The sequence below is a fragment of the Malania oleifera genome, chromosome 3 (assembly GCF_029873635.1).
Source record: "Malania oleifera isolate guangnan ecotype guangnan chromosome 3, ASM2987363v1, whole genome shotgun sequence".
NCBI classification, from domain to species: domain Eukaryota; kingdom Viridiplantae; phylum Streptophyta; class Magnoliopsida; order Santalales; family Ximeniaceae; genus Malania; species Malania oleifera.
In genome coordinates this window covers 81423317-81495405 of record NC_080419.1, presented here as the reverse complement: position 1 = coordinate 81495405, position 72089 = coordinate 81423317, and the positions used below count along the sequence as shown (strand labels likewise).

The 72089-nt window shown below is 35.4% G+C and overlaps 1 long non-coding RNA gene across 3 annotated transcripts; it reads right to left on the bottom strand.

Moving 5' to 3' along the window:
* Window positions 1-34904: 34904 nt before the first annotated feature.
* LOC131151617 (uncharacterized) lies at window positions 34905-67975 on the bottom strand. Of its 3 annotated transcripts, XR_009135733.1 has the most exons (7): window positions 67814-67975; window positions 66828-66891; window positions 66633-66700; window positions 66453-66528; window positions 35766-35818; window positions 35580-35681; window positions 34905-35240 (listed from the first exon to the last, which is right to left on the bottom strand). It is a non-coding gene; the product is annotated as an uncharacterized LOC131151617 (long non-coding RNA). The 3 variants fall into 3 exon arrangements; XR_009135734.1 differs by lacking the exons at window positions 35580-35681; window positions 35766-35818 and having other exon boundaries at window positions 66629-66700; XR_009135735.1 differs by lacking the exons at window positions 35580-35681; window positions 35766-35818 and having other exon boundaries at window positions 66436-66700.
* Between the last annotated feature and the right edge of the window lie 4114 nt (window positions 67976-72089).

The following is a 72089-nucleotide window of genomic DNA, read 5'->3' as shown; positions in this document are numbered from 1 at the left end:
CATTAAGCAAAGAGTTGAGCAAATGCATTGCATATTAGTTTATAAAGTATTTAGGATATCACCATAACATAAGTTCTATAGTACTTTCGAGCTTTCAAAAGACAAAACAAAGAGTTTTATATAAATATCTTATACTTCTTATGTTTTCATTAGGGACAAGTTTTAAATGATCTTAAGTGTTATAATCCTTTATAGACTTGGTTCCGATTGGGTTAAAACCTCATTCATGCACCTTGAAATCAAGTTAATGAAGAAATGGGGCAAACCTTCGATGGTTTGGCCCAGGTGCATCGACGGTTTCAAGCAGAGAGTCAAAAAGAATTTGGCCTCAAAGAAACCATCCACGGTTTGGGGGGAAACCATCCACGGTTTGGGGGAAACCGTCAGTAGTTTGAAGGGAAACCGTCAACGGTTTAGGGAATTCGTCGACGGTTTGCATCGGGATTCTAAATCCAACGGCTATAAATGGCTAGTAGTTCAATTTTCCTATAAATACAAGGCTAGAGACTTGTTCTAGCAATCAATTGATCAATTCACATTTAGTAAATATCATTTGCAAGCACACTACATTTTAGTTCATCATCTTTGTGCTCAACATCTTTCTTGCTCTTCAATCTTGTTGTGATTCATTACTTTAAGATAGTTGTGTGAGGTTTTCATTGTATCAAATATCAGCTCATTCAATGAGCATTGTATTTGTAAATCAATATTCATCCTCTTTTTTAAAAGGGTTCTTGGTGAACCTAGTTTAACGAGTTCTTGGTGAACTAAAGTGTAAGGGTTCTTGGTGGACCAAATTGCAATGGTTCTTGGTGAACCTTGATGAAAGACTCTTGGTGAGCGAAATAGATTTGTTCCTGTGTGTAAAAGCTTCTCCTCCAGTGAAGGAGATCGTAATAGTGGATTGACAATCTTTGAGTGTATCTCAAGGCATGGACGTAGGCAAGGGGCTAAACCACATTAAAATTATTTGTCAAGCTTTTCTTCCTTACTCTCTAATTTATGTCTTGTGCATGATTTATATTCTATATATTGTGATATAAACGCTTGCATCTTGCAAAGATTTTATATTTTGTAAAGAAAAGCGAAAATACGTAAAAGAGTCTATTCACCCCCCCTTCCCCTTCTAGACTCAACTCTTGGGCTAACCATTAGTATCAGAGCAAGGCGCTTACATTATCAGAGTAACTTCTAAAGTGGAAATTGTTGACTCTATAAGTCTAATCATATTTTGATAATGACAAATCACTTGGTATTTTACCTGTGCATTGAGGTTTTGAACAAGATCATGAGTTAGCATACATGGATAGTAAGTACGCTATGGAAGCCACGAGGAACACGAAGTACATACCACTTGACTCCATCCATGGAAGCAGAAGAGTAGAAGGATAAAGACAATCCAGATTTTCAATTGTATTTTGCAAATTAGGTTTGATTGTATTTGCATAACTCATAAGATATGATGTGAAGCTCAAAATGACATTTAGACTTACCTAAGGATGCATGTTTTTCATGAAATATTCATATGTATTTGTCATAGGGTGGATCTACATTTTAGAAGGATCATAGGGCTGAAAAACAAGGAATTCATTGACTATCCATTTGGAGTTGTCAATGAGTTTGTGAAGAGCACTCGTCGACTGGTGCATCATATCATCGACAAGAAAATACCAAGACCATGATTTTCTCAAACAGTCCACTCATCGCCGAATCCCCTATTCTTTTCAACGAGTTACCAAAGGACATTCATCAACTAGTAAGGACATTCATCGACAAGTCTATCAAGAAAAACGGTACTACAAGGCAGAAACGGACGAAATTTTTTTAATTAAATGATCCAATGGTTGAAAATTGATCAAAAGGCCAGAATACTTATATATACCAACTCTAAACCCTAGGTTAACACTTTTGTGCAACTTTTGCACAACCTTTGCACACCTTTTTCTAAGCTTTGCCTACTTTCAACGTATTCACATCAAGTTTGGGGATTCGTCACTATCATCTTCAACATCCAAGTTCTTACACTCATATCATTTTATGAAAAAGTGGTTTGATCTTGAGGTTTGGTTAAGTTTATTATTGAGCATTCAATCTTATTTTTATAAGCTCATCTATTCCCGTATTCTTTCATTTAAAATATTAATTGGGAGCAAGAACTCAAATTTCATATATATATATATACTTGCTTGAAAAATCTTTTGTAATATTCAAAGATATATTTTTTATTCAAAAGATTTCATATTATTTTTTCAAAAGGTATTTGAAAGCAAGAGCTTAAATTGTTGTAATATTCCAAGCTATATTCTAATTCAAAAATTTTATATTTTATTATTCTTGCAAAAGTTATTTGAAAGCAAATCCTAAAATCTCCAAAGCATATTTTTAAGAAATCATTTTTTGGGAGATATTGAATAAAGTGTAGATCTTTGAAGCATCTCATATACATATATTTTTCATATAAAGATCATATTTTTACATACATCATTGAGAAAATTATATTCTCTCTTGAGTTTCATATTATATCTTGTGAGAATGCTTAGAGGTTCTAATCTAAGAAAACTCATTGACAATACCCGTGAAACAAATTTAGATGAAAGGAGAAGACACTTAGGAGAAAATTTGTTCTATAGAAGAAAGGGTCATCGAAGCTTAGTCGAGTGCTATAATGGTCAAGAAAAGAGAACACAAGATAATCCTCCAATGCTAGAGAAATATGAAATAGAAAGAGGATAAATGCATACAAGTTGAAGAGGAAATAATGGTCTTAAGAAGAAAACTTCAAACAAAGGCCCAGCTTAACAAAACATTTCTTTAAAAGTCATGGAAGTCAAAGGTGAAAGAAAATCCAAAACCCTACAAGCAGTTGCAAGAAGATGCGGCCTGACACCAAACTTCAGAACTTACTTGTCTAGTATAGCCAAAGGAGAATTTGTTGTAATAAGTTGGGTGTAATAAAAATAGCTAGTGAAAATAATATTATGTACCTGTGTTTGTTTCTTTCAGAGTAACAAAGCATTAATGCATTTTGCACATATTCATGCATACATACTCATAGAAAAGGGGTTGTTTACAGAAACAAAGAAGGATCCCAACTAACACATTCAACATTGAGTCCGCCGCACATCCCTACAAGATGATGGAATTGTTGGTGGCCGAAAATAAAGGAAAGGCCGCACTGGTTCCAAAACTCGAGACAGATGCAGATCCTTTCGACCTTCCAGGGTATACTCTAGTTCACGATCAACCCTCAGCCAAACCTGCTAGTGCGGTGAATGGCTCAAGTCCAAGTACGCAAATGTTTATACCCACCATGTCGGCTTAGGGATTCCCAGCTGCAGGGATGCCCCTGGTTATGTTCCCAGATCAAGGAACGGCTAAGGATCATACCCTTAAGTCAGAAACCGAACAGAGATATGAAATACTGGAGGGATGCCTACAAGCAATGGAGGGGACTAATCTGTTCAGATCAGTCAGCGCTTTCAACCTATGCTTGGTCACAAGGGTGACACTTCCACCTAAATTTAAAGTCCTAGAATTTTAAATTTTTGATGGGTCCAAATGCCCATTGACTCACCTCCAAATTGAGCTACTAGCCGTTTTATGGCCATTGGACTTATAAAATAATTAATTACTTTGAAAACTAGCTACTTGCCCATGGTTTCAACCTATGCTTGGTCGATGGTTTGCTCATTCAGGCCAAATTCCATTTATCTTTTTGCCAAAAATCGTCGAAGCACCTAGGCCAAACCATCAATAGTTTGCCTTGTTTCTTCATTAACTTGATTTTTAGGTGCTTACATGAGGTTTTTGTTGGGATCAGGGGAGCCCATGGGTGGGCTTGATACACATGGGTGAACACCAACTTGACCCAAAAGTTTAAGCCTATTGGATCTTGGGTCCAACCATGTATATAAGAGCCTATCATCCACTCAAATTTTTCAATGTGGGACAAGCTCATAAGTGGAACTCTCAACAATGTCCCCCTCACTTGTGAGTTCCAACTACTCCCCCTTAAACAGAAGCCGTCTCCCTTATAGGAGTAAGCCCGATTCCCCAACAGTTGCTCAAGTGGGCCTTACCACTGGCACCTTACATGCCTCAGATTGCATTCCACAAGCCTCGAACCAATCCCACCTCCCACATCTTAACCCTATTCAGATCCATCCCCAAGCTAGACAATCCTTATTGGCCTCGGTCACACACTTGGTCCTCCAACTGTTAGCACGTTAAGAGAATTAGTTTTATGTCTCGACTTTTATGATGTCACTCTATAGAGAACCAAAGAAGTATATCAATTAAATAATAAAGAAAGAGATAAAATGGATTTTTTTTTTCCAAAAAGGGACTCAGCAGGGTCTCTTCAATGAATAACCTTCTTGGACACATCGACATGGACACGTGTCTCATGGACAAAAAGATACCGAGAGGGCTGATTTCATGGTCTGAAGTTCATTGATGAAGGTTATGATACCGTCGATGAACCTCCTTTTGAGTTCGTCGATGAGGTCACGTGTCTCGTCGACAAGGCAGCACTCTATAAATAAGATCAAACTCGGGATTTCAGCAAGAATTTGCATGCAAAATCCTCTCTCTCACTAGAATTTGTCTCTCTTACCCTCTCTCTATAATTTCAGCTTCAATTCTCGCCGATTTGACGATCAGAAGCTGCCACGTTACTCTTAGGAAGATTTTCTACAATACTGCCAGATCAGAATTTTGATTTGGAGTATTTAGGCACCATCCCAAAATTTGGGTAAGTTGGTTATTTTAAGTTTTATAAGTTATTGGGTATTTCTAGACTGAGGGGAATATGTTGGAAGGTGTTATATGTGTATATGTTGATTTGTTGGAAAATGTGAATTTCAGGGTGTTGAGTTGGGAACACATAGGAGTAGGTTTGTTTAGATTTGTGGGCCTCTCAGTAAGCCAGACAAGGGGATAAATTAAGTCAGTATTTTTCCTGAAATTATTTATGAATATACAACATTTATTTTCAAAAATTATATATATATATATATATATAGTACAGGGTTTGAAAATACTGTTGTTGAACAAGAAAATAGATTTAATACATTTTATCAGAAAATATGATTTCAAATCAGATTTTATGTTTAGAATATTATACATATTTGTGTGGCATGAGTATAGATTTCCATGAAAATTATGATATACCAGAATAATATGATTTTTCCAGAATAAGCATGTTACGATACTTTTCAGAAAAACCATGAAAGTAATACAAAACCTATGGTTTAAAATATTATGTTAAACAGTGCAGAAAACTCATGTTCAGTAAGTTATGATATGGTCGGCATAGATGCCCTGATTTATATGCTATGACAGGGACGGCGTAGATGCCATGATTTATATGTTACGATATGGCCGACGTAGATTCTGTAATTATGTATGATATGTTAGAATCCATGAAAGTATGATCATGTCAAATATTACTCAGAAATACGAAACAACTATGTATCAATAATATGAAATGTATTATATGTTATTAGAACCAGAATAGCTTAGTTTAATCTTTCAGAGCACGGTACCATAGCTATATGTATAAGTTCAAGTTTATGTTAGTGCTACCACACATCTCACATAGAGTATGGGAGATGGAAGTCGATGTGGCTTCAGTGTAGTACAGATGTTCCCCTGGTAGTCTGGAACAGGTGGGACAAGCTCATCGTACTTACAGACTTATGTTGACTTAGCGTGGTCGACCATCCATTGTTAGGTCTCGTCTTCGAGCCGCACAACCTTGTCATGTGGGGGGTAAGACATGACATCAGCTAGCTATCCATCCTAAGTATTATTTCAGTATTGTACAATTATAGAAGATGTTTTACATGATTACAAAAATTAGTACGATATTTATTATGAAATTTATGATGATATGTTGAATCATGTTTTGCTCAGAGTTTATACAGCCAGTTTTTATCAGATATGCAAATTATGTATAGTTTATGTTTAAGCATGATAATACTCATATTGCTACACACTAATATTAGTTTATTTCCCTTACTAAAAGGTTTCTCACCCCAACATTACAAATATTTCGGGAAATCCATATAGAAGGGCGGATAGAACTCCACAGCTGTAGAGGTTGACCGAACTATCCTATCAGAAGGGTAAGTTGTTGAGCTAGGGTCAGTATGGTTTTTGGGTTATGACCCTAGGGTACTTTTTGGTCCTTCTGTGGATGATTTTACATATATGATAGGTTCAATAGAATTTTGGTATTGTGCTCGTTGTTATATGACATGTATGTAATTTATGTTTTCCACTGCTTAGGTATCAGAGATGTATAATAGGTATATCTTCGACACCATGGGTCCGAATTGATCATGACTATATCAGTTTAGCAGGATATCAGAGTTATTATGTATGTGGTTATGTTGAAAACAAAATTATATAGCAAAATAGGTAGGTCATTATAGTTTGGTATCAGAGCCTAGGTTGTTAGGTTCTGCATACTCTAGAGTGCAGGGGAACAATACCAAAGTATAGGAAAAAGTATTCGCGGTTCTGTTCTGTAGTGTGGAGGCAAAACTTCAGTGGTGGTTTCCGTGTCTTTCCTAGGGTGACGATTTCAAGAAAGCCATAGTAAACTATTGCCGGGTTGTGTTTCTTTAGTGTAGAAATGAATCTTGATTTAAGATAAGGATGTCAAGATAATGGTTAGATATGTAAATTTTAAGGATAAGGTCCCTAAAGCCATGTTTATTGTCTTTTTAGGATGGACCCTAGGAGTGGTAGTACTCATGCGAGCGGTAGTGAGGGTGCAGGGCCCTCAGGTGCAGGCATAGGTGATTCAGATGCGGTGTTACGTAGTGTAACTCAATAAGTCATGGCTGAGATTGCACGGAGCTCTAGGGAGCAGGGAGGTCTGTATGCAGGCCACAAATGTACGATAGAGAAATTCACCAAGGTGAATCCTCTGGCATTTTCAGGAGGAACTAATCCTATAGTCAGCGAAAACTGGATGTAGGAAATTGAGAAAGTACTGGTGGTGCTATAGTGCACGGAGGAGCAGAGGGTCTTATTTGCCACCTATAAGCTAATAGGAGAGGTCGAGAGATGGTGGACTACGGTAAAACTATTGGAGGAATAAAGGGCAATATCTATAGCTATGATTTGGTACTGGTTTAGAGAAGTGTTCTTCGACAGATATTTCCCAGCCACTACCAGAGAGGCCAAAGTAGAGGAATTCTTGAATTTGAAGTAAGGATAGCAAATAGTTCAGTAATACGTGGCAAGGTTCATAGAGTTGTCCCACTTCGCCCTGTATATCATTCCTGATGAGGCAAAGAAGGTAAGACAGTTTGAAAGAAGTTTGAGGTGAGAAATATATAAACAGGTAGCGGTGCTAAAAGTGCAAGACTTTTCTAAGTTGGTAAACAGAGCTGCTGTGGTAAAGGCTAGTGAGCGGATGGGTGCTGAGAAGTAGGAACAGAAGAAGAGGTCCATGCCTTCAGGTTTTCAATAGGGATCTAGTCGAGGCCCATGGAGGAGAGGTAATTATGGCAAAGGATGGAGACAAGAGACGAGGGGCCGTGAGGTTCAGGGTATGTAGATCTACCCTGTATGTCAAACGTGTAGAAAGAAACATTTGAGAGAGTGTCGAGCGGAGATAGGCGTATGCTATCGTTGTGGTGGACCGAGACATTTAGCACGAGATTGCCCTATACCACCTGCTATCACTCTTACTCCCAGACCTTACTGGGGAGGTTATCAAGCACCCCGTGGAGGCTAGCAGAGGAATGTAGCCCCGACGAGGGTTTACGCATTGACGTCGAGAGACACTGAGACTGCAGGCGACGTCGTGATAGGTACCCTTACTACTTTATCATGTCAAGCTAATATTTTATTTGATTCGGGTGCCACCCACTCTTTTGTATCTTTGGGATATGTTAAACTATCTGGTGTTAAGACACAGATGTTAGATGTTGAATTGTCAATAGCTACACCGACAAGGTTAGTGGTGAGGTGTCATAGGGTGCTCAGAGGCTATCCAGTAAATATTCAGGGGAGAGTATTACCATCTAATCTAATTGTGCTAGATATGCATGGATTCGATGTAATACTGGGTATGGACTGGCTAACAACTAACTATGCTAGTATCGATTTTCATCTAAAATAGATGATTCAGGCCACTAAGAAAGCAAGAATTCAGATTTGTGGGGTCGCGGGTGCATCCCCCGCCTCAGTTAGTATCAGCCATACGGGCAAAAAGACTACTCCTGGATAGGTGTCAGGGGTTTATAGTCTATGTAAAGGAGGTGACAGAAAATGAATTTAAGCTTGTCAATATACTAGTGGTAAAGGAATTTCTAGACATTTTTCCAGAAGAGTTACCTGGGTTGCCTCCCAACCACGAAGTAGATTTTGCCATTGATTTACTTCTAGGAATGGCACTGATCTCTAAAGCTTCTTATCGAATGGCTCCAGCAGAATTAGGAGAATTAAAGGATCAGTTGCAGGATTTATTGAATAAAGGGCTTATCATACCTAGTGTATCATCGTGGAGAGCTCCAGTCTTATTTATGAAAAAGAAAGATGGGATTGTGAGAATTTGAATAGATTACAAGGGTATAAATAAAGTAATAGTTAAGAACAGGTATCCTCTACCCCGTATAGATGATTTTTTTTATCAGCTTCAGGGTACACAGGTTTATTCAAAGATTGATCTACGCTCTGGGTACCATCAAGTAAAAGTCAGGGCAGAGGATATCTCTAAAACAACGTTCTGAACTTGGCATGGCCATTTTGAATTTTTGGTGAGGCCATTCGAACTAACGAAAGCTCCTACTATATTTATGAATTTGATGAAGAGAGTATTTCATCAGTATTTAGATCAGGTCGTTGTGGTTTTTATTGATGATATACTGGTTTACTCAAGGAGTTTTAAGGAGCATGAGACACATTTAAGGCTAGTACTTCATATGCTCAGGGAAAAGAATTTGTATGTCAAGTTTAGCAAATGAGAACTCTGGTTAGAGAAAGTTGCATTTTTGGGATATATTATATCAGGAGATGGAATCTCAGTAGATCCCAGCAAGATAGAGGCAGTGGTGAATTAGGCCAGGCCGAGGAATGTTCAGGAAATCAGGAGTTTCTTAGGTCTAGCGGGTTATTACCTTTGGTTTGTAGAGAGATTCTCAGGATTGTCAAGGCCTTTGACGCAACTAACCAGGAAGAATGTCAGGTTTGAATGGAATAATGATTGTGAGCAGATCTTCCAGGAATTGAAACAGAGGCTCATCACTACATCGGTATTGACTAATCCATTAGGAGGTGATTGTTATGTGATTTACAGGGACGCATCTTTGAAGAGGCTTGGATGTATGTTCATGCAATAAGGTAGAGTTATAGCATATGCTTCCATACAATTGAAAGAATATGAAAAGAATTATCCTACCCATGATCTAGAATTGGCAGTAGTGGTTCATGCATTGAAAATTTGGAGGCATTATCTTTACGAAGAGAGATGTGAAATATTTTCAGACCATAAAAGTCTAAAGTACTTCCTCATGCAGGAGGAGTTGTATATGAGAAATAGGATATGGTAGGAACTTATTAAGGATTACGACTGCACCATCAATTACCACCCAGGAAGGAGAATGTGGTGGCTAATGCTTTGAACTGGAAATCAGGGGGAGCAGCACAGTTAGTAGCAGTAATTCAGCACCCGATCTAGATGGACTTGGAGAGGCTCGGTGTGGAGCTAGTAGACAGTGATCACCAGTCATTTATTGTCAACTTGGTGGTGCAGCCTACCCTATAAGAAAGGATTAAAGCTGCTTAGAGGAATGACGTAAAATTAGTAGAGCTGATAGCTAAAGTGCAGGATGGATAGGAAGAGGAATTTAGTATTTCATATGACAGAGTTATGAGGTTCCGTACCAGGCTATGCATGCCTAAAGATAAGGATATCATAATGACAATCCTAGAAGAAGCTCACAGGTCCCTGTACATGGTACATTCAAGTAGCACTAAAATGTATAGGGATCTTTGGGAATCATTCTGGTGGAGCAGTATGAAAAGGGAGATAGTCGAATTCATGGAGCATTGTTTGATGTGCCAGCAGGTGAAGGCTGAGCATCAGAGATCGGCGGGATAGTTTCAGCCACTTCATATCCCTGAGTGGAAGTGGGACCATGTTTCTATGGATTTTTTTACAAGTTTACCACCGGCGATGCATAAGCAGAACACAATTTGGGTGATTGTAGATAGATTGATGAAGACTGCTCATTTTATCCCTATCAAAGTCAACTACTCCATGGACAAACTGGAAAAATTATATATTCAGGAGATAGTGCGGTCACCTGGTGTGCCAGTGTCTATAGTATCAGACCGAGACCCACGTTTCATGTCATGATTTTGGAGGAGCATGCAGGAAGCTATGGGGTCTCAATTATCATTCAGCATGGTGTTCCATTCTTAGACTGATGGGTAGATAGAGAGGACAATCTAGATCCTTGAAGATATGCTACGAGTGTGTGTGCCAGACTTCGAAGGTAGTTAGACCCAGTATATGTTGCTGGTTGAGTTTGCATATAATAACAGTTATAAGGCCAACATCAACATGACACCTTACGAGGTGTTATATGGTAGGAGGTGTCGTTCTCCACTATACTAGGATGAGATGGGTGAGAGGTAAGTTTTGGGACCAGAGTTAGTGCAGCAAGCATATGATAAAGACCGACTTATCAGAGACAGAATTAGTGCAACTCACAGTCGGTAGAAAAGTTACGCTGATACTCGCCACCAAAAATTGGAATTTGATACAGGAGATCATGTATTTTTGAAAATAGTACCGCAGAAACGAGCTATGAGGTTTGGGAGGAAAGATAAGTTGAGTTATAGGCTTATTGACCCATTTGAGATACTTAAGAGAGTGGAGTCAATTGTCTATCGGCTAGCTTTATTGCCAGTTTTATCCAGAATACACGATGTATTTCATGTTTCTATGTTAAGGAAATACGTCCCAGATCCCTCCCATATGATTAGCTATGTAGGGATAGAACTCAATAATACTCTAGCATATGAAGAAACACCAATGCAAATTCTAGATAGGAAAGAACAGGAATTGCGCAGTAAAAAAATCCCATTAGTAAAAGTCTTATGGAGGAATCACGTGGTGGAAGAAGCTTCATGGGAACTCAATAAGCAAATACGATAGTAATACCCGCACATATTCAGTGGAGACCAGCAGTAATAAGAAGGATCAAGTAAGTAAGTAATGGTTTTTTTGTAGGTTAATCAGTACATATATTAAGTTTTTATTTTGATTGGTTATGGGAGAATTTTGTTCAGTTATTGTAATCTCCCAGAACCGTATATGTAATCACAGTATTCCTTCGCCATAAGTGAGGGTAATTAATAAAATAAGTAACCCATTTTTCCTCAAGGGATGGTGTATAATTTAGATAGAAAATTTCAAAGACGAAATTTTTATAAGGAGGGGAGAATGTAGAGACTTGGAGAATTATAGCACTTAAATAATAAAGGAAGAGAGAAAGAGGATTTTCTTTCTAGAAGGGGACTCAGCAGGGTCTCGTCGACGAACGCAGAACATTCGTCGACGAATAGCCTTTTTAGGCACGTTGACGTGGACATGTGTCTCATCGATGAAAAGATACAGAGAGGGCTGATTTTAGGGCCTAAAGTTCATTGACGAAGGTTATGATATCGTCGACGAACCTCCTTTTGAGTTCATCAACAAGGCCACGTGTCTCGTCGACGAGGCAACACTCTATAAATAAGATCAAACTCCGGATTTCAGCAAGAATTTGCATGCAAAACTCTCTCTCTCTCTCTCTCTCTCTCACTAGAATTCGTCTTTCTTACCTTCTCTCTAGAATTTCAACTTCGATTCAATGATCGAAAACCGCCATGTTACTCTTGGGAAGATTTTCTACAATACTGCCGGATCAGAATTTTGGTTTGGAGTATTTAAGCACCATCCCAAAATTTGGGTAAGTCGGTTATTTTAAGTTTTATAAGTTATTGGGTATTTCTGGACTGAGGGAAATGTGTTGGAAGGTATTATACGAGTATATGTTGATTTTCTGGAAAATGTAAATTTCAGGGTATTGAGTTGGGAACACACAGGAGTAGGTTTGTTTAGATTTGTGGGCTTCTCAGTAAGACAGGTAAGGGGATAAACTAAGTCAACATTTTTCGTGAAATTATTTATGAATATACAACATTTATTTTCAAAAATTTTATATATATATATATATATATATATATATATATATAGTACAGGGTTTGAAAATACTACTGTTGAACAGGAAAATAGATTTAATACATTTTATCAAAAAATGTGACATAAGATCAGATTTTATGTTTAGAATATTATTCATATTTTTGTGGCATGAGTATAGATTTCCATGAAAATTATGTGATACTAGAATAATATGATTTTTCCAGAATAAGCACGTTACGATACTTTTCAGAAAAACCATGAAAGCAGTACAGAAACTATGGTTTAAAATATTATGTTAAACAGGGCAGAAAATTCATGTTCAGTAAGTTAGGATATGGCCGGCGTAGATTTCGTGATTTATATGCTATGACATGGTCGGCGTAGATGTCGTGATTTATATGTTATGATATGGCTAGTGTAGATGTCGTGATATATGATCAGCGCAGATGCCGTAATTATATATGATATGTTAGAATCCATGAAAGTATGATCATGTCAGACATTACTCAGAAATACGAAACGGCTATGTATCAGTAATATGAAATGTACTATATGTTATCAGAACCAAGATGGCTTAGTTTAGTCTTTCAGAGCACGGTACCGTAACTATACGTATAAGTTCAAGTTTATGTTAGTACTACCACACATATCACATAGAGTGTGGGAGATGGCAGTCAATGTAGCTTCAATGTAGTGCAGATGTTCCCCTGGTAGTCCGAAACAGGTGATACAAGTTCATCATACTTACAAACTTATATTGACTTAGCGTGGTCGACCAGCCATTGCTACATCTCACCTTCGGGCCACACAACCCTGTCATGTGGGGGGTAAGACATGACATCAGCTAGCTATCCATCCTGAACATTATTTCAGTATTATACAGTTATAGAAGATGTTTTACATGATTACAGAAATTAATACGATATTTATTATGAAATTTATGATGATATGTTGAATCATGTTTTGCTCAGAGTTTATACAACCAGTTTTTATTAGACATGCACATTATGTATAGTTCATGTTTAAGCACAATAGTACTTATGTTGCCACACACTGATATTAGTTTATCTCCCTTACTGAGAGGTGTCTCACTCTAGCATTACAAACATTTCAGGAAATCCAAATAGAAGTACGGATAGAGCTGCACAATTATAGAGGTTGACCAAAGTACCTTGTCAGAAAGGTAAGTTGTTGAGTTAGGGTCAATATGGTTTTTGGGTTATGACCCTAGGGTACTTTTTGATCCTTTTGTGGATGGTTTTTGGGTTATGACCCCGGGAGCTATATTGTGCTAATTACATGTCTAAGAAAAATTCTATATAGGAAAGTGGGACTTAAGCAGTCCATTGTGACCCCCCCCCACTTCCCAGGGAATTTATGTAACGACCCCCCTTTCGGGCGTTGTCACTTTCCCTTAGGGGCCTTGCGCCCGTGGCAACAACGGGTACCTATCAGAGCACTCACTGAGATTGAGGCGTTACGTATCGCCGTCCCTCAATTCAGCAAGCCCCCGGGTGAAGAGTCTTACTTCGCCACAATCATTCATAAGTGAGAGTTCCCGAGGATTGGGAGTAACTACCCCTTTGCTCTGATACCATCTGTAGCGCCCCGAACCCTTTTCACCCGGGTCCGGCGCGTTATACCTCAAAAAATCCCTGATAATCCATAATTCATAATAAATTAATCATCCACCTGTATTCAAATATATACATGTCTCCAAAACATTATCTAATAATACCAATATATTTCACAACCACCGTCTCCTACTCCAGCCCTAGAGCTTAGGAGATCTTCTTGGCAGCATGTACCAAATAAGAGGTATATTAATTATTTACTTCTTACAGATGGAGGAGAACCCGAATGCTATGATGAAGCATGTCAAGCGGGAGATTCGAGCAAGTGAGAGCTTGCAATGAAGGATGAAATGAAGTTCCTCAACTCCAACAAAACGTAGGAACTAGCTAAGTTGCCTAAAGGTAAGAAGGTTCTTCACAACAAGTGGGTGTATAGGATCAAAGAGGAGCATAACAGATCCAGGAGATACAAAGGCCAATTGGTAGTCAATGGCTTTGAGTAGAAGGAAGGAATTGACTACACTGACATTTTTGCACCAGTTGTGAAGTTAATAACCATTAAATCATTCTTAAGCATTGTTGCCTCAAATGGTCTACATCTCGAGCTGTTGGATGTGATGACAACATTTCTTCATGGTGATCTTGATGAGGAGATTTACATGCACCAACTAGAAGGACTCTCAGTAAAAGGTAAAGAGGATCTTGTGTGCAGATTGAAAAAGAGCTTGTATGGTCTCAAACAAGTTCCCAGGCAATGGTACAAAAAATTTGACAGCTTTATGTGCATAAAATATTTTCAGAAGTGCAATGTCGACCACTATTACTACTTCAAGAGGTATCATTCTAGTTATATCATACTATTATTATATGTCGATGACATGTTAGTTACAAGATCGGATATATGAGAAATCAAGAAATTGAAGCACCAAATGTCAGAGGACTTTGACATGAAGGACTTGGGTTCAGCCAAGCAGATACTTGGGACATGAATCTCTAGAGATAAGCAACAAGGAATGTTGTGGTTATCTCAGTCGGAGTATATTAGCCGTGTTTTATAGAGATTCAACATGAGCAGCGCCAAGGTAGTAAATATGCCATTGGCTGGTCACTTTCATCTCTCTAAGGATCAGGCTCCCCAGACAGATGAATAGAAGAACTTCATGGCTAAGGTACCTTACGCCTCAGCCATTGGAAGTCTCATGTACGTCATGGTTAGTACCAAACCAGACATTAGTCAAGTAGTGGGAGCTGTTAGCAGGTTTATATCAAATCCAGGGAAGACTCACTGGGAAGCAATGAAGTGGATTTTGAGATATCTACGTGGCACTATTGATAAGTGCCTATGTTTCGGAAAATGAGATTTGAAAATTAGAGGATATGTTAATGTCGATTTCGCAGGTGAAATTGATCATCGCAGAAGCACCACCGGATATGTGTTCACTGTTGGTACAACAATTGTTAGTTGGATGTCACGGATACAAAAATTTGTTGTTTTATCCACTACAGAAGCTAAGTATGTAGTAGTGACAGAAGCCAGTAAAGAGATGATTTGGCTTCAAGGTTTGTTAACAGAGCTCAAAATAAAGTAGGAAAGAAAGGTTTTGCACAGCGACAGAAATGTTTTGCACAGCGACAGTCAGAGTGCGATACATCTGGCAAAGAACTCTGCATTTCATTCCAGAACCAAACACATTGGATTACATCATCATTTCGTCAGATCTCTATTAGAGGATGGAGTGTTGACACTGGAAAAAATCCAAGGTAGCAGGAATTCGGCAAATATGTTGACAATAGTGGTGACTACAGAGAAGATGAAGTTGTGCTCAATTCCAGTTGGTCTTCATGCTTGAAGATAGATTTGAGCACATCATTATCTATATACTGGTTGAGATAGTATCTTCGTCTCCAAGTGGGAGATTGTTCAGCTGAAATGGAAATGGATAAAATATAGAAACGAAGAAAATGGAAATGCCTTAAAGAGGATGAGTTGCAGCCGCGTACCAAATTCATTCCATCAAAAACACAATTGTCATGTTCTAAAATAATCAATTAAATAACACGTGCTCAATATCCTATTAGAATGCAATAACTTCTTTCCTTCTATATCTATCTTATGTATCTATAAATAAGAACATTTGTGTTGTGTGAAGTGCGCAAGTGAAGTAAGTGACGGAGGAGTGTAAGAGTGCTAAAGGTGAGAAAGAAAAGTGTGAGAAGAGTTTAGTTGAGTGTGTGTCTCCTCCTCTTGTTTTTATCCAAGTTATAGTATATTTTGTGTGCTCCGTGGACGTAATTCGGATTAGACCGAACCACGTAAATATGGTATTTTTATTTTGTGTGCTTGTTTTTCTTGTGTGTGTGATTATTGTTCCTAGATCCCTAACAATTTTAACCCAACCGGCACCAAGTCTTTGAAAGTTTGTAATACTAATATGATTTAAAACTTGTCCCATATTAAAATGCATTTAAGTGTAGGATATTTTTATAAAACTCTTCGTTTTATCTTTGAAAAATCATAAGTACTAAATTTATGACTTGGTGATATCCTATGTACTCTTACGAACTAGTATGCACATGCAATTTGCTCAACTCTTACTCAATAAACATGCATGAAATAATATTGCAAGAATTACAATAAATATTACCTCAAACACTCCCCGTTATACATATATTTCTACATGTTCTTCGTTGGATGTGCTTGAGTTCCTCCGAGTGATTGTCCACTTTGTTCTTTTCTATTTGAATGTCCACTCGATCCTTGCCTATGAGAGTGTTTGCTTGATCTTTGCACTAAACCCGTATCAGTGTAATTTTGTCACTTATACCTATCATAGCTTAGTATGCAAAGATTAGTTTAACTTAAAACCATTAATTGGTAGTTATCATCAAAACATGATAATTAGGATCATGTAGCCACTTAGGCTAACAATACCCCTACAAGTCCTAATATAAAGTTGTCTAGGGATGTCAACCCAAACTTTGAACACAAACTTCAATATAAACAACTGGTTGGCAAGTTGATCAACTTGATTGACACTAGACTTGCCATATCCTTTGCAATAGGGGTGGTGAGTTAATTTATAGAAAATCTTAAACAGCCACACATTGGGATGTTGTTTGTAGAATTTTGTGGTATCTCAAAACCTTTCTGAACAAAGGATTAATATAAATGTAATAAAAGAGTTGTGAGATTATGGGATACTTTGATATAGATCAACTATCTTTGTTAATGATCAACCTTCTTTCTTATAGGATTTCTCAAGTATTAAGATGAGTTTAAAATTACCGTATTTAAGTTAAATGAGCATGCCATCAATTTGATTTTTATTTTTTCTAGTCTTAGGAATATTAACCTAAATGGTTATTATTTTTCAATTTTAGCTTTTATTTGCACTTTTTAATTTTTATAATTTTTGACAATAATATTAAATGGCCCTTAAAATATTTCTAATCTATTCCATGATCTTTATTTTTACCATATTGACTACAATTTCAATTTTATGTATATACTAGTAAATAGGCTTGTGCTATGCGATGAAACAACTTAAAAGTGAAATTAATTTAAGACAATAAAATACAAACATACAACCTACTAATATTGAATAAGGATTTCAAATTTTAAATTTGATAAAAAAATTTTAATTCTATACATTTCATTCATATATTTTAAAATAAATATAATATCTGAATAATATATATCATGATAAAATGTATATGTAATTAAAATGACTTGCAAAAAAAAAAAGAAGAATTTACATTTTTAGATTATTTTTAACAATAAAATAAATTTCTACCATAGTAAAGATGACTTGTATTTGTTTGATGTTTTGGAATTTATAGTTATTAAATTATAGTAATAACAATTTATCTATTTGTATTCATATATTATTAATATATAAATAACAATATTAATATGAGCAATTTAATAAATTAAATAAACAATTTTATAATGATAAAGAATATATTCTCATAAATTAGATAAACAATTTTAATACTTAAATTTTAAATGATGTTTAATAATAATAATATACCGACGGGGTAGGCAAGGGAACAGTTGGAAATTAAAGGAGATAAAAAAAAATATTCCTTTCTAAAATGCCCTCACCCTCCTCCATAATTACAAAATCCACATGTCAAACACCAGCCACTCAAATGTTTCAACTTTTAAATATAATAAATGTTGCTTTCAAATTTTCAATAGATGTTTAATTAAGCCAATAAAGATACTCTTCAAGAAATTAAAACTACTACATGTTAACTTTGGTACAATCCCAAGAGAGAGGTGAATTGGTATTTTAAAAAAATTTATCCCTTAAGTTAATCCACTAACAGTAGTATTACACAAACTTAAGGTCAATCTAGTGCATATAAAATAAATCAATGTAAATATACAGTGAAATTTAAACTGCAATAGAAATTTAATTAAGCATACACAATAAAGTAGTAAAGGAGACGACACCAGAAATGTTATTGAAATTCGACAAACTGTACATCCCCGCCTTGGCTAACAAATACAAGAATTACCACTATAAGCTCACTTAACGGGTGGAGCGGCACCTAAACAATCAGGTCAATTAGCACAGGATAGACCTCAACCTTTACAACTAAGTCAAATTAACACAGGGCTGACCTCAACCTATAACAACCAATCCTTACCAGGCTGAATTATCGCCCTCTCAGGCCACGCTTGGAATACAATAGATTTCTCAATAAAATTTGCGTACAACAAGTATGTTTCTCAACTAAGTAGATTATGTACCAATGTAATCAATACACTACCGAATGATATGATAAGATAAGCTCAGTGTAGCCTTAGTGTCTACTCTCAAATATTAATGCAAATAATGCAATCAGTACGTGAGAGTGTAAGTGATAGGATATTTATGTCAAAATAATAGTCTCAATCACAATGCAACAACAAAGATCACAAGCACATTTCAAATATCTCAACAAATAATTTTCTCAAAATAAACCAAACGAGATATTTAAAAATGGTTTGTAAAAAATTATTTAATCTTTATGTCAAGATGATAATATCAATAAAGAGATATAGCAACAAAGATCTTCACAACACAAGCAAATATCCCAAAAATATTTTTTCTCAAAAATAAGCACAAGGGATATTTGAAAATGGTTCGTAAAAAATTTATTTCACAAATAAAAAACAATATGAATTATTGAGTATTGCAATGATGATACAAAACTCACAAGCTCTACGAAGTTTTCCTATTGAAGACTTATTAATGAAGTCTCTTAGAAAAAGCTCAAGCTTACTCTCGGATAAAAAATATCTCAATCAACTAGAACTAACGAGAGTGAAAGTTTAACTAGAAACTCACAATAGCACTCTTACTTATCAAGATTTGCAATGAGCATAAGTAAGAATTAAAGAATGAAGCTTGAATGTGAGAAATAGAGCTTTTGAAAATCAAAGAAAATTTGCTAATTGTTTTGCTCATCTCATCCTAATTTTTGCAAATGAAGGGGTATATATACACCCCCTGAATTTTTGACCGTTTGAGACCTGTTTGTCATTTTTGGAAATGTTTAAATGAGGCTAATTAAAAAATAACAACGTTTTAACCTCGGTAATTTTCGCCAACTCGAGAGCACTAGTCGACTGTACTTAAGGTTTGGTTGACCGAGTGACAAAGTTCGGTCGACCGTGCAAGAAATGAACTAAGAGTTCGGTTGATCGTTTTGAGGGTTTCAAAGGCAATTTTTCCAATTCTGCATGGTTTGGTCTACCAGGTAATTTTGATCTAGGTATTTCGGTCAACCGAGAGTTGGAATCTCCCATGTGGGGGTTCAGTCGACCAGGTTGTTGGTTCACATTTTTTGGTCAATCAACCGAGGAGTCAAAACGTTGACCCAGTGGGAGTTCGGTCGACCAAGTTGTATGAACTTGGCAAGGTCTAGTCAATCGTACTATGGTCAAACTGTTGACCTCTAACCAATTCGATCAAAGAGTTCAGTATTCTCAAAGCATAAATATAACTATCAATTATGTAAAAGATATGATAGTCATGCATTTTATAGCACAAACAAATTCATAAAGTATAAAGCAATGACAGGTTTAGCAATTAAGCACTCAAACTATATAACCAGTTATTAAAATATTTAAATGACATGAAAAAAGTAGTTAAACTAGAAATATCCTCAAACCATTGCGATTTAAGCATTTCATGAGACCCGCAGAAAATTTGAATTTAAAGATATGCGATATATAAAGAATAGGTTTGAGCATAAACATAGTCTAACTAGTTCGCATGCATTTTTATGTGTAGTTACAGAACCAGTTATGCGACTTTAAAACCATATAATAATAATAATAATAATAATAATAATAATAATAATAATAATAATAATAATAATAATAATAATAAGAAGAAGAAGAAGAAGAAGGCAAGAGAGAAAAAATTTAGTTTTGAAATTAGTTCTTGCCATAAAGTATTACAATAAGTATATATGTATATATATATATATATATATATTTATATATATATATATATATAAATATAAATATGTATCTCCCTTATGATGTTTGCTTAAAGTAATGGGGGTTGCTTGCCAAAAACAATTTAAATATCATGCAAGCAAACAACATTTTTTGGTTTATTAATTAAGCACACAAATTGAAATATAACCAGAAAACTACAACCATGATGATCCTAAAGATTTAACAATCACATGCAAGATCATATGGCAAACACAAACAACTTGTGGCAAAGTAATATATATCAACTTAAAATTTTCACAAAAATCATTTCATTTAAGCACATGCCACAGTTAATTACAACAATTATCTAAGCCTCAAAAGTTTGTGAGCATAATATGATAGGCATTTTAATTTTAGATGCTCCCCCTATCAATTTAAATTCTAGCTTAGATGCAATAAGCTGCTTATACTAAATAAAGAATTATTTCATTAAGCCTAGTAGTATAAGCCATCAATCCAAATCTTTAAAATTAACTATATTGAGTATTTTTCAATTATATTTATCACTTGATTAGTATAGTTGTCCCTAAAGACCATAGATGCATGCATCAGAGAGTATATATTAAGGCATGCAATAATGTTCATGGCCTAAGAACATTCCATATCAAATCATAAGCCTTTAAGCACTGGATATAATGTTCAAGGATTTCAAAAGAGTTTTGATATTCAATAAATGAAAGTGATGCATGTGAGTCATTTATGATCTTTCTATATGAATGGAGCTAAGCTCCTCTAACTACCTGATGATTATGTTAGGATGAAATTTAATTTTCAATTAGTTTTTACTCATCCTTTCAAAAATATTTTAACATTTGTTTTATCATAATCATCTTTGTACAAGATTTTATTTTGGGAAAAAATTACCAAAATTCCAGTAGCATGCCATCTGTAAATTGGATGTTTTCCCATAAAACTTTTACCTGATAGTGGGTTATTTTCAATAGATGAATCGTATAAAGCACGCCACAACCTAATATCCACAACTAACATGCAAATTATATCACTACATCCACTATGCAGGAGGTTTTCAACACAAGCATGTTTTCTAGTAGTTCAATCAATAACTCATAAAAGAAATGAACTATCCAACATATGACATGAATAGTAACTAACAATGGATAGTTATGAGATTAGTGTAGAGTTGTTCTCATAAGAGCATACAGACATATAAACATAAATAAAAGTTGAGAGCATTTTAATGAATATAGATATGAAAGATGAATGCTCTCCCTGAGTTATGCACTCAACTCATTTAATGCCCTTTTTCATTTTCTAATTACTTAGCCAAGTGTCTTATGTTTTTCGTGATTTAATCTTGGCTTATCATACTTAGACTTAGAGGACCAAAAATTCACAATAAATATTTCTTTAAGAGTTCTAAGCCTATATTGGCCTCCTTTTTTTTTTTTATTTACAATACGTGAGAGGCCTAAGTTCAAATGGCTTGTCTTTCTTATCGTTCATGCATAGGTTTCTCAGTTTTTGCATTTTCATATATGTTGAAACTAGTAGCAATCATATTAGCCATTTAACTTAATTTACAAAGTTGAAGCTCTAATGGATTTGATTTAATGTTTGAGAGCTTATGAAGCTAGCAGGGATAAATACTCTTAAAGATTAAATTATTAATATGTTTAAAAGAGTATTTTGGTAGTAGCAGGACATTATACAAGATAACCATTCTAAAGAAAATGTCCTAACTGCTTTAGCAAAAAGCGCTAAAGATTATATGAATTTTGACTGTAGCTCTTTGGTGATTGGAAAGTATCCTTTAAGTATGATTATACAGAGGAGCAAGGATACAAACCAAGGAATGGGTGAAACCTTACCGAATATGATTGTGGTTTGGTAAGGATTTCCTGTGGAGGATATAGTGAACCAAAATTAGAAGATTTTTATATTTTAGGCACAAAAGGGAATATTTTGGTTAATCAGTGAAACTAGAATCCCTTAGTGGTTACCTCTAATTTTGATTATGGAAGGATTTCTTTAAGTAAGCACTAGTTAGAATAGGGACTAATAATCATTAGTGCTTAAACCTAGAGTAATGACTAAGCTATGGTTAAGGCATTTATATTCAAAAATGAGTTTAGGTTTAAATAATATATATTAAGATGGATTCCCTAAAGCTCAAATATGTACAATGGACAAGATATGCTTATCTTAAGATTTGTATATTCAAGTATGAATTAAGCATTGAGAATAATATGCAAGGCACAATTGCCTTGTCCATTTGGAAGTGGATTTTTATTCAAGCAGCCAATAATTTCATATTTCAACCAATGAATATATGCATTAAGTCCAGATTGGTTATATAGTTGGATTTGCATATTGGCTTGAGTTTTCAAAATACTTAGTATGTAAAATTTTAAATAGTGGATATATACTAAGTTTTTACATTTTCAGCCCAAGTCACTTCCTAAGCCTTTAGACGACACTACCCCCTATAGCTAATCCTAAATGCTAAGGAAGAATTATGTGATCTTGTAAAACCTGTTTGAGTAAATTCTTCCTTGAATTTCAAGGGGTTTTTTTTCTTAACAACTCATACCATTTTTCTATCTTTTATTCTTGATGGGTTAGGAGTCGGTGATTCTTTGACTTTCCATACTCGTTTGGGTTCACACCTTTTCTTTTAAACGGGCAATCAAATTTTATGTGTCCCTTCTTTTTACACAAGACACATGTGGTGTGAGTGTATGGACTAAAAGAGGTACTAGCATAATGTTTCGATTCTTTTATAAAGTACCCCATGTATAGGTTCTTCCTTTTCCTATTTTCAACTCCATTAAAACCTATACCTTCCTTATCTAAGGTCATATTTTGTGAACCTAACAACTTATCAAAGTTTTCCTTGCCTCTAGTGAACGTGTAGATGATCTTTGAATGGTCTTCTATTTTCGTCTCTAGTTCTTGAATTTTTAAGTTCTCTAAACCTTTGCAAACATTCTGAAGTTTCATAAATTCTTAAGTCATATTGTTTGCTTTACATTCCAGTTCTAAAATGAGAAGATCTTTCTTATTATCACTTGAAGTTTGAGATCTTAATAGATTCAACTCTTCTTCTAACTTTTCTTTCTTGTTTACTAGCTTTTTGATTTTGAAATCATTTTTCCTTTCAACAAGAACTTTTGACTCACATTCTTTCACAAATGTCTCATACTTGTTTTTCAAAGCAGTATATCTTTTGTTAGATTTAACAAGTGACTTATGAATTCTATCATATTCAATTTACAGTTCTTCATGAGTAGGCATGCTTTCACTATCAAAACTATCACATGATTCAATATCAGATGCATCATTCAAATCATCATATGAATCATTACCATGGTTATCTAATAGCATAGGAGGAGAAGAGATTACCTCATCGTCAATAAAAGCTATGAAGCACGGTTTACCTCCTTCAAGATCTATAGAGCTTGAGTCACAAAAGGTGATCACCTTTTCTTGCTTAGTGACTCCGTATTTCTTTTTGAGTTTCTCCCATATCTCTTTAGCATTTTTACATGCCCTTACTTCACGAAAGATATTAGTATCGAAGGCATAAAATAGAATATTCATGGCATCAAAATTTATTTGCAATAAATTCATGTCATTCTCATTCATTTCAATTTCAGATTTAGGAATATCAACAATATTGACAGTTTTCATAGGCACGATATCCCCTTGAGAAATAACTCTCCAAGTCCTCCAATTCAATGATTTTATAAAGATAGTCTTTCTAAGTTTCCAATCAGAAAAATTTTCACCATAAAACATTGAGGGGCTTGCAAAAAATCTACCCTCACATAATTGGGTTGCACCAACTTGAGCCATCATGATCTTTTACAAAATAACGTTTAAATCTAACTAACAAGGCTCTGATACCAATTGTTAGCATTGATGCAATCCCAAGAGAGAGTGAATTGGTATTTTAAAATATTTTATCCCCTAGGTTAATCCACTAATAGCAGTATTATACAAGCCTAAGTTCAATCTAGTGCATATAAAATAAATCAATGCAAATATAGAGTGAATTTTAAACTACAATAGAAATTTAACCAAACATGCACAATAAAGCAGTAAACGAGACGACACCAGAAATGTTATCAAGATTTGGCAAAATGCCTACGTCGCACAAGGATTACCACTATAAGCTCACTTAACGAGTGGAGTGGCACCTAAACAATTTGGTCAATTAGCACAGACCTAACCTCAACCTTTACAACCAGGTCAAATTAACATAGGGCTGACCTCAATCTTTAACAACCAATCCTTACCAGACCGGATTACTGCCCCCTCAGGCCACGCCTAGAATACAATAGATTTCTCAATAAAATTTGCGTACAACAAATATGCTTCTCAACTAAGCAGATTATGTACCAATGTAATTAATACACTACCGAATGATATGATAAGATAAGCTCAGTGTAGCCTTAGTGTCTACTTTCAAAGATTAATGCAAATAATACAATCAGTACATGAGAGTATAAGTGATGGGATCTTTGTGTCAAAATAATAGTCTCAATCACAATGCAGCAACAAAGATCACAAGCACACTTCCAATATCTCAACAAATAATTTTCTCAAAATAAACCACACGAGATATTTAAAAATGGTTTATAAAAAATTATTTGATCTTTGTGTCAAGATGATAATATCAATAAAGAGATATAGCAACAAAGATCTTCACAACACAAGCAAATACACCAAAAATAATTTTCTCAAAAATAAGCACAAGGGATATTTGAAAACGGTTCGTAAAAAATTTATTTCACAAACAAAATACAATACGAACTCTTGAGTATTGCAATGATAATGCAAAACTCACAAACTCTACGAAGTTTTCCCACGGATAAAAAATATCTCAATCAATTAGAACTAACGAGAGTGAAAGCTTAACTAGAAACTCACAATAGCACTCTTACTTAGCAAGATTTGCAATGAGGATGAGTAAGAATTAAAAAATGAAACTTAAATGTGAGAAATAGAGCTTTTGAAAATCAGAGAAAATTTGCTAATTATTTTGTCAATCTCACCCTAACTTTTGCAAATGAGGAGGTATATATAGATACCCCTGAATTTTTGACCATTTGGGACCTGTTTGTTATTTTTGGAAATGTTTAAATGAGGTTAATTAAAAAAAATAACAGCGTTTTAACCTCGGTTGATTGCTTTTCACTAATTGCAAAAGTTTAGACCATTATCAAATATTTTTAAAAATTAGAATTTAACCTTTGTTGATTGCCAATGATTATTGCATATTTAATTTATTAAAATAATATTTCCAAACTCGAAAAGAATTTTGAATGGTTATGTAGTAACCCAGAAAATTAAAAATGATTAAAATAATTAGAAAACAAATAATAAATAAACAAATAAAAGGAATAGTATGAAAAAAATAATAATAATAAAATAAAATAAAATTAGATTAATTATTAATTTATTTATTTATTTATTATTATTTAATTGAATTAATAAATTAATTAAACATTATTTAATTGAATTAATTAAGTAAATTATATGATGGGTATATATATATATATATATATATATATATATATATATGGTTAAAGTAATAAGTATATATATATAATATAATCTAATGATTGAATTAAATGATTTGAAATCCAATTCAATTGAAATATCCTGCCCCCTCTCTGTTCACGCTCCCAAATCTCTCTGTCTTACTCACTTCTCCAATTCTCCCACTCTCCTGCTCACGCTCGCTTCCGTCTTCGTCTCTTTCTCTCTCAATTTCTCGACGAATCTGCGGCGGATTGGGAAATAGAAGGTGTCGTTGGATTCCTAACTCCACCACCGACATTTCTACTGAAGCAGAATTGTCGTGGGAGTGGCGTAGGTACCATTCCTAGGGTAAGGAAATTTTTTCCTAATTTCTCAATTTCTCTTTAAATCAACCGCTAAATCGACGATCGAACACTACCACGTGATCCTAGTTGCAATTGTCGTCATTTTGGCTTGAGTAAATTTTTAATTTAGGTTTTCTAAACCCTACTCCAAAGCAAGAATAGGATTTAGGGAATTAGGTAAATTGGTTATATTTGCGAGTATAACTATTTATTTGGAATTTATGGCCCTAGGAAATAATAAAATGGTATTTTATTTAGGGTTAATTTAATAGAACTAGGATTTTGATTCAAGGTTCGGGTGAACGCCACAGGCATTTTTCGGGATCCTACCAGCGTAGTTCAGGAAGTCAAGTAAGGGAAAATTATATATTAAATCAGGTTTTTATGAATTAAATAAAAATGGACTATGTTATATATGTATATGAGTTTTTATGTGGGTATAAAATGTCAATCATGTAAATTATGTTTTATGAGCTTAGGGCTGCTTATTTAGCTATGTATATGTGAAAATGAACCAATGAAAGTGAATAATATTTTCAGGATAATTATGTAAGAAATGAAAAGTATATTTTCAGTATATGAACATTAAAAGTTGATTGGCCTATTTTACAGAAATATGTATGAATTTTACTACTAAATTATGTGGTATGAGTACATGTAAGTTCTGTGCCAATATATGTTAAATGTATGAGATGCAGGCTAAGTAATGCATTAAGAATGAAATGTGATACGAACTATGCTGCTTGTGTATGTTAATGCAATCATGTAAATGAAAAACAGCTAAAAAGAGTCGTGTTAGTAGATTCTAGCACATTTCTATGTGGACTAACTGATGAAGGCTAAAGAGCAGCTGTAGTAAGAATGAATAAAATGAATATGGAATGAAGTGGTAATGAAATGAAATGATAATAGAATGAAATGTGACATGTGAACAATGAAAATGGCAAAGAGTCACTTAAAGTGAAATGTAATGCAATGTTAAAGTTATGAACATGAATAAATGTGAATGGTTGAATAATGACAGAAAGAATAATGTATTATGATATTAGAAGTATTTATACTAATAGAACATGTTACGTTTGGGTAAGACAAACTCTTTTCCTGAGGGCTTGCTGAGAAATGCGAGTGCCCTGGTCGTATCAGGTGTAGCAATAGGCTACATAACATGTTAGGGTAAAGGGAAACTACTTGTATGGGCGGTAGATTTCCCTATTCTTGGGAGCCTTCGCTGGTAAACCTTTGTTTGAATTGTATGAGTACGAGATCAATCTAATACTTGAGGGCTTACTAAGTAAGGTGAGCGCCCTGGTATGCTTCAGCAGCCACCCTAAGGTTGCCTAAGTATCAGAGTAGAGGAGTGCTACCTGTATGGGTGGGTAATCACCCCTATCCTTAGGTAATCTCATGGGATAAATCTTTTCCATGTGTTTTGGTTAGACTCAGAGAATGATTTTAGTGTTATGATAACATTTTGCAAATGTTATTAAAATAATATTTATAAACCTCATGTTAGTCACACACTGTTTAAATATATCATTTCTTCCCTTACTGAAATGTGTCTCACCCGAATATGAATGTCTCTTTTTCAGGACATCCTCGAGGTTGGGCTTAGAGAACTCGAGGGTTCATAACAGTTTGAGGATTATAAAGAGAAAGGGTATTTTTTAATAATTCTGTTGGGTTGTGTAAAGTTTAAGTTTATGTTTTTATGCTTTATGCTTTAAGTCTGTTGAGAAAGGAATGATTGTGAATACTGGTTGTGGATTGAGTTTTTGGAGGTTTATGGTGTTGCGAATACAAGTGGATGAATGGTTAATATGTATTATAGATAGAAATAGTAAACTCTGGTATTATATTTATGGAGATTATGTTTATGTTTTCCGCTGCGTATGTTTTGATTTATGGATTATTAGGATTTTATCAGGTATAACGCACTGGACCGAGTTTAAGGGTTCAAGACATTACAAGTTAAACCAAACATGAATTAAACTTAATTAGAAGGATAATTTGCAAGTCCACTTATATCTTTCATGAAATAATGGTTGTTGCAATGTGTCGAAGAAGGGTTCAGAATGGTGAGAGGTGATAACAATATTTATGGTTTGATAGAGTCACCACTAACTTATTATTTTCCTAAGTGCACCTAATTATTACTCGTTGACTGGTGTCTAGAATAATCATAAGGCCAATAAACTAGTAGTTTTGGTCTGCTTTTATCAAAATTGAAATCAGGAGTACAGTTATGCGAGGGGAAGGTATTAGCATTCCCTACACATCCATTCTACAAACAGTACTTAATTAACCATGAACTATCCCAAACTAACTTAGATGATCCTTAATTAACTCCTAAACAATTCAACAAACATTGAAATTTTAAAAGAAAATGTGAGATCCAGTGCAATTTAGGAATGTCTAATAAGACCTCCAAAGGAAGGCTTCTTATTGGATAAACCTCCCTCCCCCAGAATTGATATACGTGATGTCTGAAACATCTTTTTACCCTTTGTTTTAGCATCGAGTCGCACACATGTACTCAAACACACAATATGATGCATACAAGTATTAAACATATAAAATGATCATGCAACTACATTAAATTCAAGCAAAAAGGATCTTCAAAATATTTTCAGTATTTTTAAAAAATTAGAATTTTCTAGAGTTTTCCTAGACTTTTTTGTAATTTTTCGCGATAGGGAATTACGTCCAATTTTATTTATTATTGGTATTTTTTTCATTTATTTTTTAATCCTTGTGTTAAAAAAACGACTCAAAGAATTTTTATTTATTTTTTTTACTATTTTTTCTTTCTTTTTTTGAAATTAAAAAATAAAATAAATTAATATTAATTAAAAATCAAAGCGGTTCAAGAGGTCAAACCTGTTTAATCGGTTTGAACCAGTTCAAAAGAAACGCCACGATGGGAAAACAGTTGTGATCGCCACGTGTCAGCGAACGATGCTTTTCATTTGTTTTTTTTTAAATTCTAGAGCCGACCCGTGGCAATGCGACATCAGTGTGATGTCACCCGCCAAGTGGCAGAAGGCGATGGGTGCAAGGAGCTTGGAAACAGATTTTTAACGTTAGAGCGATCCGTTCATCCAAAGAAAACACAGTTTCGACGATCAAGATTATGCCACATCGTTTCCCGAATGAGTGGTCCTAGTGATATCACGTGTCACTGTTTGTTATGGTGACACATGTCCTGTTAAATATATTTTTAAAAAAATTTATTATACATTTTTTTTCTTTTTTTTCTTTTCCTTTTCTTCTCTTCTCTTTTCTTTTCGTTATTTTTTTGGGTTATGATTTAAACAATTAAGCGCATACTATGGCAAGCAAAAGATATCCTAGAATTACAAAATCATTTTCTGTCAAGCCCAATCTCAATTTGCAAAATGTCATTTTTTCAAAAGTACTACCATTTAATTTAATCCTGAATTTTGCCCAAAAAATCAACAAATCCTAATTTTTAAATACTCTACAACATGCATCCCAATTATAGTAAAATTGACTCATGCTTTAGTTATGAGAGAGAGAGAGAGAGAGAGAGAGAGAGAGAGAGAGAGAGAGAGGGAGAGAGAGAGAGCATTTGGATGCTTTCCTTTTAGACTCATGTTTGCTTATGCCTGAATTCCTTTCTGCAGACTTTACACTTTCCTTTGGTAATCTTCTTCTACTAAAATCCTTTCTAATTTTCTATTTTTCAATCTTTGTGAGCAGTCATTATGTTACTTCAATCTCTCCAGCCCCTTCTATCTTACTCCCTTTCTTTTTTTCTCTCCCCTTAGCAATTTTCAATCTTACTTTTTGTCTCTATTTTCTTATTATAGGAAATCCTTCCACCCCCTCCCCCCCTTTTCTTTCTTTAAAAAGTTTTTATTTATAGGCAAAAGGGGAATAATAAACAATCAATTTTGATTGATCAATCAATTCTAAAACAAATGATTGTGCTTGCTCAAATTGATTGATTGATTTTTTATATTTGATTTATTTATATTCATTAATATATTACAAACTAAAAACTCTCCTTTTTTATGTGTATGCAGGTGTAATCATTAGGAAGCTAGCCCACCAAATGGAGTTGTTTTTATTCTTCTTTTTTCATGTATTTATAATTTTTTTTATTTTTACATGCTTGATTCGAGTGGTGAAAATAAGCGAAATGAGAAACCACGCCTAGGAGAAAATTCTAGGAGCATCAAAATTAAAAATACATAATTTAAAAAAAAAAACTAAAATTTTGCTAAATAAAGTTCCGGACAAAATGGGGTATCTATAGTGTCATAAGAGTGTTATAAAAAAAAATTCTCAAGTGCAATATGGATAGCAAAATGAGTCAATGCCCCAAGAGTAATGGGATGAGGTTGGTAAACGGTAGATTTTGGGGCCGAAACTTGTTCAGTAAGCCTCTGAGAAGGTCAAGCTCATTAGGGATAGGATTAAAGCAGCACAGAGTCGGCAGAAGAGCTATGCGGATATACGCCAGCAAGAGCTGGGGTTTGAGATAGGTGATGTGATATTTTTTAGGATTACTCCGATGAAAGGGGTGATGAGATTTAAAAAGAGGGGTAAGTTAAGCCCTAAATATATCGGGTCATTTAAGATTCTAGAAAGAATTGGTCCAGTGGCGTACAGGATAGCATTACCCCCAGCACTGTCTAGGATCCACAACGTGTCTACGTATACATGCTGAGGAAGTACATCTCAGATCCTTCGTATGTGATTAGCTATGAATCTTTGGAGATTGGGGACACTTTGGCATATGATGAAATACCAGTTCAGATTTTAGACCATAAGGAACAAGAGCTACACACTAAGATAATTCCACTTGTGAGAGTACTTTAGCGTAATCAGTGGAGGAAGTTTCTTGGGAATTAGAGACGAAAATATATTAGAAGTATCCACAGCTATTCAAAGAGACTCAGTGCTAAACAGGTAGGTAGGATAGTAGGTAAGTGTTGGTTTTGTATATATATAGGGTGTTTAGAGTAGGTTTACTTGGTTATCTATCATTTCTGGTTTTAGTATATGGATGGTATATGGGAGAGTTTTGTATGGCTATTGTAATCTCCCGAGACATTATATATTGTAACCACGGTATTCTTCCGTCATAAGTGAGGGTAATTAATAAACTTGGGGCAGGGCTGTTATGTGGGTGGTCACCGACTCTTCTTAGATTCGGATTAGCAGATTAGTGATAATTTAGTGGATGTGATGAAAGTCAGTTAGCAAATTTTGAGGACGAAATTTTTATAAGGAGGGGAGAATGTAGTAACCCGAACCAAGAAAATATAATAAATAAATAAATAAAAGGAAAGAGAAAGGGAAAGTAAAGAAGGAAGTCGATTTGGAACAGGACCAAACCGTCAACGGTTTCAGGGAGCCCAGAAAAATCGTCAACGGTTTTCCTGCAAGGCAAACTACTAAGAGCATTACACGAGCATTCAAGTTTGGTAAGTGGTCAAACCGTCAATGGTTTCAGGAAACGGTTTTCTTACGGGCCGAGTTACTTAAGGGCTAAGTAACATAATTTGTTTCATAACTCTCTCTCTCTCTCTCTCTCTCTCTCTCTCTCTCTCTCTCCCCCCCCCCCCCCTAGGCCTCCCGGATCACTCACAAGTGCTACTCAATCCTCTCTCCCTCCTCCCGGCATGTAGGTCGTTGATCTTCAACAAATTCGAGCAGTTAGGTTTTGTGATTTTGAAGGTTTTAGACAGTTTCTTTAGGAACAGGTAAGGGGATTAGATTATGTCACTTATTTTTGGAATATGAACCGTTTAAATTGCAGTATATGTTTACAGAAATAGTATTTTATGATTTTTTTTGAATGAATCAGACAGATGAAAATTGTTGTTTTGAATTTTATACGTTTTTTGGGAAAACTAACGTAAATGGGTTGACTATCTCCTATTTCCAGTAAAATGTATAGTTTGAGTTAAATTAAACCCTAGAAATGCTCATACCCCTATGTTCAGTAACTTATATGTTTCCCAGACAGTTATGTATATTTATGATTTACTAGATGAAAATTTGTGTGGCATGAGAACGATTTAAAATGGTATAAATGTACATAATGGTTAAATAATTATGATATAGTAGGATATAACGGCTATAAGTCGAGTTGTGATGTGACAGCTATAGCCAATATACGTTATGTCGGTTAGACACCGAGACAGTTATGTTATGATAGATATAATATGACAATTTAGTTATGTTTCCTAATATGATAGACTTTGCTTGAATGATTGGAAATTGTGAAAATACTGGTATTGTTAAAGTAAGTATGGAAAAAGGTCTCGCGGGACGGCGATACATAACGCCCCAGTGATGATTATTGAATAAGGTCTCGGGGGACGACGATACATAACACCCTAATGATGATTATTAAGAAAGGCAAAGGGGGATGACGATATGTAACGCCCCGATTCTCGGGATTTAGCCCGAGGGCTTGCTGATGTGAGGAACGGCGAGACGTAACGCCTCTCAGCGAGTGTCCGACGAGTATGGCTGGATTAAGGGACGACGAGACGTAACGCCTTAATCTCGACGAATGTGAACTGTGAATGGATCATGTAGAGTGTAGATTTATTAAACTGTACCGTACTATCTATGATAGGCTATTGAATATATATACATGTTGGTAGGTTTATTATGAATTGCAATGATATGTGTGTCATGAATTTTATAGTTACGATTCAATTATATGGAAATCATATTTAGTAAGGATAACATAAGAAATGTTTATAGATAACTGTTACAGTAAAACTCATCTACCACACACTGACAATAATTTAATCCACCTTACTGAAAAGTATCTCACCCCATTATCCATCTCACTTTTCAAGTCTTACAGGGAACCGTACCTAACTTACTCCAGAGCTAAGATTAGACTTTTGGGAGTAGTAGACAGAGCTAGTGAGCCACCAACTATTATACTTGTTATTTTTGGGTTGTAAAGTATTGACAAGTAGTTATATATATATATATATATATGTTAGAACTCTGGTAATGTGATTGAGGTGTTTTTCTTCTGTTGTATGATTTTATTTTCAGTTATGACAAAACCACTCAGTTTTCCCTTGTTAGGGCAGGTGGTGGTATTATGGTATCAAAAAATTTTATTTATTTTATGTCACAAATGACAACCCGGGCCCATGTGGCGAGTCGGGGCGTTACAAGTGACACATGGCCTGCTTATTTATAATCAAGTCACTTGAATCCAACTTGTTTACTTAACAAGTTTAAGTTTGAATTGTGTACATATTGAGTTACCCGTTTATCTCACATCCACTCGACACTTGTCCACTGCTCAAGCAACATTCCAAATGCATTTCCTTAATCATAATTCATATATATAATCCATAACATAAACCATAGCCCACATCCCATAAAAGCTTATTTTAAAATTTTAACTCGTATTAATAATAAATAGTCAAAATAGGTGTTACTTTTTAAATTTGTGCCTTGCATTTGTTAAAATGTCAAAAAATTAATTTAAAAAATTCATTTTAAAATTTTAACTCATTCTTGTTAAATATTAATAAAATCTAAATTAAATTTTAATATATTTATTAACAAATACCTCTTTATAACCCATTAATTAATTAGGCAACTTAAGTTTCATATTTTACATTACCCATTTATATATTTTGAACACAACTCGTTTAAACTCAACTTGAACTTGACCTGCTAACATGCTTTGCCACCTTAGCTATACTTTTAGATTCAGTTATGCATACCATCCCCTAAACTGTTACTTTAAATTATGTTTTGAACTTATTCAAATTAGTAGAAGAATTAGATTATGAGACTGTCAATCACTTAAGGGCAAAAAGAATTAATATAAAACCCAAGCAATCATCCAATGATTACTCATCCTAATCCCCTTTTATGTTTCTTCCATCACCCATCAAAGGGGAGTCACGATAAATATTTTAAAAGGTAAAACAAAATGAGATGTCTATAATAAGTCCATACATTTTTATATTAAACTATAATAGATATGTTTATTATTATTTATAGAAAGCGGTGTTTTGCGCGTGCATATTTAGTACTTTATCAAGGTAAAAAAGTACTTGCAATCCTTCAGTTGACAATCTTTCAAAGGTTTTACACAAGATTAGCATAATCAAACCGAAAGCATTAGGGGATAATAATTTAAAATTATCCTACTAGTCTTTTAATATGAGTGAATTTGGGTATACTCATACTAAAAAAATCAATCTGACCATCATAAAATTAAGTGGATCATAATGAAAGTAGAAAGTAAAGCAACTCATTTTGGAAGTACTTAAATAAAGGTTAAGCACTTAAACTTGAGAATTGTAATAGTTTAATCAATGCCAACTACACGATGTAAGTGTGAACACGCGCAATAAGACGTCCAAAAATGAAAAAGCAACTTCACTCCCAAGTGTCAACTCTCAACACCTCTGGGAACAAAAGGAAAAAACAATCGAGAAGCTTCACCCAAAAAAAAAATTAAAAGTAAATAGCGAAGGGGTTAATATAAACCAAATGTTTTTTAAGCAAGCCCACCCTTTTGTTTTCTGCTTTTTCAAAGTTCTTTCATTACCACTCAAAGTAGAATTAACATTTCATATCTGGCTAATCTAACGGATAATTAATCTGGGCAAGCTGCATAATTTATCGGTTGACCTGTGAATGATTAGTTGTAAAAGTATACGGAGGACCTAGATGCCGTCAACATAACTAGCTTTGCCCTGAAAATAAATAAGTAAATAAGTGCCACAGGAGTATCGTCTTCCTCCATTTTAACTGTGTCATGCACATTTTCATAAGATTAAACTGCTTACATGGTATAATTTTAACAGAGGGAGCAAAGTACCCCCATGGCATACGAGTCTTTCTCGCTTTTTAATTATCCAACAGCAAGTTTCAAAACCAATACCTACCCTCCCTATCTCCTCATTAGATTAATGGTAAAACAGTTCTTCTGTGGTCGGTTAATCACAGAGTATGAATCCAAAGAAATAATTTGTTTGCATAATAGTAGGTGCAAAGTTACATATACTGCTACCATCCTCTCTATACTCGCAAAGCGAGGAGCCTTATGAGCTTAGTACGCCTTTTAACTGCTGTTACTGCAAGAAAGAAGAAATAGTTTTCAACTTGTATATTTTTTTTTCCTCGTTTCAACCCCCCCCCCCCTTCTTTTTTTTGCACTATTATGATTAAAATAAAAATCAAACTTTCATTAAAAAATTGCTCAAAATTTCGTAAAGCCTCTATCACCATACATATCATCAAGTGGCAAGCATTAAAAGAAATCATATCCGTTTGGATATTTACATTTGGGAGGCATTTTGAAAGAACACAAGTTCAGAATAAGAGTTGTTGAGATACTTTAGGGATACAGTTTTTGAGAAGTGCAGCTGATTCAGAATATTAAATATGTAAAACACCGAACACTATGCACATACCGATGGAAATTTGATAAAAGAATAAGTTGGTGAATGCGGTGTGCTGATGTGGGCTCAATCTAGATGGAAAGCTTTGTGGGTTCTATCATCTTCTCATGCACCCTGATGATTGCAAAGCTTTCCAATAAATAAGTTCAAATGAGAGCTTTTAAGAGCCCTTTCAAATGGCAATAAAATATTTCTCACTTTCTTTCAAGTATCACTTGGCACAAATTATGTATCCGGTTGATAAAGACATCCTGACATGAAACGAGGGAATGAAATAAATAAACAAAGAAACATGTACATGGAAGAAAAAGAAAAATCAGAGCAATCTTTTGAAAGTCGATCTGAGACGGGATTCCACAAGTCATGGTTAATTATAACACAGAAAAATTCAAACTTGGTGAGAATCATTCCTTCCACTCTCTCCAATATGACGCAAAATCAACCACATTTGACAAGATACAGAATCAATGTGGGCATCATGTCTTCCACTGCTCCCAAACCCTTTTCCCTACTTCCATGCTTGGTTAAGTTCAAGGCTTGAATGGACGCTTGGGTGGGGTAGTCCAAAACCCTTTTGTGTTTGTGAATATAAAATTTAAATCTTAGATTAAAATTTTATACTCACATAAACAAAGTTTGATTATCTCTTTAAAAAAAAAATCACCCTTCAAGGCACAAGTATAAATTCAAGGAGAGTGAAAATCGAAAGCTTATGTTTGATTTATGAAACAGATATTCTTAGTAGTACAGTGAAATAAAATGAAAAATTTGAAAGTGGAGAAAGATTATTTTTTATACGTTCTTTATTACTTCATTTAACACAAAATAAGAAAATAATATATATTCTCATGATAAATTTTTAGATAGCTAATTTTTATCTATTTCTTATTAAGAATTCATAGAAAGTTATAAAATTGTCATTTATTTTATGGTAATATATTTTTTCACATAAATTATCAAATCCTTGTATTATAACTATTCTAAAATAGACATTATGCAAAATAAAAATAAAAGCCTAAACTTGTATTTGGGAGCATAATTTTTAGACATTGGATTTTATTAGAGAAATATACACTTTTCATTTAGAGCAATATATACTTTCCATTTTTTTCAATTCTCTCATGTAGATATACCCTTGTAATCCTTGTATTATGTGTGAATCAATAGAGAAAAATTAACTTTTCTCCCAATTCTTAACATGGTATTAGAGCCAAGTTCAAAACCTAATTCAAAACCTAATTTTTTTCTTTCTTTTCCCTAACCTTCCTTCCCGCAGCCTCTCGCTCGTTTCTGAACATAGCCTCCCATAGCCTCTCGATTTTTCTGTCTCTCTACAGCAAACAGCAGCGGACAACCCTTCTTCCCAACGACCGTCACCACCCGACGACGTCTTCTGCGGCGAAGAGCAGCAGCAGCTCCCGATGACGTCTCAGTCTCTCTCGGCTACCTCTCTTTTTCCGGCGTCTCTCTACTGCAACTCTCGATACTCTCTCGTCTCACTCCGTCTTGGCTCTCTCTCTTTCCGGCGTCTCTCTACTGGCTATCTCTCGGCGTTCGCTCGGCTTCCCTCGCAGCTTCTCAGTTTTCGGCACTCCCTTATCTTCTTCGACCATATCTCTTCTCTCAACCCCTGCTTTCTCTCCCCGGCGTCATCTCCGATGTTCGTTGGTTCATCATCTCTCAGTCTTTTGGCTGCTCTCAGTTCCCAGCGTCGTCTTCGACAAGTGCTTCTCTAGCATCTCGTCTCTCCTTTTCTTCGGTCATCTTCCGACTCGTATCTCTCAGCTCTCAGATTTTCTCCGGTGAATTTTTTCATTCAGTCCTCAACAACCAGCTTCTTCGGCCGTCTTCTCCAACGATCACATATCATTTTAGTTCTCCGATGTCATCATCTCTGGCATTATCTCAGTCTCCCAAAGTTGTTCGTCTTAATGTACCACTCATCTCCGACGATGCAAGATCATGGATGATGCTTCACTGGTTGCAGTGGCCGAGGCCTCTCTTTCCTCATCAAGTTCGACGTATAGTTTATGTCAATGTTGTTGTTGAGCATGAAGTGCTTCTTTTAGAGCTACAATCTCAGTTCCAGGCAATATTTCGTCTCTCAGGTCTCCGTTTCTTAGTTCAGCGGTCATCATCTTTGTCGCCGCCACAAGTAGTAGCAGCAGTACTCTCGTTTCTATTAGTTCTCTCATCATCTCCGATCCCCACGTGTTCTCCACCGCAATCCTCTTCACTAGCACTCGTCGGCGTTCACTTTATCTCTCCGGACTCTGGCTTTCTCTCATCCCTCAATTACAAGCACTTACGGCGAAATTATTAAATCGAAGGTTTATTTTTTTGGTCATCGCAAAGATCGGCTTCGACCCAATTCGGAAATTTTATTTATCTGAACTATCTAACATTATGGAAGCATCTGGTTCTTCAATGGCTGAAAATAATGTCACAGGTTCTTCAATCTCTTCTAAGATTACTATCCCTGGTCTCACCAGCGAACAATATTGTCAACTCTTTGATCTTTTATCACCCTTGAATACCAACTCTACCAATTTTTCTGGTAACCTCGCCTCTTGTCATTCTGCTTCTTTTTCTAACACTGAATAGATTGTTGATTCAGGTGCCTCCGATCACATGACTTCCAATTTGTCTTTTCTTGATAATATTCAGCTTCTCAATCAGCCATGCCCCATTAAGCTTCCAAATGGTGACATTATTTCTATAACTCATACCGGCACTATGCGGTTTTCTCCTACTTTCTCTCTTTCTAATATTCCAACTTATTATCCATAAGCAAACTTACCAAGGATCTCAATTGTGTTGTTATATTTTTTTCCCACCTTTTGTATTTTTCAAGACCTATCAACGAGGAGGCTGATTGGAACTTGTGAAGTACAGGATGGGCTTTACCATTATAAACCTCCCTCCGCCTCAATTTTCCACTGTCAACGTGTTTTTGACACTACTTTTTGGCATCAACATCTTGGTCACCCTGCTATCTCATGTATTCCGAAAACCTTAAATATTTCTTCTTCTCATTTGCCTTGTGATGTTTGTGCTAGAGCAAAGCACACTCATTTTCCTTTTTCTTTAAATACAAATAAGAACACATTTTGTTTTAATCGGATTTATTGTGATATATGGGGTGGTTATCCTACGGCTTCACTTTCTAGTGCACAATATTTTTTAACAATCGTGGATGACTACTCGCATGTTACATGGGTCTATCTTATGCGCATGAAATCTAATACTTTCTCTTGCTTTACGAATTTTTGCGTCATGGTTAAAAATTAATTCAATTGCACTGTTAAGCACGTGCGCACCGATAATGGTAGAGAATTTCTATCCACTCCACTCCAAACTTTTTTCCATGATCAAGGCATTTTTCATGAGCGCACATGTGTGGATACACCTCAACAGAATGATGTTGCTGAGCGTAATCATCGCCATCTTCTTAATGTGGCTCGGTGCTTACGTTTTCAAGTTAATCTTCTCATCTCTTTTTGGAGTGAATGCATTCTCACAGCCACTTATTTAATTAACCGCACCCCTTCACCCAACCTCAATCGTAAGTCCCCTTATGAACTTCCTTTTCAAAAACCACCATCATATACATACTTGCGAGTGTTTGGGTACTTGTGCTATACCCAAACTACTCGCCAACACTGTGATAAATTCTCTCCTTGTGCTCTTCGATGTGTTTTCTTAGGTTATCCCGCTCATCATAAGGCTTATCGTGTCTACAATCTTGAAAACAAAAAAATTTTTATCTCCCGTGATGTCACTTTTGAAGAAAATGTTTTTCCCTATCTCATATCTCCAACTCTTACATCTATTCCAGTCTTTCCCCTTCCCATTTCTGATAAACATCCTTCCTACACTTTACCTACTCAACCAACCACACCAAACTCTAGCCCCCCATCTCTCCCTCCTTCTTACTTGGTCTCCTCACTGCCTCCCTCACCCTCACCCTCTTCCCCACCACCCCCTCCACCCACCTCTTCATGACCCAAACGAGCTATCACACATCCCTCTTACTTGCCTAATTATATCTGCCCTACTTTACCACAATCCTCCACGGCTTCACAGGTTTCAAGATGTCTCTCAGGTACATTACATTGTCTCTACTCTTTTTTATCTTATCATCGTTTCTCTAATCAACATTTGGCTTTTCTTTCTGTTATGTCTCAACATCCGAAACCCACCTCATATTCTCAGGTTGTACTACACTCCCATTGGCGTGATGCCATGGCTTCTGAAATCTAAACCTTAGAAACCAATAATACATGGGTTCTTCAACACCTTTCACCTGGAAAAAAACTAATTGACTGTAAATGGGTGTTCAAAACAAAACTTCGGGCCGATGGATCCATAGAACAACACAAAGCTCGCTTGGTGGTCAAGGGCTGCACTTAGCTAGAAGGTTTGGATTATCATGACACTTTTGCTCCTGTTGCTAAACTCGTTATTGTCAGGTGTGTTCTTGCAATGGCTGTAGCTCGGAATTGGCATCTCCTTCAATTGGACGTCAACAACGCTTTTCTTCATGGTGACCTCGATGAGGAGGTTTATATGATCCCTCCACCGGGTTATTGCAAACAAGGGGAGACTCATGTTTGTCGTCTTCAAAAATCTCTTTATGACCTCAAGCAAGCTTCTCGCAATTGGTTCTCTAAATTATTTTTTGTTTTACTTACTGCGGGCTTCACCCAATCTCAGGTCGATCACTCTCTTTTCACCCTCTCTCGGGGTCAATCTTTTACTCTCATGCTTGTTTATATTGATGACATTCTCATAGCAGGCAATGATCTCTCCGATATTAGCACTTTCAAAGTCATGCTCGCTCAGAAATTCAAACTCAAAGATCTTGGCAAACTGAAATATTTCCTTGCCCTCGAAGTAGCTCGCTCTCCCACTGACATCTTTCTTAACCAACTCAAATATGCTCTTGACATCCTCACTTATAGCAGTTATCTAGGTGCTCGTCCTACCCACTTTCCTATGGAACAATATCTAAAGCTCAATAATACAAATGGTGATCTTCTCTCTAATCCAAGTTCGTTTCGGCGACTCGTTGGACGTTTGATATATCTCACCATCACTCGTCTCGACATTGTATTTCCAATCAATATTCTCAGTCAATTTATGCACCAACCCAGACAACCGCATTATGATGCTGATGTACGTGTTCTTCGATACATAAGACATCTCCAAGACAAGGCTTATTTTTTCCTACTGCCAACACTCTTCAAGTCTTAGCTTATTCTGATTCAAATTGGGCTAGTTGTCCACTCACTCGGCGCTCCACCACTGGTTTTTTCATTCTGTTGGACACTAATCCAATTTCCTGACACACTAAGAAACAAACTACAGTCTCTCGCTCCTCTGCCAAAACTAAGTACTAGGCACTTGCTTCCACTACCTGTGAACTTACATGACTCAAAATTCTTTTAAATGATCTTGGCGTATACCCTTATAATCCTTGTTTTATGTGTGAATCAATAGAGAAAAATTAACTTTTCTCCCAATTCTTAACAAATTCGATTTTGGGTAAATTTCATACAAATCTATGTTGCATTTTATCCCAGTTTACACAAATCTAAATAAAAGGTCCAAATTCCAAGTCTCCAAATATGGACGAGACGGTTTGGATCAAGAATTTTACCAAATATAATTAAAAGTGAAATGTTACTTTAATATGATTAAAAATTTCAAAAAGTAAATGCTAGTGATGTCGAAAATCAAAGTTTTGTTCATTGAATTATTGTATATTTTACTTTTAAAAAAAAGTAAATGCATTTATATAATTTTCTTTTTATTCCTAATACTCCTAAATTTTAAAATAGGATCTAATAGTGGGTGTGAAACACACCAACATATATTATATTTGTAACAGGTATTATACCACTAGCATCTGAACATTCTATATGCGTTTAATGATCACTCTGCCAAGTGACGAATGCTTCCAACTAAGGCAACCAATATTAAATTATCTAAGACTAACAGATTCTAAATCACAGCACAAGTACGGTAAGTTTGGGTGGAGCATAATCCAAGCCAATCATATACCTATGGAAATGAGTGTAGAGATACTTGGCAATTAGCATGCCAAAACATCAAGAATTACATTATCTACAATAAATAAAGGACACCCCAAAAAAAAAAAAAAAACATTATGAGCCATTCATTGAAACTTCAAAAAAGGATAATTGAAAATAAAGAATAAAAAAAGTTACAAACAAGGATTTTAGAAAATCAATTCGATATTATTTCCTCAAATCAATTACAAAAGTTACAAATAAATAAATATAAATACTAAGAAGATTCAAGGAAAAGTTTAGGAAAAAAAAAATCTTATGACAGAGTACTAGGAAAGTTTTATGATAGATAAAAAAAAAATGTAGTAGATACCTAAATATCATTAAAGATATGTATGAGACAGTAACAAGTATAAAACTACAACTAAAGATTTAGAGATATCTATTGCTTTAGTGGTGCTAGGGATCTCCAAAATAAAGTTTCAACATATATAACACTAATTATGATTGATGAGGTCCAAATGTTAGGTATTTAAAAAGTAACATACCAAAAAAGTAAAGGTAATAATAAAATGAGAATGACCGAAAAGATAAAGATAAAATTTTAAAAGATAAATTAAGACATAAATATATTTGTTACGTATTATGAAGATGGCAGTTAAAATGATTAGATATCATTTACAATGCGGCCAAATAATGAGTATTGAACTACCTTAATCTTATTGAAGCGAGGCAGACATACAGCAACTTGGACCAAAATAATAAAAATTTGACAGCACCTTTACTTTACGAGCATATGCTTCAAATAGTGCAAAATTATCAAAATACATATTCATTTAGTTGATCCTATCTAATAAAACTAAGGCTTGGCTGTTGTCATTTTCATGTCTTCGAATGATGAAAAGCACACACTTTTTAACTTCTTAAAATAGCAAATCCCCAACCTAAAAATAACCAAGGTGGCAGTGAGAGCAAGAGAAATAGGAGGATCCTGATGGTTTGAATAATTCTTTGACATTAAGTAAAGTTTCTTTCTGGGTTGAAGGCTTATTTCATTGAACGAAGACAAGGATGATGATATTAATATAAAATAAGGTCAGAAAAGGTCGTTGAATTATCAGAGTGGAGATCCGTGAAGCTTAAGGTCAATACCTTCTTTTTCTAGAGGAAGGTCAACCACGGCTCTATTAGCAAACTTTGACAAGTGCTAATCCCATTGTTGGTCCAAAAATCAATCGTGAAAATCTTTCAAATGTTTTGTTGTGCTCAGAAAAACAGAACCATCTAAGTTGGCTGGGGTTTTTGAACTAACCATAGCTAAAAAATGGTATGCAGAACAGCTAGCTCCAGGTCAAGAGATGTGATAATTCAAGATCCCAACACCCAGAAATGGTTAAAAGAAGCGCACTGAAACCGCCCCATCAGCATAGCTTTTTTCCCCATAGAGAATTGACTCACCGCTGCCATCAAGTCTATAGCTGCAGAGGAAACAAAATACTGCATTATAAGAGTGGATGATACATTCCCCCACCACGGATTTGGAAACCAGTAAGGAGGGTCTAACTAAATTAAAAGATTTTAAAAGAAGGCAGATTAGTGGGGGAAAGGAGATTATTAGATACGCATGTAATTAATAGCTTAAGGAGAAAGAGCATAGTGCGGTTGCCTACCAAAGGATAGGATTGGAGGCGGGTGGGTTTAATAAAAGTCATATTAAAGAGAGAGAGAGAGAGAGAGAGAGAGAGATAAGGGCCTAATTTTCCCTCCCAAAATTAAATAGACAGCCCACCAAGTTTTGGATCCATTAATTTCTCATAACCATATGCTATTTGGGATCATCATCTCTTTGAAATATTGATGCAGAAATTTGGTTGGCCAGAAGATCAATGCAGAAATCTAAAGTCGGCAACCCACGAACTCAAAATCAAAACAATCTTCATCATAATCTTGCCACAATGAAAGCCTTGAAGATATTTGTTTGCTGTCTTTATTAGTCACAATTTTTGATTTTTTTTTTCTAAGTAATCTTGAAGATTATTTCGATATTTTTCACATTTCCACAACCCTAAAATGAGTTAGTGTGTATCCATATTTAGGGTACATGTTGAAATTTCAAAGGCATTGTCTAAACAAATTATTATTTACTATTCAATAGCAGGTTTATCCCAACTAAATTTCAATTTTCTAATTTAATTGAGTCCTAGAAATTTTAGACACAATACTTGAATTAAGCGGGGGGAAAAAAAAAAAAAACAGGTTCTGCTCTATGCTTTATTCGGAATTATTAGCAATCATAGTTTTGAAATTGAATTCTAATTGAACCTTGGTGGAACCAATATGAGATGATGAAAAATTAATAAGGCATTAGAAAAGTGATCTATGCTGTTAAGACTTCAGGAAAAAATTTGGAAAAGCCCATTAGCTATTAGTAGCTAAAAACAAGATTAGTATATTAGACTTTGATATGCATCTTAGAAATCTAATAATTAATTAGGCCCAACCCAACCCAAACACTTCTTAGTTTGGCCCAACCCATCCCAAATGATAAAATACATTAAAAAAAAGAATAAATATCATATCCTGTTAGACTTTCAGGCAAGAATTTGGAAATGCCTATTTGCAAATATGCATAGCAATAGCTAGGAAGAATAATATCATTAGACTTTACACACAATTTCAAAACTAATTAATTAGGCACAACTGAGCCCAAGTGATGCAAAATTGACATGACAGCAGATGTGATCAATGCTGTTAGAATTCGGGCAATAATTTGGGAAAAAGCTCAAATAGCAAAATATGCATGGCAACAGCTAGGAACAATATTATAGACTTCTATACATAGAAACCTAATAATTAATTAGGCCCAGGTCAGCCCAAATCAGCTTACTTCGGAAAATGTGGGAAAAGCCCACTCCATTGCTAGGTCTTGCAAATTAATTAGGCCCAACTCAGCCCAGTCAAACATACTCCCAAGTCTCATCTAAATGTTGGATATACTCACCGTAATCATGGCTCAGTCATCCTTCTCCCGTGACTCTTCTTGATCTATTACTCCCTCTTTCAAATCTTCCAAGAATACATTATTTTGGGATCAAAATTGTGAGTTTTGGTATACCTGAGTGGGGCTTTAACTTCCCACTCCAGTCCCTCTCTTAACACGGATGAGAAATGCTTCCCGTCATAAGAACCCTGAGCTGCTTATGCACATCCAATGTGCCACATCATTATGAGGCCGATCATCCTATTACTAGTTTTTTTCCCAATTTGATGCCTATGCAACTCTACTATAAACAGCCAAGCTTGTTCAAAACATTATGCTTGTTTTATCTTGTGCACATGGGGTGGGAAATCATCATGTAAGGTTTATTCTTTGAGTAGAATAATGCCGAGAAAAAGAGCAGTACGAGTCCTCAGTATTGATGTCCTCACACTAGAGTAGGAATTGTACAGAAAGTTTTCTTTTGAAAAGGATGAGTGTCCATTAATCTAGTAAAAGCCACTAGCTATTGTAAATGTGTTTTTCCTATTTGCCTCTTTGCTAAACACACTTTACCTGCAGAGGCATGATAATATGAATTGCGTTGTTTTATGGTTTACTGCTTTACTCATATTTACTTTTATGATTTGTTATTGCTTGTGCTTAATTTATACACAATGCTTGTAAACTAGTTCAGGTGAATCCACACTTTAGTTTCAACTTACTAGTTAAATTTGCGTGTTACAGCTAGTGCTGTGTGATCCTCTACACAATGTGAAGTGTTCAGTTCATGACACATATTATAGAAATGACTTGTCATTCTAACAGTTTCAGCACCATTTTTATGGTCATGTCAAGTTCATGTTTGCTAAGAGACATGGTGGTTCACCATTTCAATTGATGTCTTAGATATTAGTTGGCTCCCTCCGATTTCATCAAGTAGAAAACTCGGGCGAAAGATAGCTGGTTGATGTTTTCTTTTTTCGTAAATGCAGCTCAATAATGGTGATTCAACCATCAACATTTGGATATTTAATTGTGACAAGCATATCTTCTACATGTTGCATATGCTACAAACTTTGCGTATGATTAGGCGGAATGGAAGGTCAGTCCTGTGAGGAAGACACAAGGTGACCAGAGGCTTTGCCAAAAAACCCTCTTAAGTCATTTGGAATTATAAAGAGAGAAGAAAGAAAGCAATGTCCCCAAGGGGCTACCCAATGTTTAAAGCTTAGTATTCCCATTTTAAATGTGTAAATGGAAAGGGGAGGGAAAGGAATGGCTAAGGATCAAGTGATTTACCACCTCTCCGACTCTGTAAATGAATTTGAGGTGGAAGTAATTACTCTAGGTCAATTACCTTTGAGGGATCTTAAAGAACATGGTTATGGTCTTTTCACAGCTGTTTGTCGGTGTAAAGGATTGTTTTGACGGAGAGTGGTTTGTTCCACATTCGGGGATTGTGACCCCACCATTTACAAAGCTAAAGATCAAACAACTAGTCTTCTCTATTCAAGCTTTATGAAGTGTCCTTGGCATGCTAGAATGCCTTGTATCAATTGCTCCTCCCCCTACTGCCTTGTTAGGTTCAAAAACCAAACTAAGGGAGTAAAGGTGTTTTGAGGTCCCTAGCATGCTAATCATAGAGAATTAGTTTTGCATCTCATGTTTTCCATTTTCCTCTCAATTCACATATGACTAGTGTTGAATCTCCTTTCACCTTTAATTTATTGACTTTCTGCTTAATTGCTGCTTGTATTCCTGAAGCACGAGCTTCATATTCTGCAATGTTGTTTGTATAATTAAAGTGGAGTTTTTCTGTGATTGGGTTATGCTTCCCCTTCGGGGATGTTATCACGACCCCAACCCGATGCCCCAAGGCATTGGTGCCCCATCAAAGAGCAGTATCCATGTGTCAAGTGGATCCTCTCTTTCAATGAAGTTCATATCTTCATCAGAGGCAAGTCAACTTCGTAGCTTGCCATCATCACTTGCCGGATCTACAAGATGTTGTGCAATAGCACTCCCTTTCACTACTTTCATTGTGACATGAACAATGTCGTATTCTGACAGCAAAATTTGCCATCTAGCAATTCCTAACAAAGCTGGATTTTTAAAGATAATACTTGATGTGATCCATTCTTGGGATTAGAAAAGTGGTTTGATACAAAGTGTGTTGCCTTAACCTATGTGCTGCCTATGCTAGAGCACAAGTTCTTTCCAAGGTTAAATATTTGCCTTCATACACAGTAAACTTCATGCTTAGATAATCAATGGACTGCTTTTCTTCCCAACTTATTATATTGGCTCAATACGAAGCCAATCAAAATTTCGAGGACAGTCAGATATAAGATAAGCGGTTACCCCAAGACTTGCCATGTTAATATAGGGAAATGGAGGTGCAACACTTAATTTTCAGAAAGCCTCCTTGCATTCCTTTTTCCATTCTCTTGGGTTGTGCTTTTGAGAGCCTGAAAATTGTCTTACTATGGTCAATTGAGAAATGAAAGAAAACGTAGTTAGTCTGCCCAGGAACCCTTGAATTTCTTTAGGGGTATATGAAGGAGCCATCCCCAATATTAGATGGAGCTTGTCAGCGTCTAGTCAGATACTATGAACCAAAGCAGGCTAGCGTTACTCTAAAAATACATTTCTGCAGGGTTTAATTCAAGCTGGAATTTCATAAGTTGAATAATAAATTTCCCCAATTTGAAGCATAATCTTCCCCATTTGAGACTTAACTATCATGTCATCCGCATATACCTCCATTTCTTTGTGTATCAATAGACCATCACCCTTTGGTACAAAGACCCAATTTTTTTCAACGCAAGAGGCATGACCTTATAGCAAAAGATTCATATAGTAATTTTTTTTCTTATCTCCTATCGAATTATATATGGAAAAAGTCGTCCATAAACAAGAGCATCATGTGCCATGTGTTATTGACAAGCATATCAGTGAGGGCAGTGGAAAATTATCCTTTGGGTTGGCACAATTTAGGTCCCAACAATCAACGGATATATGAACTCTTTTGTTTTTTTGGGTACTACGATGATATTAGAAACCTATTCCAAATACTTGGCCACCACCACAAATCTGGCATAGAGATACTTTTTTACCTATTCCTTGATCTTCAAATCATGCCAGCTTTCATGCACCATGATTTTTGCTCTACAAAGTCGCACTCGGGTGTGAGAGGTAGCTTATGAACCCCAATGTCTATTTCTAAACCCGTCCTATCTTGATATAAACAAGTGAAGATCTCCACATATTTATAGAGAAAATTAATAAGCTGATAGCAAAGTCCCTGTTAAAATATCAATCCCGAATATCTTTGTAAATAAAATACAAATTAGGAAAGTGGGTAATTATGGGGGATTTGATATTATTCAATAGGAAATTGTTTCCTTGTTTAGAATAGGTAATCGTATTATATATTGGATTGTACATAAGAACAATATAATGAATAAAAATATTTTTTCAATCATTTCTTCTTTCATGGTATCAAAGCTAGGGTTTCTTAAACCCAGCTAAACGATGGCTAACAGCAGAGGCTCTACCTCCTCTGCAAACATCACCGGTGACTCAGAGGTTACGTCCGGTGGGGGTACGAATGGACTGGATAACACAGTCTTTCCACTCTCATTGGAAAAACTAAACGGAAAAAATTTCCGTGAATGGGCTTAGTCCATGAAACTGGTGATTGAGGGAAAAGGGAAGCTTGGATATCTTACCAGTGAGCGGAGGAAACCAGACCCTTCCAACGCTATAGCCTTGCAAAGATGGAGGTCCGAAAACTCCATGGTCACGGCTTGGCTCGTCAACTCGATGCAACCATCAATCGGAAAAATTTACTTGTTCTTGCCGACGGCGAAGGAAGTCTGGGAAGTCGTACATGAGACGTACTCCGATGTCGAAAGCTACTCACAAATCTTCAACATCAAGACCCGACTATGGCAGATGAGGCAAGGCGAGAGAGGTGTTACCAAGTATTTCATGGAGATGAGTCATCTCTGGCAGGAGCTCGATCTGAGCATCGATAAGGAGTGGGAGTGCTCCGGCGACAGCGCTCGATACCGAAGGAGGCTCGAAAACGAGAGGGTCTTCGAGTTTCTTGCCGGCCTAAATCGAGAGCTCGATGACGTGAGGGTACGGATCCTTGGCCGGTGACCTCTCCCTTCAACTCGAGAAGTCTTCGCAAAGGTCAAGAGGGAAGAGAACAGGAGGCAGGTGATGCTGCGGCCTCAAAATGAATCCACTGGGCTGGACCCGACTGTACCTATATCCGCCCAAAAATTAGATGGGCTACACGCTGGGCCAGATGCCTCAGCTCTTATATTAAAAGACCTAGGGGGACCTAGTCAACGACCGCAAAGAGGAAAAATATGGTGCGAACATTGCCGAAAAACAGGTCATTCAAAAAATACCTGCTAGGAGATTCATGGAAAACCGGCAGATTGGAAACCGAGACAATACCAAAAAAATCGTGGGTACCAGGCCAGCACTGACGGATCAACTGAAAGATCACAAGGAGAGAACAACAATACCACGTCTAGCACTGCATTCAGTCCTGAACAGTTGGATCAATTATATAAGACGATTTCATCAATGCAAACATCGGGTCAGTCTTCCTCTGGCTCCCTGGCTCACCAAGGTAATCATCTGTTAACTTTAAAAATCACATCTTGTTACAAATGTCCTTGGATAATTGATTCGGGTGCATCCGATCATATGATTGGGTCTTATCAATATTTTTCATCCTACTCGCCATATGTCGGGAATTTGAGGGTAAAAATTGCAGATGGCTCTCTCTCACCAGTTGCTGAAAAAGGAACTATTCGCATATCTGAATCCTTAACTTTACAATCGGTCTTACATGTCCCCAAGTTATCATGTAATCTGTTATCTATCAGTCAGTTAACAAAAGATTCGAATTGTTCCACTAAATTTGTTTCCTCTCATTGTATTTTTCAGAACCTGTCATCGAGGAAGACGATTGGCACTGCTAAAGCGTATGAGGGACTCTACTACCTTGAGGAGGCAAGTTTGAGTGAACTATGTAATACTGCAATTTGTGATTCAGCATCTACTTCTAGAAATAGTGAACTTTTGTTATGGTATTCATGGATGGGTCATCCCAATTTTCACTATTTAAAACGTTTGTTTCCTTCTCTTTGTTCAAATAAAATGGCTTCTGAGTTTCAATGTGAAGTATGTGAGTTTGCTAAACATCGTCATACTTCTTTTCCATCATCCATATACAAACCATCTCGCCCATTTGCTATGTTTCACAGTGATGTATGGGATCCCTCACGTTCCCTAAATCGCACCAATACAAAATGGTTTGTGACCTTTATCGATGACCATACTTGTCTTTGTTGGGTCTACTTACTAAAAGACAAAACTGAAGTCCGCTCCATCTTCATCAATTTTCATACCATGATTCATACACAGTTCCAGACTCATATTCAGATCCTACGTACTGATAATGGTACGGAATATTTTAATACCATCCTGGGAACTTATCTTCAAGATAATGGGATTGTTCATCAAAGTTCTTGTGGGGATACCCCTCAACAAAATGGGGTTGCTGAACGAAAAAATAGACATATACTTGAAGTAGCCCGGGCATTAATGTTTACTACCCACATGAAACATTATTTTTGGGGCGATGCCATCTTAATAGCCACACATCTCATTAATCGAATGCCAAGTCATGCACTCTCATTTGTCACCCCTCTTCAGAAATTTCAGGAACACTTTCCTACCTCTCGACTCCCTTCCAGTCTCCCACTGAAAATTTTTGGTTGTACTACCTTTGTTTATGTCCATGCACACCATCGCGATAAATTGGATCCTCGTGCCATTAAATGTGTCTTCCTTGGTTATTCACCTACCCAAAAAGGCTACAAATGCTATGATCCAGTCTCAAAACGACTGTTCGTTAGTCTTGATGTCACTTTCTTTGAAATAACTTCTTACTTCCCAAAGCCCTCTCTTCAGCGGGAGAAATGGAGTGAAGATCAGTTCTTTGATCCTTTTACTACTGAATCTGCAGTTACTCCATTCCCTGACCCATCTATTGAGTCTTCCATTAAGTCTTCCATTACATTACTTCCCGACTTGCCAAACACAACTGAACACTTACCCTCAGGAGGAGATGCAGGATAACAAAACAACGCAGACATACTGGTTTACTCAAGAAAGCCGAAAACAAAGGAGAGGGAGAATCTCATACCTGAGGCACCCAGAGCATTGGAACCGGTGATGGCTCCGAATAATCATGAGCCCTTGCCTTATCCTGATCTGGTAATTGAGTCTTCCCCTGATAATTCTGCACCTGATGATATCAATTTACCTATTGTAATCAAAAAACAAACCAGGTCATGTACTCAATACCCTTGGTCGAAATACATGTCTTATAAAAGCTTGTCTACAAGATATCGTGCGTTTGTCTCTAATCTTGACAGGATGAAAATGCCAAAAAACATTCAGGAAGCTCTAGAAATACCAGAATGGAGAGAGGCAGTCATGGAAGAAATGCGAGCCCTAGAAAAAAATGGAACTTGGAAGTTGACAAATCTACCGAAAGGGAAGAAGCCAGTGGGTTGTAAATGAGTCTTCACAGTGAAATGTAAATCTGATGGAACAGTTGAAAGATATAAAGCCAGACTTGTTGCGAAAGGCTTTACACAAACCTACGGCATTGACTATACTGAGACATTTGCACTAGTGGCAAACTTAAATACAGTTCGGGTTCTCTTGTCCCTGGCAGCCAATTTAGATTGGCCACTACAACAACTTGATATTAAAAATGCTTTCTTAAATGGAGAATTAGAAGAGGAAGTTTACATGACTATACCACCAGGATTCAATAGAACAGGTGAAGAAAACAGAGTGTGTAAACTAAAGAAATCGTTATATGGCCTCAAACAATCTCCTAGAGCGTGGTTCGACAGATTCGCAAAGGTACTAAAGAATCAAGGGTATCGACAAGGGCAATCAGACCATACACTATTCTTCCAACAGTCTGAAGGAGGTAAGAGAACAATTCTAATAGTGTATATCGATGATATAATCCTTACTGGTGATGAGACTGTAGAAATGGAGAGATTGAAAAAGGTTCTGGCTATTGAATTTGAAGTTAAAGACTTGGGACAGATGCGATATTTTTTGGGCATGGAAGTGGCAAAAACGAAAAAGGGAATTAGTGTTTCTCAGCGAAAGTATGTTACCAACCTCCTAGTTGAAACTGGCATGCTAGGGTGCAAACCCAGCGAAACCCCGATAGAAACAGTAAAGAGGGTTGAAGATTGTGGAAAACCAGTAGAAAAGGAGAGGTATCAGAGATTGGTTGGCAAGCTGATCTACCTATCACATACTAGACCAGATATTGCATTTGCAATCAGTGTAGTAAGTCAACACATGCATTCACCAAAGGAAGTTCACTTGGATACTGTGTACAAGATCCTTAGATATCTCAAGAGATCCCCGGGAAGAGGACTCTTCTTTAAGAAATGTGAAGGCAAGGAAGTAGAGATCTTTACAGATGCAGATTGGGCAGGATTAGTGGAAGATAGAAGGTCCACCATAGGATATTGTACGTTTGTCTGGGGAAATCTCGTAACTTGGAGAAGCAAAAAATAGAATGTGGTCGCTCGAAGTAGTGTTGAAGCTGAACTCAGGGCAGTCGCTCAAGAGATTTGTGAAGGATTGTGGTTACGAAAACTATTGGAGGAATTACGGGTATCGGTGAACCTTCCTATCAAACTCTACAGTGACAATAAGGCAGCTATTAGCATCTCTCTTAATCCAGTCCAACATGACAGGACTAAACATGTGGAGGTAGACAGGCACTTCATCAAAGAAAAAATTCAAGAAGGAAATATATGTATGACTTATGTGCCAACCAAGGAACAAACTACAGATATCCTCATTAAAGGGTTGGGACAACAGAGCTTTGATGATCTTATTAGCAAGTTGGAAATGATTAATATTTATGATCCAACTTGAGGTGGAGTGTTAAAATATCAATCTCGAATATCTTTGTAAATAAAATACAAATTAGGAAAGTGGGTAATTATGGGGGATTTGATATTATTCAATAGGAAATTGCTTCCTTGTTTAGAATAGGTAATCGTATTATATATTGGATTGTACATAAGAACAATATAATGAAGAAAAATATTTTTTCAATCGTTTCTTCTTTCAGTCCCAATCTTGACTACTTCTTTATTCACTCTTCCCTAATTTGATGGCCTTTATTGCTTCCATGCTTGGCTCTATTTGTTTTCCTTCTTTTTAGAAGACTTAAAGCACATATGGAGGAAGCTCTAACCCTTCATCATTTTCACCATTCAAGTCAACGCATAGATATGGTTTTCAAAGTCAAGTCCCGAATTTTTATGTTTTCAAGCCTACACAAATATTAAAAAAAAGAAAAGGTGGTTTATATAACAAGAGAGATAAGCAAGATGGAAGGTTTTTGCCAAAAAAGTGAATCTATTATCATTGATATGTCTTAAAAGTATGAGATAAAAGGTGGCCCATTATACAAAAAAAACAATTCATGAAGCCCTAACTATAAACTTTTAGGACTCTTGAACCATATTACTTTGTGGGTGACATTGGAAAAGTGAGTAGTTCAAAGATACTTTATGAAGTATAGTACTATAGGAGCCAGGTCAAACCCACTACACTTCTACTATTGGCCAGTTCGCTTTCATATATGACTTGTACAAACAAGTCAACAAAGCCTCTGGCTAAGTAATCAAGGATAGTGCAGCTTGACAAGTAGTGTTCTATCTATTTCCAAACTGAGCTATAAAAACCCACCACCTCATATGATAATATAGGCCTTGAAGTTAGGCCTAAGCTCCCTGAGATTATTAGAGAATAAAGAAGTTCTCCACTCTCTGTACTCACATAACACATTGGTCAATATACTATATGCTCATCCCTAACAAGCACAGAGCTAATAGCCAAAGAGGAAATAGCTAGGTGCAAGTAGAGACACTAACAACTCACAAAGCTTCCATTTCATGATTGGTGGATGGCCAAAGAACTTCGAATCTTCGAAAGTAGTTCGATGCTACTGCATCCACCTAATCTTGGGCATCTTTTTTTAACAGAGCAATTAATGGAAAGCGTTTTTTTTTTTTTTTTTTTTTTTTTTTGGGTTCTTAGATATGGACCAGCTTAAATCTACCACTCTTGGTAAGTTTCTATACAACACGAATATTCCAACGAGGCTCCATGTCTAACAAAGCTTGGATCTGCTCCAGGTTGGCTTCAATTCCTCCTTTTTTTGATCAAATATTTAGCCCAAAAACCATCCAAAAGGGATCCAAGGCACATTTGTCAAATTAAACTTCATATGGTTTTTCCCAAGCACCTTAAAGACTACTCGTGCGCTCTGGGCTACTAAGTCTTGATCAAAATATCATCCACGTACACATCCATGTTCTTGCAAGCCAGTCTTTGAAGCTTGACTCACAAGCTTATGATATGTAACTCAAGTGTTTTTTAACCTGTAAGGTGTGGCATAATAGCTAAAGGTCTACCTCTATTAATTATAAATAAGGTCTTCTCCTTATCCTTTAGATTAATGAGTATCCAAACTGGGCAAAGAATGCATCCATGAATTACTATAACTTATGCACAAATGTTGCATCTACCACCAATCCTTGATAAGGGGAAGCTATACTTCAGATAGACCTTGCTAAAGTCCATGTGTTTGATGTAAATTTTTTATATAAACTACACGCTAACCAATTTAAATAGCTAACCTCCTGTTTCAAGATTTTTTTGACTTCATTACCAATAGCTTGATTACATTCTACAATGGAAATTTGCTTTTTCTTCTACTTCATGAGTTCATAGGCCAGTTTCATGTAAACCTAGTGAACAATAATAAATGGATCAATAGAAGGCCTTTCCTCCGGGAGATCAATGAGAACATATCAATAACATTAATGGTTATTTTAGTCATTTAGTATAATTAGTGTGTTAGTGTTATGTTAACGAGTGAGAATTAGTAAGGGTACTGTAATCATTAGAATGCACTTGATATATACTATAAATGGAGGATTAGACCCACAGCTGCATTAGGTCTTTTGTTTTACTCCAAATTTCAACATGGTATCAGAGCAAGATCCAACCTAAACCCAACCACCACAGCCAAACCAACTCTAAACCTTGCCATCCTATGCAAATCAGCCAGTATAGAGGATCAACTGCACTCCTACAGCCTAGAAACCAGTCCAGGGATTGCCGGAAAACTTAGCCATCGCTGCTCTTCTCAAAACCTTCAAAGCCATTGCATATTTCACAAAACCAACCATATAATCAACAACAAAACCTTCCGATCTGTACATCTGTAGAATCTCATCGACGAAAACCTCTTCACATGCCCCCACACACTAGCTGACTGCCAGCAGTGCCAACCCCACGCCCCAGTGCGTGAAACACTTTCCGGCCACCTTTTTCTGCATTTTTTCTGCAAAATGTCTTGATTACTTCCATAGATCGTAATATCAAGCTAATGGACATTTTTTTTTTTTGTTAAAAATCCAACCTTTTTTGACCATGCACTCATGGAAATCTGGTGGTTGTTGTTTAGCATTAGTAAAGTCCATTGGTAGGTCTCTTGGAGCAGAGGCAGCACTCATTCATTGATTTTGTGGGGCTGTGGCAGTGTTATATTTGTTGGTGACTCGTCTGTGGTTGTTCCATTCCGATTGTTCCTCTTGTTTGACATTGATCTAGTTTGTGTTGGGCAGAGTCTATGAAACCCAAGAGTATGCTTCATCATTGTCGCAGACAACAACCAAAAAGTTGGATGCAAAATGTTCGGTGGTCTAAGGCTGTTAGGGCCTATTTAACAAGGTTAAGAAACCTAACTTTGTTCCAATATGAACCCTATGATGAGAAGAAAACAAAAGTGTGGACTCGGGAAGATGATTTGCTTCATTCTCTATTGTGGAACTTGATGGAACCCCAAACTACATGAATGTGCATGCATCTAGACACATGCAAGGAGATTTGAGATTATGTCAAGCTTCTGTATTCCAGTAACATTACACATACCTAAGATTTATCCCTACAGTACTTTCAGTTACAACTCAGAGAAAGGAGTATTACTGATTATTTTGAAAAGATGAAGCGTATTCATGAGGAGTTTAACATCATGCAACCTATAACTGCGATGTTCACAAGATGCAAAAGCAGAGGAAGCAGATGACAGTTCTTCAGGTTCTAGCAAGTTTGAACCCGAGTTTAGGGCAGTCCAGTCTCAGATACTTGAAAGTGCAGAGTTGCCATCATTTTCCTATGTTTATTCTCGCATCCTTCGTGCTTCGTCAAGTACATATACCTATGCCTTTGCACCTAGGTCTAAGAGGACAGCCTTTACCACGTAGGGTAATTATAGTTTTCAAACAAGCAATTGCAGAACTTATTTAAGGTGGTTCAAGTGGCCGTGGTGGAGGAGATGGATAGGGTAGAGGCACTCCTCACAAGTGTACACATCGTGGACAACAAGTCACTATTGAGCAGTGTTGAGATCTCCATGATGAACCTTCTCACGTTGCCAATGCAACCACCAGAGACTCCACACCTGCCAAGCCAAGTGAGAAGCAACTTACTATATCTATATCAGAGGAAGAGTATTCCAAATTCCAACAATATCAAGCATCCCAACAAGCTTCTTGTCCCATTACGTCCCTTGCCCATATAGGTAACCCTATAGATTGCCTGTCATCCTATACTTCTCGTCCTACCCCTTGGATTTTTGATTCCGCAGCCATTAACCATATCAAGGTATACCTAATTTCTTCTCTACCCTCTAGTACCCTGAAAACTTACCTCGCGTTATTCTTACTGACGGTTCCACCACCACCGTTAAGGGAATTGGGGCTGTAAATCCCACTTCCTCCATTTCTCTTCCTTTGGTATTGTATATTCCCAAGTTTCCTTTCAATCTTATATCAGTTAGCAAGATTACCAAATCCATTAATTGTTCAGTAGAATTCTTCCCTAATTCTTTGATCATTCAAGATTTGAAGACGAGGAATACAATTGGTAGAGGGTGAGAAGCTGGTGGACTTTATCACTTTGAGTTGTTATCTCCTTTTACCACCTGCAGTGCAGCTGCCAGACCTTTGCAAATCCATGTCACTTTGGTCATCCTTCTCAAAAAAAGTTGAAACTACTACTTCCTAATTTGAGTCATGGGTCTAGTCTTAATTGTGAGTCTTGTTAGTTGTGAAAGCATCACCGTGTCTCTTTGCTTCCTGAGTGAATAAAAGGGCAGCAAGCCCTTTCATATTAGTCCATTCTAATGTTTGGGGTCCTAGTCAAGTAGTGTCCAAGTTGGATTTCCAATACTTTTTAATCTTTGGGGATGATTATTCAAAGATGACTTGGTTGCATTTAATAAACGGTTATTCTGAGTTATTTCATATATTTTGTGCCTTTCATCTAAAATAAAGACTTAATTTGGTTTGCTTTTTCGAATACTTCAAAGTGATAATGCTAGAGTATTTTAGTACTCAATTCACTACTTCTATGACTCAGCTTTGTAATGTTCATCAATCATCTTGTGCCCACATTCCTCAACAAAATGGGGTTGCAGAGAGGAAAAACAAACATATCCTTGAAGTCACTCGCACTTACTTTATCAAATGCATGTACCTAAAGTGTTTTGGAGAAAACTTATCTCTTGGTTTCTTATCAACAAGATGTAGTCCTCTATTTTTAATGGTAAAATTCCCTACTCCATTCCCTTTTCTGATTCACCTTTATTCTCTTTACCTCCTCATATATTCGAGTGTGTGTCCTTTGTTCATCAGCTAACTCTCAAGGCAGATAAGTTGAACCATCATGCTATAAAATGTGACTTTCTAGGCTACTTGTGTACTCAAGAAGGGTATCGTTGTTATAGTCCTACTCTTCATCGCTTTTTTATTTCAACCAACGTTACCTTCTTTGAGTCTACACCATACTACTCTCAATCCCTAAGTGCTTCTAATCTCAATGAGTATCTTCCTCCACCTAATCTTCCAAATTATAGTTTGTTGTTCTTACCCAATCATCCACATGTGTCAACATGTAGTTTGAGTCCTTCTCATTGTCTAGATCATCCTTATTTGCAAGTGTATTCAGGATTGTGGCACCAAGGAAGAGATTCCCCTCTAGCTTCTCCTATCATGCCTTTGGTTTCCTCGTCTAATGATCATATTTACCACGATGTTGATCCTCCCATTGATGTCCGGAAAGTTAAACATACATATACACAGCATCCCATCTCCAACTTTGTTTGCTATGACTTCTTGTCACCCTCCTATTATCTTTTGCCCTTCCTAAATTTGTTTTCTAAAGCCTTAGTCCCCTTTAGTTTAAGGAATGTAGTGGTTGAAGAAATGAATGTATTATAGAAAAATGACACTTGGAAATTGGTATCTCTTCCTTCTAACAAGTTTGTGGTTGGTGGTCATTAGGAATATGCTATGAAAACTAATCCTAATGGTTCTATGGCTCGTCTAAAGGCACGCCTTGTTGCTAAAGGATATAATTAGCTGTATGGTTTGGATTATTCAAATACTTTTTCCTCAATTGCCAAACTTACCTCAATACGCCTATTCATCTCCTTAGCCACCACTTGCCGTTGGCCTTCGCATCAATAGATATGAAGAATGCCTTATTGCATGGTGATCTTTAGGAGGAGGTCTATATGGAGCAACCATCTAGGTTTGTTGCTCAAGGAGAGCCAGAATTAGTGTGTTGGCTCAAGAAGGCCTTATATGGTTTAAAATAGTCCCCCAAACGTTAGTTTTGTCGATTCAATGTTGTAGTACTTAAGTTTGGCCTTTTACGGTGTGCAATAAATCACTCTATGTTTCTTCTATATACTTCATCAGGTAGGATTCTTCTTATTGTGTATGTGTATGATATTAAATTACAGCTGATGATGATCAACGTATTCAGAAATATTTAATTACAGCTGATGATGATCAACGTATTCAAAGCCTAAAACATTTTCTACAGACTATACTTCAAACCAAAGATTTGGGACCACTAAAATACTTCTTGGGTGTAGAAGTATCCAGATCTCATATGGAACTGTTTTCTCATAGAGGAAGTATGTTCTTGATCTTTTAGATAATACTGGATTGTTGGGATCCAAGCCGGTTGATACACCCAAAGATCCTAATCTAGGACGATATTGGAGACTTGTTGGAAAGTTGAATTATCACATAGTCACTTGGCTGGATTTATAAAGTGTTGTAAATCAATTTTTGGATTCTTTGAGGACAAGACACTGGGACGCAATGATTTGCATCTTAAGATATCTCAAAGGTGCACCTAAGAAAGCTCTTATATCAAGATTAGGATCACACTTACATTCAAGGATATAATGATGCAGATTAGGCTGGATCAGCTTTGGACAGAAGATCCACGATAAGAACTGCATCTTTGTTAGTGGTAACTTGGTTTCCTAGAAGAGTAAGAAACAAAACATAATTGCCAGGTCAAGTGCTTAGTTAGATTATAGGGTCATAGCTCATACTACATGCAAGCTTGTTTGGTTGAAAAACATGTTGGAAGAACAGAGTGTTCCACATTCTCGGTCTATGGAGTTGTTGTATGATAATCAATTTGCTTCTCATATTGCCTCCAACTCAGTCTTCCATGAGCGAAAAACACACATTGAACTTAACTGTCACTTTGTTTGGGAGAAACTTGTGTAGAAGCTTGTTACCACCACTTATATGAAATCCAATATGCAGCTTGCTGATTTGTTTACCAAAGCTTTTGAGGGTGCTCGTGTTATATTTATTTGGTAAAGCTAGGAGCATATGACAACCATGCTCCAACTTGAGGAGCAATTTTAATGGTTATTTTAGTTATTTAGTATTCTTAATGTGTCAGTGACATGTTAATAAGTGAGAATTAGAAAGGGTATTATGGTCATTAGAATGTAATATATACTATAAATAGAGGAAGAGAACAATCACTGCATTAGATCTTTGTTTTACTCCAAATTTCAAAAAATAATAAATCCACTAGCTCACACTTTTATATAAGGATCCACACCAAAACCAACCTAAACAAGTCCCCTTAAATCATTTGTACTTAGTAATACTGGCTCCAATTCTCCCATTAAGAATCCCTTTTGCTCTAGTCTCCTAATTTTTGCCTCACCAAGAAATTTGTATCCCTCCTAGCTTTTTTATTTTTCAAAGTGACAAGATAACATTGTTTTGCCTTAAGCTCTTGTGATTGCCAAGGTTGACCACTAAGGCATTGTCATGGATCAGCTATAATCCCTAAAGGTTAGTGTCTAAGTAGGAAATTACTGGCCTTGTTGCAAACCTCTGTTGTGTCTCTTTAACTTCTTACTTCACTCCTTATTTTGCAACTTTCCGGCCAAGACTAAGAATTATCCCTCCAATGGGCCCATAAATATGACAATTACCATACCCATTATTCTTATCATTAGAGTCAGGCTTTCTCTCATCCTATTGTTGCTTGGATTATGCCATGAACCTCCTTAACAACCCCTAACAAATAAAAGCCTCTACTCCAACATTTCCTTAATTGTTCTACTTTCAATAATCTTCTATGCCATGCCCATAATCACTATGAAACTACTATTTGTGTGCCATTTTCGAAACTGTGAAGCCCTAGAATCACCTTTTCAAACTCCAGGACTTTTTTTTCCAATTCTTTTCTTTTTGTGTTTGTATTTCTTTGTCTCAGTCCTCACCTTCTCAGTTCACTCCTCCCTTTCCTTACCTTTCTTTGACTAGATATCCCTCCTAACTAGTGTCATATCTTTACAGTATTGCCTCACCTACTCAAAGAGGTTAGACAAAGACTCCAAGACCATTTTTTCAAGGAAGAATTGATGCTAGATGAGCGGAGCTTGTACACTAATTGGTACTAGTACTCTGTGGTCCAAATTGGCAACTGCAAGAGCCTATACATTGAAGCACCTAATATATGCTTTAGCAACAATTTTCTAGCCCTCTATCGAGTCTCCAAGGCACTAGCAAAGGTCTTCTGTAGCAATTTACTACTAATAAAGTGGTTTATAAATAAAGCATAAGCTATCTCATGAACATACCAAGATATACCCCATAGTACCACATCCAAGCTAAACTTCATCAAGTTGGTAACAAAAGCACCTTGCAGATGATAGTGTTTGAGGCTTTGTAAAGAACCATCAAGCTTGTAAGCATCTCTAAATGATCTATCAACTTTGTACTATCATCATACAACTCCATGGAGGACTTCCAGAATTCCTACAATAGAAGCTACTCAATTGCTCTCTTAGTGAATGGTGTATTTCTTCAAGTAATGCTTTGGTAACCATTTTGATGGGTCGAATATGGCATGCCCTTCAAAATTTTTGCCTCCGATAGAAAGAGCCCGAGATCTAGTATGGGCAATTTTTGTATGAATTGCCTTCTATGTGAAACAAGTAATTGGATATTCTAAGACTGGACCCTCATTTACTCCTTCATGGTCTAGAGTCATACCAAAGGGAGCACAAAATACCCCGAAGGCTCTCCAATACAACAAAAGATTAGTCAGAGCTTGTCACATTTCGGTCAAGAATGGAAGTGTGGCGATATTCATTTTGGTTTTAAAAAATAGTGCCAATCTATTTTTAAAACTTTTGGTTATGATAAGGTGGCATAAAGAGTTGATCTTGTGAAAGAGAAATAAATAAAGTGACATGAGGCAATGGCTAAGGACTCGAGGACTTACCTCATCCCAACTATATGAAGTTGGAATAGAGGTAATTACTCTAGGTTGATTACCCTACAAGGGTACTTAACTGCCATAGCTATGGTCTTCCCATAACAATTCATGAGAATAATACATTTTTAGGGTGATAGTTTGCTCTAATTTCAAAGATAATGGCCTCGTCTTTTCTAGGCTAAATGTCAAATAGTTTTCTCTACTTGAGCCATGTGGGGACCCCTTGGCATGCCAAAATGCCCCATATTGCTACGCCTTTTTTTCACTGATGAGTGTTACATATGTCATTCTAATAGTAATATGCCACGCATAAATGTTATTCAAGAATAGAGTTCCTACATCAATACCAATACATAATATTTAAGGTAAAAGCACAAACAACTTGAGAATTTTATTTAATTCAATTATGCCATATCATGTTATATTATATATCTTGTATTATATCATCCCTTGCCCCAAATTGTTGGGAGCCCAGTTCAATACAGCTTGTTTCTATTCTTTCAAATAACTAAACAAATAAGCTGGATTGAAGCTTGTCTTACATACAAGAAAAACCTGAAAATTCTAAACTACAACTTGGTTGAGTTCATGAACAAGCTCATTCATAGTTTGGCATATGTTCAATGGTCATACGGTCATTTGTAGAAAAATTAATAATCATTTTAATTTATGACACATATTCATCTTAATACAATTGATTAAATTTATTGAAATAGCATCCAGTATAGTAAATCGTTTTAAAATTTAAAATAAAGAAAAAATTTATATTAAACAAATAGTATTAAATTTTTCATTATACATATAATATGATGGTGTCAATTTTCGAAAAAAATTATATTAAACAAATAGTATTAAATTTTTCATTAAACATATAATATGATGGTGTCAATTTTCTTATGAAATATATGAATTAAAAAAAGTATATATTTTCATTCGTTAAATTTAGCAAACTAGCTAAAATGTAACAAAGTAAAGCTTAACAATTAGCTCAAGCTAGACTCAACCTCAATTAATGCTTGAACAATATTGAAGCTTGATTTATAATCTGTTCAAATTTGATCTCAATTAAGAATTTAGTGAACAATCTCAAATATTATAATGCTCAGCTCTGCTCAATTCTTTTGTAGCCCTAAAATTTGAATAATTAACATCTCTACAAATACAAACAATAATTCATATCATATCATAGGCTCATAGGCAAAGGTATCAACGGGCATATGAACAAGATCTCAATATGTTATTGAAAATATAACATAATTGTCTATGGCATAAAGATGTATAACGGGTCCAGACCTACAATATTTAAGGGGATATAGAAAATCAAATGTAACCTACTTGAAGGATGGAAAACATCTTTGTTATGTTTCCATTAACTTTTTGGAGTAGCAAAAGAACCATGCATGCTTGTTTCCATAACTACTTATTAATTTCAGTGGCTAAATTAATAGCCAATTATATATGTATAAAGGCAGGGGTTGTGGAGAGAGAAGAATGCAATTAAAATGGAGCATACACACAATACAGAATTTTGGGAAATACGGGATCATAAATCCTCTTTATTTGTGTCGATAGTCATTTTTTACCTAATAAAATAAAGAAACCGAATTGAGTATATGAAAAATTAGGCCAGGAAACAGGATGCAGCATAGGGCAGTCGACTGGTCATCTTGGGCTATTGACCAACCCCTTTTCTTCTTCTACAATTTGGCGCCACTCAATAAAGGTCAACCAGCCTAGTGAAATTTTTAAATTTTGAATTGTTTGAGTATGATTGGCCAATGGATCTAGACATGCCACGTGTCTTAGAAGTTGCCACATGTCAAGCAATGACTAGGACAATTGGTAGTTGGTGGTTGATGGTTGGTAGTTTGAATTTAAATTTTTGAAATTCAAATGGCATTTCCCTCCATCCCATTGAAGGTCTACAAATAGATCTTTTGGGAGAGAGATGAGGACACGTCCAAGTGGGGGTAAGGAGAGGAAAAACTAAGTGTTTTTTGTGCATTCTTTGGGTTAGAATAGTGTATTTGATTTGAGAAGAGAGATCCTACTTCTCTCATCCTCTCTTCTTTGCCTTATTAGGGTGCATGCAATCAAGAGTATACCCTCCACTTGATCTATAGAGTTTCCTGCAACACAAGGTCAATATCCTAATCCTCTATCCCATTTGTTTTCAAGTTCTAATTTGAGTTTTTGCAAGAAAAGCATGTTTGCATGTTTGTAATACTAAAGTTTGATTCATCATGTTTTTTACATTTCCCTATGTAAATTATGCATGTTAAGGATGTTAGAATGTGTTAGTGTTTAGATTTCATTAATAAAAAAAATTATTGAAATATCAAAAATTGCTTTTTTTTCCCAAAATTTGCATGCAGATGGTTGATCAGACTATAAGCGTGGTCGACCGCCCCTCTGCTTTTCAAAAAGTAGCCATTAGGCTACAGGATGGTTGATTGGCTCTCTATAGACAGTCAACCGCCAAATCCCAAGAGTGTATGTTTGGTATTTTTTAAAAACTTTTCTTCAGGATTTCATGGTTTTTTTAGTCTAAACACTCCTTGGAGTGTGATTGGTCGAGTTTGATTGTTGTTTAACTAAAGATTTTCATGGTTTTTCCATAAAAACCTAAGTTTGTATTCTCAAAATGATTCGTAAAGGATTTCAAGTTTTCAAAGTTTTCACATAAAAATCTGGAGTCATATATCCATGATGTGGCTTTTGGATGTTCTTTAGAACTTATATGACTACACAAAACAAGGTTTCAAGGCAGGTTTGTGGTTCTCCCACTAAAAATTTACATCTTTTTTTTCAAATTTACACAAACAAACAACATTTTTCAAAGTAATCGCCCATGAAGTGGCTTAAGGGTGGAAATTTTGATTTTCATAAATTTAAACTCGATCTTAATCTTTGTTTTTGCAAAGTTCTCATTAAAAAATCAAAGTTTTGGACCAAAAACAAAGATTTCTCAACACAAACATCAAGAGGTTTCAAGTGATTACAAATGTTTTTAAATGTTTTTTAAAAATCATCAAAATATTTTCTAAAACTTCTTTTGAAAATGTTTTTAGGAATGGTTTGATTTTTCCATGGAGGATATGTAGGCAATCTACATTGGAATATTCAATCATAACTTTTCAAAACTTAGTTTCTTCTTTCTTTTTCTTTTCTCTCTATTTTTTGTGTGAATGTTTGAGGGTCTTTGAAAGGGCATAAAAGTAGTAACGTTTCTATGGAGCAAGTCCTCTATATAAACTCTATGAAATCCTTTTCAAAAGGGGTTAAAGGGTCAGAAATTTATTTTTCAAAAAGCCATATAAAAAATGAAAAACTACAGCAAGCGGTTGACTGGTTCTCTGCAAGTGGTCGATCGAGAATTACTGCAAGTTGAATTTTCCTTAATTTTTAATATTTTTTCAAATTTGAACTTCAAAATGGGAGACACACACACTTACATAAGGTAAGTTCAGTTACCATTCTTAGAATGAGTCCTTTAGGGTGCTAGGTTTTTTAAACCTTATTCAAAGAAGGTTTAAAAGTTTACCTTCCTTCACAATGGTACTCCCAGACCAAATCTCTTTTTAATGGGTTTTACTTTGTTTTACCTTTTCAAAAACTAAAATGAAGTGGTGACTCCATTTTCTAAAAGAAAATGGTAAGCAGGGGAACCAATGATTTGGTTCATCTTACATATTTGGTTTTTATTAATCATCAAATATGTTGGCAACCAACATGGGCCATTTGAGACCGATGTTGATGATTTGGAACATGCAGAGACAATGTGCTAATAAAATATATAAAAACTGCTCTATGAAAACTAACAAAATAATTAAATCTAATTCAGTTACAAAGATGTATGATGGCAACAGTTATGAATCCAATGATAAAACAAAGCATGATAAAGACTATACTATCTCTATGATGTCTATACTGACCAACTTTCAATTGATTCTTAACCAGATACGCTGCAGTCCTTAGGAAGAATCTCCCACAGCCAGACTTCCAAAAATTACAATCAATAAATTTTGAGAACAACTCTACGAAGTAGAATTTCCTAGAAAGAATAGAATGATCTATACGTGCAAAGACTACAAAGTATAAAATGCATAATTTTTGGAGCTGAGAAGAATCAAGAAGTGACTCATATGAATAGACCAATATCTTATCAACATAAAAGAATTAAAAGCTCCTAAAACCATGTCCTAGTGTAGCAATGACTTCATAGAAAATAAATAATGAAGAAAAAATAACATTTTTCATGGTATTAACATACGTGAAATGACAAAACATATAGAAGTTGACAAATTCATCGGGTAGGAACTAATAAAATCCTACTGTCTAGTACCCTAAACTAATAATAACTATATCTTAGACATTTTTTAATAACTTCAATTTTTTTAAAACTATATAAATTAAAATTAGGCTATTTAACTTAATCAAATTGCAAGAATCATTATATGAGATCGGCTCTTACAAGCTATGATGTAATAAGTGAAACTCACAATATGACATGTGAATGTTGAAAATATATTGTGTAGCACCCCAAGCATTTGCCAAGTCTTCGTAGTCTATGCACATGCGCATGCACAAGCACTAGTGCATGCACCTTAGCATGAAACAAAATCTTAATGAGTTATTGAAACCACATGCCACCCACTCACTATAGACTAGTTCAAACTGCCCTCAATAATAATGGCATGTAGAAGAACAACTACAACATGTACTCCTCCCTGCCCTCCAAAGTGCGGTTGGGGGCTCAATTCCCTTGAGTGTGAGAGTGTAAGGGGGATTGAAGTTTTCGGTAGTTTAGATTACCTGCTCCTTTGAAAACCTTGGTATAGGTCTTCCCCAAATATTTGAGAGGCGGCACAAGTAGTGGGGGAAAACGCTAAGCCGCTAACTAATCCTCTTTGAAGTAGAACATCAATTTTGTATTAACCCATAAGAGAACTAATAAAAGTTTTTCAAATTATCAATAGATTTTTAAAATACAAAGAGATTGAGCATGCAGATCAAATTGACATTGAATAAAAAATAAGAATAGATCAGTAAATTAACAAAACAAAATACAAAAAGTTCAACCCACTTGGACAGTAAGCTGACCTAGTGTTTCCTTGCCCCAAACATGATCAACCCCAGAAAAAATGTTTATCTCTTATCAACCTCTTTATACTTGTATCTGGGAAAGATAGCCTGAGAATTAAACTTTTATCCTACATAAAAAAGTTGGATAACTGTTCAAAAATAGATAAAAAATATGCCTTGTTTTAAAAATGTACCCACTCTCCACAAAAGAAATGACAGCATGCAATACTGTCAAATGTCCAGTTAGGTTGGGTTCATCTCCAAACCTTCAAAGCAATTACAAAAAGTTAAATGGAAACTGAAATAATAGATGAAGTAAAATGTGAATAAATTCTCTCATTCTCAGTAGTTGCATGCTTCATAATGCAAGAATTTATGGGCAAAGAGATTGACCTGGCATAATTAATCTGCTGCAATAACTTCTTTTCTTCCATGAGATAATATTGTCATTTTTGCACTTCAGTTATATGCAGAACAGAATGGGACAGCAACACAGCATGGTTATCAATATTTATGCTATTTTCTGTATCATGCGGCTCATGCCTATGGTGAAAATATAACGAGACTTCTACATAAAGGAGTATTCAAAAGAAAGCTCAGTATCTTACTCAAGCTCGCCATTAATTAAAATCCAATAATTGAAAACGTAATTGAACTTCAACCATGCATAATGAGCCAAAAACAAAGCCAGCCTTTTTCCTTCCCTTTTTTTTTTTTTTTTCCGAGAAACATGGAATAAATAAATAAAAATGTACTGAAATCTTAAAACTTTTAGATCAAACCCTAAAGTTTCTTTTTAATGCCCATAAACTTTCCGAAGAGAAGGGTCTTCTTCAGCTTAAGAAATTGGTTTTATATTTAGAACCCATCCCAAATTTTTTTGAATTCAAATTGAAAATGACTTGAGACAGGTATTGCCTGCAACCAAGCCACTTGGGAATTGAAGTTGAACATATGGGCAGTTATACATTAACTGACTGTAGCTTTAAAGAATTAGTCTATATCTTGCATCCTTTGCTGACTACATAAGCATGAACTCTTTTAATCATGTAAGTAGTGAAACTCAATGAATTTCAGTACATGCTAAGGATTATAAATCTGTCACAAATTATGAAATTGAAGCGGCTCAAAGTCGAAAACCAAATGATATTTATTCAGAGGAATTGGATTGTATGCAACCTAAGCAAGATTTAATCTAGCAGAACTCATTCATAAATTCACATAGCAGATGAATGTGAACAACAGATATCCCATAAAATAGAAAGGTTAATCCCAGCAACATTCATGTAACGAAACAACCAGCGAGAACCCTATAGATATGTCCAAACCCTAACCATCCATTTGTTTCTTTCTAGAATGCAGAGAAGAGAAATGCTTACAAATGACAAATAAAGGACGCCATCGTTAAGCATTTTCCCTTCTCTTCCCGGTCATTCTCCCACCGGCGAAGAGAAATGCGACGAGCTGAGAAGAGGAGGAGTTGAGGAAGCGAGAAGCTGGCCTGTGGACGGTACAATGTAGCATATATATTCGAAGGTGACTGAGACAGGTCTGCTTTGGAAGGCACAAAAATGGCGCCTTTGCACTATCTGAGACAAAATAGAGGACGCTTCAAATTCATTTACTGATAATATAATTTTCACATTCTATTATTAAAAAAATAAAAATTTCAAGTTAGCATAAATATTTATTATTTATTAATAGAATATTTATAATGTTAATTAAAAATACTAGTTTTAAAAAAGTTTTAAATAATTTTCAATTAGAAAATATTTGATTGTTCAATTAATTTTTAATTAGAAAACAGTAAAAAAAATCTATAAAAAAGCATTAATTAACATAAATATTCACTAATTTGTTAGTTAGAAAATATTAAAAATTTTAATTAAAAATATTAATGAAAAGTTTTTAACTAATTTTATAATTAGACAACATTTAAAGTGAATATTAAATTGTTAATATTTATTTTAATTAATATTTTAACTGACATTTATAATTTATTAAATAAAATTAATATTATTATTTTATAAAAAAATTAGTATAATAGTTAATATTTAAATATTATATTGTTCTCAAATAATTCTATTTTAAATGTTTAAAATTTATAAGCGTTGAAAATTTTAGAATATAGGTTTACTTAATATATTTTTTTAGTAAATTTTTGTGTTGAAAAGTATAGTTATTAATTTTATATATTTGTTATATGCATGTCAAGAATATATTGATTGCATTTTTAAAATACCTATCAAAATTGTCATCTTGAATCAAACATAGATATAAAAATTATGTCAATTTTATAGTGCGAAGTCGATCAATATTCTCATATGATAGGTATTCTATTCTCACAGATAAGTTTGAGCATTATTCTATAACGATCGATTTAGCCTATCAAATCAAATAAATCAATTTGATTAATATTTTAAAAGGTTCCGTTTAAGCTTGTATCGTTCAATTAACCGAATAACCTATATATATATATATATATATATATATATAATTACATCAAGCCCCCCAAAACATTTGGCTTTCCTAATTCCTCTTGCAATAACAACTAGCTCCTCCCATTCACCTCTGCCGCTCCTGCTTTGTGCTAATTGTGCTCTTGCCTCTGATCCTCCATGCTAGGTCTGTACGTCCCCTGACTCCCCTCTGTGGCTCCGCCTTCGCGGAGATGCCTTTTGGTCCATTCATTTTGGTCGTAAGTGTTGAATTAAAAAAGTGTTATAAGTGATATTTGATTATATTTAAAATAAGTGGTACTTGAATCCTTTTATTATATAATACTATATGATTATTTTTAAATATATTTTAATTCTAAATTTTATTAGTAATTATTTTAATTATTTATAATTAAAGTTTTATTAAAAAAATAATATAATATTATTATTTTTAATTAATAATAATCACGTTATTAATGTACATTAATTGCATATTACTATTATATTAAACTAGTAAAAACTATCTGCACTTCACCGTGGGATGATACAATAAAAAGGAAATGTCAAATATATACAAGGTAAACTTAAAAAAAAAAAAAAAGGAAAAAAAAAAAGAGTTAAAGTTTGAATTATATGGAGGTGATATTGAAATGATGTTGTTTTTGGTATAATCCCAAGAAGGGGGTGAATTGAAACTTTTTAAAATTTCTTCTTAGGTTAAATCAGATAACGACAGTATTACTCAACTTAGGATCCATCTAATGAATTATAAATTCAACAGATATATCCAAGCTTAAATAATTTACACAGTTCCTGTATTTTCCAAACAAACTCAAATGAAGATTCAAGCAATAATATTAACAAATTAATACAAGCATGCAAATACTGAAATGTAAAGAAAGTAAGGGAAAGAGTGAGCCTGAATATGTTATCGAGGTTCGGCAACCGTTCCTATGTCCCCGCCTCATGCTAACAAGTAAGATGATTCCAATAAGTGCTCGCTTAACAAGTGGAGCGTCACTGATTACAACTTCCTCTCCTTATTGGGTGAGGAAACCTCAAGTCAGATTACAGGGCTGACCCCAACCTTTACAACACCTTATAGGATGGTGTTCCTAGTTCTCTTAACCAGGTCTGAACTAATCCAATGCACGTTACAAGTCAGTGCAATCATCTTCCAACGACACGTCGATAATACAATAATAATAACTTTGAGTACAAATAAATTTGTTTCTTACCCAAGCAGATGATGTACAACAGTAAGCACAATACACTCAATAATGATGGGATATCACTACAAGAAAATTGGTTTTTAGTGACGAAACTATTAGTGAAGGATTTGAAACAGTCACTAATAATTTCGTCACTAAAACCCTAAAAAATCGCGAGAAAACATTTTTCGCGCAGAAATTATTCCGGGAAACTATTAGCGACAACTTCTGCAGTATTAGTGACGAATTAAATTCGTCACTAAAAGACTTTTATTGGTGACGATTAAATAACTGTCACTACTATTATTTTAAAAAAAATTAAAAAAATTTATTTCAGAGTATTAGTGACGAATTTGAAAATTAGTCACTATTAGCCACTTATTAGTGACGGATTTGGAAACCGTCACTAATACTTCTTTTATTTAAAAAAAATTATTTCAGAGTATTAGTGACGAATTTAAAGATTCGTCACTATTAGTTCATTATTAGTGAAGGATTTTGGAACTGTTATACCTCTTTAATTTAAAAAAAATAAAATAAATTTATTTCGAAATATTAGTGACGAATTTAAGGATTCGTCACTATTAGACATTTATTAGTAACGGATTTGAGAACCAACACTAATATCTCTTTTATTTAAAAAAAATTTTAAAAAATTATTTCATAATATTAGTGATGAATTTAAAGATTTGTCACTACTAGTTCTTTTCTTTCAATAAAATAAACAATTTTTTTTAAAGATAGTAGTGACGGTTTTTGGTATTCGTCACTATTAGTAGGGTAGTAGTGACGGTTTGGAGGATTTGTCACTACTAGTCCTTTTCTTAACACCCCAGGTTTCCCCTAGTCTCCCTCATTTTCGCTCCATTCCCTTTTCTATATTCCCTCACGTCCTTTGTTTTCCGCCTCCCCTCCGCATCCTCCTCTCTTCGTCGCAGCCCCTTGCTGTCCCCCCTAGTCGTCATCCCTCGCTTTGCCACCACCCCTCACTTCATCGTCGCCCCTTGGCCGAACAAAGCCCCTCACCTCACCTCGCCTCGTCGCATGTAGTCGTCACCCTTCGACCGAACAAAGCCCCTCACCTCGTCATCGCCCCTCAACCAAACAAAGTGGACTTTTGGACATATTTATTCCAAGACTCCATTGTTGGATGCCATTGATTGTCCCTTCTTCGTATCTTACCAGGTATTTTTACCCGCCTTCTACTTTTCCAATCAATCTTTTAGGTTAAAGTTGTTGGTTTGATATCTACTATTTGTTTGCAAATCTGTGATCATTTGATGTGTTGTTGCCTATTTGGTTGCTGAAAATGTTTAGGAGAAGAAAATAATTGTGGGGTTTGTGGAAAGTGCAATAGTGTACTCAGTTGAACCCAATGCAGGTATTTGGTTTATTGTTTTCTTTATTTTAATTTTATTTTTTAATGTAGTATTAAAATTTCTATTACAAAATTTAATTCAGATTGAAATTTTGTCCCTTTACATTGTATCATTCATCGAACTATTAATGAAAATTAAGGGGCAACAGTCTCTTGGTTAACATTGATTGCGTTTCCATCCAAGATAGTCTTTTATTTTTATTTGTCACTAAATTTTCTCTCAATGTCCAATACCATTTGAAATAAAAACTTGTTCTAATATGATTCAAAATTAAGAAAAACTAAATGCCAAGGATAAGTAAAATTAAAATGTTATTAAGTGTGTTTTAGTGTATATTTTTTTATTGAAGGATATACATTCACACATGCTTTCAATATCCATTAAAATTTCAAACTGTCAAAAACTTAAATATTTTTTACTCTTGATATACTATAACAATTAAAATTTTTTAAATTTATAAATTTTATTATTGTTAGTTATTATTTTAATCATACTTAAAGCTAATAGGTGATTACTAATCTATGAGCACATATTTATTCTACTTTCTTTGATTATAAAAAATAAATAAAGAAATATCAAGAGAATCCAATCTTAAGTATACCCCTCTAAAAAAATTTTGTTTTGAAC